General features: G+C 41.7%; 1 protein-coding gene and 1 long non-coding RNA gene across 5 annotated transcripts; one reads left to right on the forward strand and one right to left on the reverse strand.

Moving 5' to 3' along the window:
• Positions 1 to 7,947: 7,947 nt before the first annotated feature.
• Positions 7,948 to 19,841, reverse strand: vgll2a (vestigial-like family member 2a). Of its 4 annotated transcripts, none has more exons than XM_061900860.1 (4): positions 19,616 to 19,841; positions 17,636 to 17,867; positions 15,905 to 16,393; positions 7,948 to 9,451 (listed from the first exon to the last, which is right to left on the reverse strand). In XM_061900860.1, the coding sequence occupies exons 1-4, from the start codon at positions 19,691 to 19,693 to the stop codon at positions 9,390 to 9,392; spliced, it is 861 nt and encodes a 286-aa protein (XP_061756844.1). In that variant the 5' UTR covers positions 19,694 to 19,841; the 3' UTR covers positions 7,948 to 9,389. The 4 variants fall into 4 exon arrangements, with proteins under 4 accessions (XP_061756844.1, XP_061756843.1, XP_061756846.1 ...); XM_061900859.1 differs by having other exon boundaries at positions 7,964 to 9,451; positions 17,636 to 17,870; positions 19,616 to 19,840; XM_061900862.1 differs by lacking the exon at positions 7,948 to 9,451 and adding an exon at positions 13,713 to 14,501 and having other exon boundaries at positions 17,636 to 17,870; positions 19,616 to 19,840.
• Positions 19,842 to 38,429: 18,588 nt separating this feature from the next.
• On the forward strand, positions 38,430 to 52,891 carry LOC133552362 (uncharacterized). The gene is made up of 3 exons (XR_009806683.1): positions 38,430 to 38,544; positions 49,830 to 50,084; positions 50,180 to 52,891. It is a non-coding gene; the product is annotated as an uncharacterized LOC133552362 (long non-coding RNA).
• The last annotated feature ends 19,198 nt before the right edge of the window (positions 52,892 to 72,089 follow it).

The following is a 72,089-nucleotide window of genomic DNA, read 5'->3' on the forward strand; positions in this document are numbered from 1 at the left end:
TGGCCACCAGCAACGATAGTGATTCGGACCGAGAAACCGACGATTTCCCCGGTAATTTGAGCGAGGATGAAAGATTCTTGAATGAGGAAAGTGAGCGTGAAGGACTAGGAAAAAAAAAAAAAAAAAGACCATACAGTGGGAGCTATTCAGATGTTATTAGACAAATTTACTAGGATAATTCTGGAAAATCCCTTATCTGCTTATTGTGTTACTAGTGTTTTAGTGAGATTATATGGTCGTACCTGTACAACCTGAAGGTCGGCCCCGCACTTTTCTTCAGCACCAGTCGACGGGTGGTGGCGATGCCCATCTTTGCCCTTTGCAAGGAATCCTCTTTTAAACACGATCTTTCAAAATGATCGCTGCATAATACACTGTACTTTGTGTGTGTGGTCCAATCCAACCGTGTTCGCTTGACCGCTCTGTTCCATAGTAAAGCTTCACCGTCATCTTTCGGGAATGTAAACAATGAAACACCGGCTGTGTTTATGTTGCTAAAGGCGGCCGCAATACACCGCTTCCCACCTACAGCTTTCTTCTTTGACGTCTCCAATATTCATTGAACAAATTGCAAAAGATTCAGCAACACAATAGTCCAGAATACTGTGGAATTATGCGATGAAAACAGACGACTTATAGCTGGGAACGGTGCTGGAACAAAATGTCTTCTACGAGTCATCATACCGCGATGTTTCAGCAGGATACTTCGGCGCGAAATTTAAAATTGCAATTTAGTAAACCAAAAAGGCCGTATTGGCATGTGTTGCTATGTTAAGATGTCATCATTGAAATATAAACTATGAGACTGCGTGGTCGGTAGTAGTGGGTTTCAGTAGGCCTTTAATTTTGCTGTTTTTTTAATATGGTGGCGTATTTGTCTTTTACGTCAGAAATTATTAATTAAATCAACTGGGTATGTATTGAGTTACATGTAAATGATGCTACTATGTACGTTCATAATATGTTTTCTCTCATTTCAGAAAGAAACAAGCCAGCATTAGAGACTTGGTACAAAGGAAGGTGTGCACACCACAGCAAGCGGCTGCACTGACTGATGCTATCCTGAATATGTTGGTAACTGACATTAGGCGACTATCAATGGTAGAGGATGAAGGTTTTAGACAAATGATTCACATCCTCAACCCTGGTTACACTCTTACCTCGAGGAACCATTTTACCAAACTGATGGAGAGGAAGTACGAGCGGACATTCCATGCAGTGTAGACTGACATAAAAGTCACCCAGAGCAAAATTGCTCTCACTACTGATGTGTGGACAAGTGTAGCCCCGGAAGACTACCTTGGCAATACATGCCATTACATTGGAGAGGAATGGAACATGAAGTCAATCTGCCTTACGACCATGCTACTAGAGAAAAGACATTCAGCATCCAACATTGCAGAATGGTTGGAATAGGTAGTAGCCAGGTTTGACATTCCCCTAAGCAAAATTATTGCTATTGTGCTGGACAATGGTGCACTCTTGTTTTATTTGGCAAGTCGAAAGGACATGATTCCCGTATGCTGTTTTTTTTTAAATAAAGTATTGGAAAGGAAAGAAACGTAGTTCGTCTCTATTATCCGATTATCAATCGATTCATTGAAGTAATAATCGACAGATTAATCGATTATCAAATTAATCGTTAGTTGAAGCCCTAGACATATCAGCTGAGGTGTTCTTTAGGAAGCAATAAAAGAAGAACATTTTTTTTTGCCCCAAGCGGCTTCTGTTTGCATGTTATCATCATACAATCATTTATGATCTTGTTTTAGCACAATGCATCTCCATGTACGCACACACCAGTACACAGTAGTACACACCAGTACACACTAATACACAGTGTCCAGCTGTCTCCGTCTTGGTCCATTACTGTAAGAGAATACCCGGGCCGGCGCTGTGACCCCCTCCATCAATCTCGCTGGCTTTGACACAAACTATGTCCACCTGTTCTCCCACAGTCGTCACGCGGACGCTCAGAGGCTCAGTTCACGTACGACGCTCGTTGTTTGGTCTTCAAAGTTAAGTTTTTCCGGTTCTGTACGACACTGCGGCCTACAGTACTCCTCACTTGCGACGTACAATTTATCTGGGTCTTGTACGGCTTGTTTGAAGCTTCCATCAGAGTCTTTGCCGCAGCTCGGCAGTGTTTTAACACACCAGCTATCAAGTTACTTTGCATTGTCATGGCCAAGAGATGACACACAAACACGGACGTTGACGGACGCCACCTGACGAGCTGAAGGGAGACTTGGCTTGCAAAATGATTCAGTGTGTCATTCACAAATGTCGTTTATCTACTGTAACTACCAACATAATAACACGTTATCTAGTTTAATCATACGTACGATGTGACCGGGGGCACAGGTTGGAGCTTGCTGTTTAATGTACCGTTGCCCTCTAGTGGCTGGAGTGCATAAAACCACAGCAAAACAGGAAATCAGATGAAATGGGAAATGAACAATCCAACTGTGGTTGATGAAGTCATGCATCCATCTTACAACTATACTAATATTAACTGACTTACTGAGAGATGAGGGTGACTCATACAGAGGTACCTTGTTTTTTGTACGCCCCAAAAAGATTTTCGCCAAAATGTTGCCCAGTCTTGGTTAATGTATGGCCAAACATTGCACGTAACAAAATAGTCTGTTCGCCAAGCAATTATCCTAATATAATAGAGTACAGAATCAAATCATTCCATGTGTTCGTGACCCTGTTTCTGTGCTTTTTTTTTAACTGAGTACAACTGCAAAATAATCTACAATGGCGGTCAAAGAAAGTTGCGAGTGCCAGCACCTTGATATAGAAGGTGAGAATCTATTGAATTTAAGAAAAAGTAGCAAAGTACAAAGGCGCAGTCAGTGTGACTATTCATTGGCATCTTCGCCAAGAAGCATCTTTAATAAAGGTAACAGTGAAGATTAATGTTCCATTTATCCATTTCATTTAGAGATGGGTAACTTTTATATTTGTACCGGTACAGTACAAATTCTTAAGTAATCAACAGTACTCATTTTTGGTATTTTGTATGTATTCAAACGTGTTAATACATGTTAATTGTTAATTTAATAAAAAATCTCAATTTGTATGATTTAACATGCTGTCCATTTGTTACCTTTACACTTCTGTGTCTAATTTGCAAGTACTGTACTGTTTTATAAAGTAAACTTTACACACTGTTGCAATTCCAAGACATTAGATGGCAGTTGTGTATAGACCACAGTATGTTGCCTTGGCCAGCAAGTAGCCTTTGCTTTTAAGTTGATTGTGCCAGTATTTTCTTTTATTCAGCACTACAAAGTGTTTAAAGGGGAAGTGTTGTATTTATTACACACCAGCCTTTTGATTTTAACGGGCATCCTAGTTGCAGTTTTCATTACCAAATTCAGAGGTGTTGAAATCGCCATGTGAAAACGCTAATGCTAATTTGATTTAACATACTACCAATGTAAAATAGCATCGAGCTAGGGCATTTTAAAGGCCTACTGAAATGCGATTTTCTCATTCAAACGGGGATAGCAGGTCCATTCTATGTGTCATACTTGATCAATTTGTGAAATTGCCATATTTTTGCTGAAAGGATTTAGTAGAGAACATCGATGATAAAGTTCGCAACTTTTGGTGCTGATAAAAAATCCTTGCCTGTACCGGAAGTAGCAGATGATATGCGCGTGACATCACGGTTTGTGGAGCTCCTCACATCTGAACATTGTTTACACTCATGGCCACCAGCAGTGAGAGCGATTCGGGCCGAGAAGGCGACGATTTCCCCATTAATTTGAGCGAGGATGAAAGATTTTTGGATGAGGAAAGTGAGAGTGATGGACTAGAAAAAAAAGAAAAAAATAGGATAAGAGGGCAGTGGTAGCGATTCAGATAGGGAAGATGCTGTGAGAGGCACCGTGGCAGCCGTGGGGGTGGCAGGACCACTCGGCCAGGCTCAACCGCAACAAGGGAAAGGGCCATACCGTTTTGAACCCGACGCTGACGGTGATGGTCAGGAGCACGCATATAGATGCTGGAGTAGCACACAACATAGATCACCTTCAGAATACAGAAAGGTAAAATGTTTTTTATTAATACACATAATACACTGTACTTTGTGTGTGTGGTCCAATCCAACCGTGTTCGCTTGACTTCTCTGTTCCATAGTAAAGCTTGACTGTCATCTTTCAAGTGTCAAGGTTATTTGGTGACGAACCCCAAGATGCAGAGATGGAGGCAGGCATGGAATGTGAAAACATGATTTAATTAAATACTAAGACAAAAACAAACAAAGGGTACAAACAAAAAAAGCACACACGTGGGCGGATATAACAAACTAAGGGCTATGGACACACACATCGGAAGCAGGGAACAAAAAACAGTAAGCTACAAACATCTACCAAATATAGCTTACCGCTACGCTGCAATCACACGACCAGTAGGAATGACAAGTTCAAAATGACATTGACACAACAAGAGCAACATATGGCAACGACAAGTCCGAATGACAATACAATGATCCAGCAACTGACACAAGACAAAGGAGGTACAAATAGGAGCCGGCTGATTGGCAACGGGTGTGGCCAGATGCCAATCAGCCGCAGCTAAAGGGGAACGCAGCACTCAGGGAACAAGACAGGAAGCTGACAAAATAAGAGCACTAGACAGGAACTAAGGACAGGAAATACTAAACACACTGAGGAGGGACACAGCACACAGGGAACAAGACAGGAAGCTGATGAATTAAGAGCACTTGACAGGAACTAAAAGACAGGACATACTAAACACAGGAAACAGACAAATGCAGAGGAAAAAACTAAAACATAGACAAACTGTCAGGGGCGAGCCTGACATCGGGAATGTAAACAATGAAACACCGGCTGTGTTTGTGTTGCTAAAGCCGGCCGCAATACACCACATCCCACCTAAAGCTTTCTTCTTTGATGTCTCCATTGTTCATTGAACAAATTGCAAAAGATTCAGCAACACAGATTTTGCGATGAAAACAGACGACTTAATAGCTGGGAACGATGCTGGAACAAAATGTCCTCTACAATCCGTGACGTCACACACACGCGTCATCATACCGAGACGTTTCAGCAGGATATTTTGGCGCGAAATTTAAAATTGCAATTTAGTAAACTAAACTGGCCGTATTGGCATGTGTTGCAATTATAAGATTTCATCATTGATATATAAACTATCAGACTGCGTGGTCGGTAGTAGTGGGTTTCAGTAGGCCTTTAAATAGTGCAGCCTTATTGTAATTTTAAGAGCCTTCTTCTTGCCCTGTTTACATGGAAAATGTAACATTACATAGAGACAGTCCAGCTAAGGCCGCTCAAAAGGTATTGATATATGGCACCGTTTGATTTGATGTGATTTCGGCCCCCGGTTGCACCGAGAGACTTCTGTCAGCACCTATAAAGGTAATAAATTCATTACCCATTACCGATTTTATTTTGTCATTTAGATCTTTTTTTTTTTTATTGTTTTCTGCATGTAAAACTGTAGTTAGTCTCGATTCAATTTGTTTTGCCAAAGGGAATAAGCGGTTGAAAATGGATGGATGGATGGATGGATGGATAATTTGTTTTGTATTACATGTTTTGTGCATTTAACAAATAATTGGATTTACATTATTCTTTTGGGAAATATTGCTTCATTTTTTGTATTTGGTTTGCAATCCCTAACCAAAACTGAAGTACAAATGTACATCAATGTCTATACTAAAACAAACACATAAGCTTTGGTAAATAGCCAAAATGATGCACTACCATTTTCGACAAGTGCTTATTTTATTCCTAAGTATTTTTCTCTTTGTGCTCATTTCATGCAGCTTAAATGTTCCCCTTTAAAGATTTGAAGCGTTGACCCTGTAATCTCTCGCCTTCAGGCTACAGCTGCTTTGAAAAAGTCCTCAACAAAAGAGAGACCTAAATCATTATCTTTTTCTGCCTTTCTTTTCGTCTACTCTACCTGCTCGTTGATCATCTGTCCAACCAGATTTGTTCTTCTTCACACCTCACCAATCACTCCTTCTTCTCCTCCCCCACCCACTGCATTAGGAACACACACAAACAGCCCGAGGCATGGCGGAACCTGTTAACACTCGTAGGAGTCGAGCAGGAAATTGGCTGAGGGTTATGGAGGGTGGTTCAATGTGGGATTCCTCTCAGGTTACCTATCCAGGTAAGTCTGGCTTTTGTTTACTGCTGCTAGGTTAGAGGTCCACACACGTTACAGTGTTTCCCATACAATTATCTATTTTTGGCAGTGTGGACTACAGGGCCTTCAGTTCGGGACAGAGGCATACCGTACTAAAAAGTGAAAGAGAGGAAGGGTTTGTTCCGTCATCCCTTTACTCTGTAGCAAAATACAAACGGTCACGATAGGCAAAGTATTTTCAAATCTAAGCCTGCAGAGCACCTCCACAAGCATGCAGCCCAGCCTCTGACTAGCTGCAGTCTTGACGAGCAATAACGTTAAGACGTTTGGTAACCTTTTACCCTCCTGGTGAAACACGTAAAGCAAGGGTGTTTAAAGTGCAGCCTGAGGGCATTTTGCGAAACAAGGCCAAATTATTTTATGAGCCAGTGCACAATGTTCATACAATTAAAAAAAAGCAAAAATTGAGCACAAAAGCATAACATAACTATGTATGTGTGTGTATGACGCCGTAAAAATGTTACATAAATGCATGCACATGCGTCACGGCCAATTATGCTAATTAAACAATGAATAAATTGAATAAATGAATCAATTGGAGCATTTACAGTACATATTAATGGACATTTTGAAGTACAATTTAATACCAGCTGAGGGACACAGCATAATCTTATTAACCACATTCTCCTAAATCAAAGGAGGATGAACCCCTCAGCACCCCTTTTCCATTGGATAAAGGATGTGTTATTAAATCTTAAGCTAAAACAAAAAAAAAGATCAATAATATTATTGGCTACTGATACAGTGTTAATAATGTACTATCACAGTCATTGACAATTTTAATTTCAGAAAAGCATCCTTAATTGAATATGTTCTCTGGGACATGGGACTTCTGGATCTGCTTCCCGGGAGCCTTTTGGCCATGGAGACCAGCTGCTGGGTCTCTGCTACACCAGAGTCGGTTTGGAGGGACTGGAGGAGATGCAGATGAGGGGACAGGGCTGCGGAGCTAGCACTGAGCGCTGGGACTGAGAGGCTTCGCGTTGTCTTGGCTGGGTGAGCAGGTGTCGGACACCTCAGTCACCTTGGACGTATCCTCGCTCATCCATGCGGACTGGACACTGGCCAAGAGTGGAGTCGGCTGGCTTGGTTGCTTTGTTGGGTCTGCTCCTGTCTCTGGCCATGCTCCCTCCACCCCAGCGGACGATGGCGTGGAACACCGCAGAGGCCACCACAGTGGATATGTTTCTTTTACTTTTTATTCATAGCTGTTTGTAGAAGTGTCTGGTTGTATCTGCTGCTTTAATGTCTTTAATGTCCTCTGTGTTCTTTGATGTTTGATGTTTCCCTCTTTACCTGTATCTCATCTTTTTTGTAAGGGGCGATCCTGTTCTGTCTCCCTGTAATGTTTGTCTGATCTTGAATGGGATTGTGCTGAAAATTTTAATTTTCCTGACGGAATAAATAAAGTACTATCTAATCTAATCTAATCTAATCGAATGTACAGTGCATTCGGAAAGCATTCACAGCGCTTCCCTTTTTCCACATTTTTTTATGTTACAGCCTTATGCCAAAACAATCATTCATTTTTGTCCTCAAACTTTTGCATACAATACCCCATCATGACAATGTAAAATTTTGTATTTTTAGTAAATTAATTATTTTTAATTAATCGCATACACATAAGTATATACAGCATTTGGTCAATACTTTGTTGATGCACCTTTGTCAGCAATTACAGCATCAAGTCTTTTTGAATACGATGCCACAAGCTTGGCACACGTATATTTGGGCATTTTCGCCCATTCCTCTCTGCTCATTCTTCTTTGCAGCACCTCTCAAGCTCCATCAGGTTGGATGGGAATCATTGGTTTTCATTCAGCATATTGTACATTGGTGCATTCATCTTTCCCTCCATATGGACTACTCTCCCGGGTCCTGTCGCTGAAAAGCATCCCCACAGCATGATGCTGCCACCACCATGCTTCACTGTAGGGATGGTATTGGCCTGGTGATGAGCGCTGCCTGGTTTCCTTTAAACATGATGCCTGGAATTCACACCAAATAGTTTAGTCTTTGTCTCATCAGAACAGAGAATTTTGTTTCTCAAGGTCTAAGAGTCTTTCAGGTGCATTCAGGCAAACTTTTACTCAGAAATGGGTTCAGTCTGGCCACTCCACCATAGAGGCCTGAGTGGTAGATTTCTGCAGAGATGGTTGTCCCTCTGCCAGGTTCTTCTCTCTCCACAGAAGTTTGCTGTAGCCCTGACAGAGTGACCATCATGCTATTGGTCACCTCCCTGACTATACTAAGATGAATGCAGCAATATACTGAGACACCCTGGATGAAAACCAACACTTCCCATCCAACCTGATGGAGCTTCAGAGGTGCTACAACAAAGAATAGGCAAAGAGGAATGAGCGAAACTGCCCAAAGATAGGTGTGGCATGCTTTTGGCATTGTATTCAAAAAGACTTGAGGCTGTAATTGCTGCCAAAGGTGCATCAACAAAGTATTGAGCAAAGGCTGTAAATACCTATGTACATTTTTTTTCGTTTTTAACAAACTTGCAAAAATATGTTTAATAATTTTTCCTTGTCGTTATGGGGTATTGTTTTTAGAATTTTGAGGACACAAATGAATTTTTTCCATTTTGGAATAAGACTATCATAACAAAATGTGGAAAAAGTCAAGCGCTGTGAATATTTTTCAGATGCTCTGTACACCCTATATCATAATATTTGTAAATGGTGATGCATTCAAATGAGTAACGATGTGGGGAGGGCAGGGTTATTTTGGGGTGTGGATATTGTATATTTTTTAAATGAATACTAAGACTTCTGAAGGAAAAAAATGACTGCATATAGTTGTAATTCCCTACTGTCGTGTTTGTATGTGCTTTTAACTTAGATTTTGTTTTACTGAACAACTGATACAAGTTTTATCCTGCAAAGCATTGCAATCCTGAGACTTTGCCGGTTAATCTTACTTTTTACATGATAAAGATACAAGGCAATATTTTTTTAATTTAAGGCAACTGTTATTTTTTCTGAGCGTGTAAACGTACCCAGAGTCCTCTCTCTCCAAGGCCAGTAATGTGGGGAATGTGTCATTGTGGAGCAGAAAAAGGTTATTTTTCATTATTGAAGGTCTGTCACGCTCTGCCTGCCATGTAAACCTCAGAGACAAGAAACTTGAGCATGTGGATCACCGCTGATCTGCTTTCATGGTGGAGATCATAGAGGAAAGGAATGATGCCGAGAAGAAGAAGCGGTTACCTCCAAGGTGCACTTGATGGCTGAAATTTTTTGGGGGAAAAAAATCATCATTAACACATTTATAAACACAGATGAATTATCTTTGTAAAGACTGCACGCACATACGCATACACAAACAAACAATCAGATTCCGATTGCTTTCTGTCGTCTTCAATAGAGTCGTGTGGTAACTTTACACAGACACACAAGTGGACAGACACAACTTATATCAATTTATTACAGAAATGTACAATATCTGATATTGTACATTGACTGACTTTGAAGGTCAGAAGTCACAGCTGTTAATGTACAGTAGGGTAAGGTGGCTGACGGGTAAACTTCGCTGCAATGTCCAAATGCTGCACACACAAAGAAAACATTCAAGTGCTGCAATAAAAGATACCCTGGGAGATCACAAATAAATATACCAAACACACACACAACTGCACAAGAGAAATGTTGCAAGTTTACACAACAAAATGGAAGTTAGCCAAGCCACCAGGGGAGGCAGAGCCGAGACATTAGAGCAGGGGTCGGGAATCTTTTTGGCTCAATGAGCCACCCATCCATCCATTTTCTACCGCTTATTCCCTTTTTTGGGGTCACGGGGGGCGCTGGTGCCTATCTCAGCTACAATCGGGTGGAAGGCGGGGTACACCCTGGACAAGTCGCCACCTCATCGCAGGGCCAACACAGATAGACAGACAACATTCACACACACATTGACACACTAGGGCCAATTTAATGTTGCCAATCAACCTATCCCCATGTGCATGTCTTTGGAAGTGGGAGGAAGCCGGAGTACCCGGAGGGAACCCACGCATTCACGGGGAGAACATGCAAACTCCACACAGAAAGATCCCGAGCCTGGGATTGAACCCAGGACTGCAGGACCTTCGTATTGTGAGGCAGACGCACTAACCCCTTATGCCTCCGTGAAGTCGGCTGAATGAGCCATGAAAGCCAAATATTTTAAAATGTATTTCCATGAGAGCCATATTATATTTTTTTTAACACCGAATACAACTAAATGCGTGCATTTTTAAGTAAGACCAACATTTTTAGAGTACAATAAGTCTCTCATTCTTTTTAATACCATTGTTATTCTGAAGCTAACCAATAATAAATAAAATACTCCTTACCATTAATGCGACTTCTTGAACAGAGAAAACGGATGGATGGATTAAAATGCATGAGAATGTTTTTTATTTTTTATAACGTTATTTTTGACACTGTGATTACCAGCGGAATTTTTAATTACTTATTCTGTTAAGTAATGTCAGCTAAGATTTATCTGAGAGCTAGATGCAGTCATCAAAAGACCCACATCTGGCTCTAGAGCCATACTGTAGGTTCCCTACCCCTGCATTAGAGGGATGTCCTGAAGAAAGTTGGGTGTCTTTTGAACAAATACACTATTTTACAGAGACTGATTCACAAGGCTAATATTTTCATAGTGTAGTTTTGGCTCCTTTGGCAGCAGGGCAAACTTCTCCTTTGTTCAATGAACTTGCAACATTTCTCTCAATCATTTGCTTTTAGGTACGTTTTTGCATTTTGTTTCAAATCAAAGGTGTCTAAAATGGGTTTTGGGGGCCATTTGTGGCACGCAACTTACGTTTTATTGGCCCACAACATATTGTCAAAGTAAAAGCAAAACAAAAAAACAGTAAAAATTCTAAAAATTAAAAAAAAAACACAAAAAGTCAATGTAGTGAGAAAAAGTAAACATTTTGATAATTACTAATCATAATACCCTTTGTAACCTAAATCACAAACCAGACAGAGAGTTGTGTCTTTAAAATCATGTTTGTTTTTAGTACTTTTTACACAACAAATATATCAAAATGGCTCCCGCATGCTTTGGCTTTCCAATGTGTGGCCTTTGGTGGAAAATATTTGGACACCGCTTCTTTTAGATCGTGCAGCATTTATGTGATGACAGCAACAATTTGTTGTGGCCTATGTATTATGGCCACATAAACACACGCCAAGTGCATATCTATGCTGCAAGGAGCTTCAATTAATTGACTAATTCTTTAATTTCTCTTTGTTTTATTGTGTGGCAGCAAGACACACTTTGTTAAAGTATGTATATTTAAGTGTCTCAAAAATAGAACAAAAAGAATGACACTAACGAAATGTGTCTTGTTGCCAGAAAACAAAACCAATTAAGTGCAAGGTGCCTGCTTTCACATTTAGCACACGTTGGTCCAACCAGAACACTTTATCTTCATTTCTTTTAAGTGTGTTTGGTTAGGTATGTTCTCTCAATATTTCATGAATACACTATATAAAAAACGGCATTCATTTTGATAGCACGTGAACAGATGACAGCGGTGATTTACCGAATGAGTCTTCGCGTTAGCATGTACGCTGTGAGTCTTCAATCTTGCTCTTTCGCCATGTTTCTCGCCTTTGAAAGTTCGGTCGTCTGCTTGCCAGCTTACAAACAACAACTTTATTGTGTTTCCTCTTATTCGTATTTCAGTACTATGGTTTAACGCAGCATCTCGACATTCTTCCAGATTAAATACCCGCGCTCCCTGCTGACCAATTGAAATAGAGCAATGTCGTCGGATTTTCTGCGACGCATTTAGGCACACTCGGAAACAACGGTCTCCCAAAGTTGATCGACAGGTGAACTGACATTATTTCATAAACTTATGAGAATTAGTATTAAATGTTATTACAATTATGACAAAGCAACTAACAAACTATTGCATGTAGAGGAATTTTGAGTAATTTTGCAACAAAGCAAAAACAAAGTCATGCTTCTTTTGTAAATGTGAACAGATGTCATGTTGCTGGGATGTCATATCTAACTTAGTCACATTTTTATACATAATTTAAAACAGCATTTAGCTCATGAAAAGGTGTATATTTAGAGCAGGGCTCCCCAAATTTTCTGATTCGGGGGCCGCATTGGGTAAAAACAATTTGGCCGGGGGCTGGGCTGTGTATATGTATATATATATATATATATATATATATATATATATATATATATATATATATATATATATATTCATCCACCCATTTTTTACCGCTTATTCCCCTTTGGGGTCGCGGGGAGCGCTGGTGCCTATTTCGGCTACAATCGGTCGGAAGGCGGGTACACCCTGGACAAGTCGCCACCTCACCATAAGTATACATAAGTATATATATATGTATATATTCTGGGGCAGCATAAGGGACAAGCTGTAGAAAATGGACGGATGGATGGATACATATATATTCCTTGCGCATTATTTGATGTAAAGAGCGCGCACTTGCGTTATCGATGGGAAAATGCATTTTTGGACAATATGATTTGCCTGAGTAGTTAGGAGACACCAGGGAGTAACAAGCACTAGAAAATGGATTAGAAAGGACAGATTTAAAAAAATTATAATAAAAAAAAATATACCCCGAAAGGGAATAAGCGGTAGAAAATGGATGGATGGATATATATATATATATTTTTTTAACTCGGGACTTCCCGCGGGCCGTCGTTTGGAGACCTCTGATTTAGAGGACGCGCAGTTCTAATTTCGCCCATCTGCTGAACCCCTTTGGGAAATGTTGCCCTAAAACAGTCCTTCTCTAATAGTGGGGCGGCCCCCCTGGGGGCGTGATGCGATGCCAGGGGGGTGTGTGACCTCGGGGAACATGCTTTTTTTCCCCATACCAGAATATGATGAAGCGTATGTAGCACTTAGCTTCACTGTAATCACGGTGGTGGACGAGGAAAGACCGGTGTGTTGTTTCCTTTAATGTTAACAAGCTTACAATGTTATGCAAAGTTATAGTTAACTTTCATTTTGTAGACAATTTATACTATTCATAGTCACAGTCTAGAGTAGGGGGGGCGTGAAATATTTTATTTTTCCTGGGGATATTTCAGAAACACTACCCTAAAATATGACAAGGACTGATCCCAGCAAGGTCCTTTTTTCCAGCATAGACATGCACACGTGCTCACACACGGTCAGCAGCGACTATTTGACAGTTGCCTCACATAGTTGTGCTTGTGTGTCCTCTCACACAGCAGTTGTCCCAGCTTGCTCTAAATGCCCTCTTTATTGACTTCCACCAGTGTGCGTGTGTGTGCGTGTGTGTGTGTGTGTGTGTGTGTGTGTGTGTGTGTGTGTGTGTGTGTGTGTGTTCACTAAGTTAAAGAGCAGTTGTCGATGACAGCTGCATGGAAGCAGCGAGTCAAGCGGCTCCAAATAGCCGTAATAGCTCTCCTGGTCCTCCATCAGACAAACACGGAGACCCCCACTGCCCCCTTCCCCCATTAACTTCTGGCAGGCGTGGGTGTGGAGTTCACATTGCATGCAGATGCTTTTTAATCTTTACTTTTTCCACTCACTTTAAAATAACACCTCTCAAAAAGAGTCCAGGTGTGACAAAGTCTTTCTGGAACAAATTTGAGTCCAATAAGTCCATGAGAGTAAAGTCCACATTGGGACGGGGCGCTGCAGGGGGGAGCGTAGGAGGTGGGTCAACAAAATTGTGAACTTGGCTGTTGTTCGATGCTCGTTGACTGCGAGACTCTTTGTAGAAGCAGTAGCATAACTCCAATATTTCTGTTGGCAATACAGCTCTGTACTTGTGCATACAATACAACTGGAATTCTCAAACTGTGGGACGCAAAAGAATCAATTAAATAAATATTCAAACACAATGTTACTGTTCAAACTGTGTGTAATGTTACAGTGGCCAAACATATTGGTAATTAGAACCTCTGCCTTGTTTTTAATAAATATATAGGCCTTTACGTATTTCAATGTTGGTCATTTTGGTGGTACTTGGAGAGCCAAGTTTTTTCTGAGGTGGTACATGGTGAAAACCACTGTAAAACATCATATTTAAAATGTAGCATTAAGAACTTCAGGAACTAGTTTTCACAGCATTATAATAACAACAACATGATGACGTTTGGACCCTCCCACCAGCCAAAGCATGTCCAAGTTGTCCCCGGTGAAGACAGTCCTGCGACGTGACGGCACACATATGTCCCCGTCTGTCTTTCCTGCCCAAGAGTTTGTCCTGCAAGGCGTCTTCTGGTCTTTTGTCGGCGTCAGCACAGGCCGCCGTAGGACAGAGCTGCAAGTAGAGCGCCGGTCAGTTTGTCTGTGCAGTAGAAGAGGAAGACAGGACAGTAGGAGCGGTGGAAGGGGGTTTGAGGTACTAGAACCAGTACAAGTCCTTGGTCTTGTCCTGCGTCTGAAAACCTGAGAGGACAGCGGTGAAAAAGAGAAATTGAGAGAAGGAAGAGGAAACCAGTCAAGATGGAAGCAGGAAGTGAGAGAGAAGGAGGTGGACAGCTGCCGTGACTTGGCGGTAAGACGACACCAAGAAGCAAAAATCCTCCTTCAATTAATTGGGCTTTTCACCACCGTGTTGTTGCTTTGTTAGCTTGTTGTTTTCATTCCCAGCAGGCGAGCCGCCGCGGAAGTTTATTCAAACTAATCCCGCTAGCCACAGCGCCGGTCAACTTCAACGAGAGACTTCAGCAGATCTCATGAAACATTGAAACATCAGCTCAGTGAGCAGCTTCTACTTTTACTCGGGGGGGTACCATTTTTGGCAAAATAGTGAAGGAGCGATGATAACCATAAAAGAGGAAATGGTACTTACGAGTATCATAGGAAAGTAATCTAAACTATTTTATGGCAATTAAAATTAAAAATAAAAATTGCAAAAAACAAGGTATCCAACCTTATTCCACTGAGGGCAGTGTAGTGTTTGTCTTACAAATGTTATATGCTCATGCACCTTTTTTACATTTTACATTTCTAAATAGTTTCTAGAATTTAAATTACTTTATTACACTTTTGTATGTACAATATTATTATTACAGAGTGGAAAGTGAAAAAAAACAAGTACTATAATTGGTGTTTTGGACTATAAAGGGTCTTGAATACAGAAAAACTTAAATATGACACTTTTTGACACATTTTGTGCATTAATGACACTAAAACCACCAAAATATATGCTAAGCTATCTGAACAAACCATCCGCATTGTAGCTTTGTGTTACACAACAGTACCTCAGGATTTACACGCCCACTTTGACAAAAATGTTCGCACATAGTTTCCCCCGGTTATGTCTCGGTCATCAGCAAACAAATAATAAATCTGCAAATCATTTCATGGAATCCAGTGCCCAAACAAAGAATCCTATGTGTTTCTCTATGCTTTTTATTTTATTTTATTTTATTTAGGATAAAAGCAAAATAATCCGCCATGGGGGCAAAGAAAGTTGCGAGCTCCATCTTTTTGATAAAGAAGTTGAGAAACATTATTGGATTCAAGACAGAACTCAAAAAACTTGAGGGCCAATGAAAGACAAGCTGAACGTGATCCCCATTTGGTACACCCCTGACCGACAGTAAATAAGGTTTGACCCTGGAAAAGACTATTTTTACTTCAATTATTTTCCATGGGAACAACCGTTTTGACATCAGAACAAGTTTGATTAATTGCAAAGCTCACATTGTTTATTACCTGCGTCCATGTTGAGTCCAATCTCCTGTCCAGATCCTGAGAAACTTCCGCTCCATGCTGACCCCGTCCCGGGCTCCCCCTTGCAGCCCAGGTCACAGGGCGAGCTACTGGACCCGGGTACCGAGCTGCTGCTGGATATCAGGCGGTGATGAGGCCTTACCGAGGGCACCAGCAGCGAGCCGTAGCGAGGGTCAAACGTTGAGCCGTACATCTCGTGCATCGCCGGGCGCGTGTAGTGCGAGCCCTGCGTGCCTATTGCACCCCCTAACGAGTAAGGGTGGTGGTGATGGTGGGAAGCGTGCCAGGTGTCCGGGCTGGGCTGATGCAGGTGGCTGTGGAGGGGAGACGGGGAGTACGGGTCCCCGGGGAAAGCGAGCTCTGAGTGGGGCGCTGAGAGAGCGTTGGCCAGCGAGGACGAGACGGACGACTGGTAGGAACTGTGCCAGAAAGAGGGAGGGAAACTTCTTTGGCTCATTGGAAAAGATCCATCTGCAAAAAACAAAAAAGAGGCATCTTCAAATATGACTATGCTTTCAATTTTTAACCTTTACCCATATATTTTATTTTTTGCATTTTCTTTTATCGTGAGACAACCTGACATTCATGTAGGACATTTCACCAAATTGGTGCCGTTTGTGTCCCCAATTCCGTCAAATTAACTATACTATATAGGGTCCTATACTTTGATCTGATTGCATATAATACAACAAATAATGATTGACTTAAACTACCTCGACCACAACAACTTGTTGCCTTTCCCCGTTTCCTAAAATTACACTTTACCATGAAATATAATTATTTAAATCCTTCAGAAATGTATTTACATATTTGTTTTAATTCTTACACCAACTATACTTTAAATTTATTTTATTTAAAAACAAACCCCAAATAATCTTAGTTTTCACTCAGTCCTGTTCCCTTAACACATGGAACTCTGAAAAGGGGGTAATGTGACAAGTCCCCTGGTCCTCAGGAAGTTGCATGACTTTGTATAAAAGTGTATATCTTTTTATGAAGTTTGTATATAAACAAAGCTGCATGACATGGGCCAATACACATTTGAGTAGTTCAATGTGGGTATAATCAGGTTTACAGTTGAAAAAAGACAGAAATTCAAATTGATGTTTTCAAGAGTACGGCAGCAAATGGCACTGATTTAGTTGAATGTTTTTGTGTTTTTTGTTTGTTTTTTGCATAAAAAATATGTATTCCTCTAAGACCCAGGCCTTGAAGGAGGTCAGCATGAGAGCAGTGCTCTGGTTACGCTGAAAATATGACAATTGGTAACGTGATAGTGTGGCTAACTAATCCAAACTGAGATGGTAAATTGGTGGGGTTAAAAAGTCAATTCGTCAAGTGGTAAGTGAATAAAGCATGTGTGATTCATTTTAGTTGCGCGGACGCACGCACGCACACGCACGTACTCACACTTATTTGACCCTCTCATGTAGCTAAATCCTTCCTGTAGTCATAATCCCTAATGCCCTAAGGATCAATAAAGTTTGATCTCATCTAATATAAATAAGGTAACTAATTAGAAACATCTCTCAGCAGTTGTAAATTCATACCTGAATTAATAAATACATGAATAAATGAAAGAAGCATGTAAGTGTTTAATTGTAGGATTTATGCAAAGTAAAGTGTGAATGTTAAGTCTTCAAAGCTGCGGCTTGACACTTTTTAAAAGACGTTCTATTTTTTTTACACACCCACGCTCACACAGACACACACCTTTAGGGGCCTTATGTCCATTGCTATTAGGGTACGAGGAGGCGGTCTGGCTGAGGGCGCGACTGAAGTGTTCATCCACCACGGCGCTGATGTCCCCTTGGAAGTACGTGAAGATGACACAGCGTGCACTTAGGTACTCGGTCCCCGGGGGCACCTCCTTGTCTTCCTCTTTGATTGTATGGAGTCCAGGGGGACCGCCCTGCGGGTCTTGCATTTTGGAATACAAGGCCACCTTCTATGCAATAAAGACACACACACACACATGCATGCATGTACACACAGTTTTAAAGGAAGGAGGTGAACTTTGTCCACCGAAAGCCTATACTATTTAAAATACTCTTTTTGTATATAATCCTCAAGATTTTGTAAAACAGCTCTAAAAAAGTTATACCCCATATATTTAGATACAGTATTATTATCAGCTATTAGTATTAATATTTCAGCATTTTTCCCATTACATTCAACCTTTTTGCTTAATTTTTTTTTGGGTGATTGATTTTGTTCATGCTGCGGGTCACAAAAAAAGTTTGGACACCTCTGTTGAGCAAAAAACATTGTGACAGATTGGTCTTTGTCTTTTTTATGTGGAGCGACATTGACTGTTTTTGACTCTTTTTGTTATAAGCCATTCTCACAATAAAAAAGAAAAAAGAAAAGTATGTCTATTAAGGCTAAAGTGTCAGATATTTTGGTTAACTTCAGCCGTGTTGAATACTGACATGTTTAGGTTTTCTACTTTGCACTCACATTTGGCCGAAGTACAAAAAAAGAAGTTAATATGAATGCTGCTTTATTTGTCTTTATGATTCTTTGGCATGCAACTACTATTTGAATGCATTTCAACAAATAATGAAATACTTAAATTAAAGAATTGTGAGTTTTGCATGTCTTATTGTTGTTCTATTAGTGAATTATGATATGATGTTAATATCCTACAAGCGCTGATTGATATTTATTCCAACATGCTGAATATATGCACACAGTTATCTGGGTTGCACACATACTGAAAGTCCTCACACTGCAAATATTTCTAGAAACGGCCCAAATTTCAAGAGTTATTTATTTATTTTTAGTCTTTGACTTTACAGCATAATCTTGATTTTAGCAATAATAATTACAATGTCTCTATTGTCTATTTTATTTCCCAATTTGAAAAAACTATCCAAATAAGATATTTTGGTATTCCCCATGTAGAAAATCTTGTTTAAAGATTCTGCAACATCCCGAGAGTGCGGACTTCAAGAATTGAAAGTGAAATAATGCTTGTTTTCAGAATAAAATATCTTAAAAGTTTAGATAAAGAACTCTTAATTTAGGATGTCTTATCAAGTAAAAGTATAGCTACATGGACGGATAGATAAACTATTTTTTAGTATTTTTCCATTAAATCTAGTCTTTTTTTTATCTTATTGGTCAGCTCTTATTTGCAGTGCATGAGCTGGTTGTAGTTATTGAAGAAAAGGCATGAGTTCCCTTTTTAGCCCCAAAACTTCAAAACTGACAATACATAAACATAATTATCAGTAGAATCCTGAGGCAAAACCCGGGGTAGCTTGGCAATAACTTATTAAAGTAAAAAATCAACATTATATATAAAATGATATTTGTAATACAACACAGCTGGTGATGACAACATTTATTTATTAATAAATGTACCATAATGTTCTGTAATTTCTTTGATTTCTGCAATGATACTACTAAGAATAATACTAAAAACAATTGCCTTCACTTTTAAATGGGACATTTGTTTGCAGTGGTGTTGTTTTCATTTGTCAAACTAAGTGTGATTATACTATAAAAAAAACATGTTGACTTAAAAAAAACAACTGAAAATTACTAAAACAAAATGAATAATATTGACTCACTTAATTGTGTTTACATGATGTGAAGTTATTTGCCAAGAATTAAAAAAAAAAACAAGCTGTTATTTGTAATAAAGTTACATGTTGACCTGTGCTTGTAGGAATGAAGAAGTCGTACCTGGTGGTGATAGGAGCTGTAGGAGGAGAAGTAAGGCTGCGCTCCAAACACCTGGTACATAACATCCAAGCAGCTCATGGCGGAGTGGTCACGGGGATCGAACGGGCGTCATTTAGCGCGCCGTGCACCGCACTGGACCCACCGATCCTCAAAGCCCGCCTGGAGGGATCAAGTCACTGCTGCCGCGTCTTGACTCACTGGAAGGAAGACCACCACCCAGAGACCACCACACCCACCACCCAGGACCCGCCTTCCAATCACAGGCAGGAGCGCGGGCGATACTGCAAGTTTTGGTGTCGACCCGATAACAAGTACCTAGAGTACAAGGCAAGGCATTGCTAATAATACCCAGACTTTTTGCCCCTAAAAATATGTCAAGATCCACATATCCATTTTCTACCGCGTGTCCCTTTTAGGGTGGCATGAGGTGTTGGAGCATATCTCAGCTGCATTCGGGCGGAAGGCGGCGTACACCATGGACAAGTCGCCACCTCATCACAGGGCCAACACAGATAGACAGACAACATTCACACTCACATTCACACACTAGGGCCAATTTAGTGTTGCTAAACAAGCTATCCACTAGATCACTGGTTATCAACCTTTTTTCAGTGATGTACCCCCTGTGAATTTCTTTTTATACAAGTACCCCCTAATCAGAGCAAAGCATTTTTGGTTGAAAAAAAGAGAAGAAGAATTAAAATACAGCAATATGTCATCAGTTTCTGATTTATTAAATTGTATAACAGTGCAAAATATTGCTCATTTGTAGTGGTCTTTCTTGAACTATTTGGAAAAATATATATAAAAATTACTAAAACTTGTTGAAAAATAAACAAGTGATTCAATTTTAAATAAAGATTTCTACACATAGAAGTAATCATCAACTTAAAGTGCCCTCTTTGGGGATTGTAATAGAGATCCATGTGGATTCATCAACTTAATTCTAAACATTTCCTCACAAAAAAAGAAATATTTAACATGAATATTTATGGAACAGTTCCACAAAAAATCTAGCTGTCAACACTGAATATTGCATTGTTGCATTTCTTTTCACAGTTTATGAACTTACATTCATATTTTGTTGAAGTATTATTTAATATATATATATTCATAAAGTATTTTTGAATTGTTGCTATTTTTAGAATATTTAAAAAAAAAATCTCATGTACCCCTTGGCATACCTTCAAGTACCCCCAGGAGTACACGTACCCCCATTTCAGAACCACTGCACTAGATCCCAGGTTTATTTTGTGGTCTTGCCTTTAATTGTTTGACCATAACTTAAATAAAAATGTTATTGTATATGTATTTAATTTGTACTGTATAAACATTTAACAATGTATAAATATACAAATAAAAACAATTGCCAACATATACAATAATACAATTTGTAATTGAAAAACAAAACAAAATAATGCATACAATTTTTTAAACAAATAATGTCAATAATGTAAAATGTTGAATAAGGGCTGAGCGATATGGCCTTTTTTTAATATCTCGATATTTTTCGGCCATGTCCCGATACACGATATGTATCTCGATATTTTGCCTTAGCCTTGAATGAACACTTGATGCATATAATCACAGCAGTATGATGATTCTATGTGTCTACATTAAAACATTCTTGTTCATACTGCATTAATATGTGCTCATTTTAAACGTTCATGCAGAGAGAGAAATCACAACTAAGTTTATTGACCAAAACTGTATTTATTAAACTTATTAAGCAGTGGCACAAACATTCATGTCATTTCTAAACAGAGAGTGCAAGATCGTCAGAGACATTTTAAAACAAGCTATGAGTGCACTTTTGTGCATGATGTCACTAAGATGACATATCAAAACACCACTAAATTAAAGTGTACTTTTTGTACAGAACAGCACTACAATAGTTTAAAACAAATAAAGTGTACTTTTGTGCATGATGTCACACAAGATATTTCAATAACTGTCAAATAAAAATGAGCTCCATACTAGGAAATCAAATAGTGTATGTCCTTTGCTATGTGGTAGGTTCCTACGGACGTTATCTCCTTCTGTTGTTGACTATTTTTTTAAAACGGGGTTGAAGTGGAAATTGATGCCTCGGCATTTTGTTGGTGTGGCACCGAACAGAGATGTTAATATGCAGAGTATTCACTCCTCATTCTTTAGCGGGTGACTTTTGAAATGATGCTACATATTAGCAGTAATGCTACTTTTTGTAGCAACGCTTTTGCCCCACACATGACAAATTACGGTTGTCTGTTCGACATACAGTATTCCCTCTAGAAGCCAAACCACCCCCAGACGATGGACCCCTGCTGTTTTTCTTGGGAATTAATTATTCCTTCATTTGTTACCAGCATCACACCTTGTTTCTCTCATGTTACCACTCGTACCACAGCTAACGATACCCATGCCGCTAGATCTCTGCTCCGCGAGGGCGTATACATATGTGATGTATGTCAACGTATGTCAACACCGTGTATGGTGGTGATGGTGTTCTGCTGAGCTCGACTGCAGATGTTGTGGATCGGTGGAGGGAATACTTCGAAGACCTCCTGAATCCTACCAGCACGTCTTCCTATAAGGAAGCAGTGCCTGGGGAATCTGTGGTGTGCTTTTATATTTCTTGTGCTGAGGTTGCCGAGGTAGTTGAAGTGAAGTGTGAAGTGAATTATATTTATATAGCGCTTTTCTCAAATGACTCAAAGCGCTTCACATAGTGACACCCAATATCTAAGTTACATTTAAACCAGTGTGGGTGGCACTGGGAGCAGGTGGGTAAAGTGTCTTGCCCAAGGACACAACGGCAGTAACTAGGATGGCACAAGCGGGAATCGAACCTGCAACCCTCAAGTTGCTGGCACGGCCACTCTACCAACCGAGCTATGCCGAACAGCTCTTCGGTGGCAAGGACCCTGGGGTGGATGACATCCGCCCGGAGTTCCTTAGGGCTCTGGATGCTGTGGGGCTGTCTTGGTTGACAAGACTCTGCAACATCGCGTGGACATCGGGGGCGGTACCTCTGCATTGGCGGTCAGGGGTGGTAGTTCCTCTCTTTAAGCAGGGGAACCAGAGGGTGTGTTCCAACTATCGTGGGATCACACTCCTCAGCCTTCCCGGTAAGGTCTATTCAAGTGTACTGGAGAGGAAGCTACGCCGGATAGTTGAACCTCGGATTCAAGAGGAACAGTGTGGTTGTCGTCCTGGCCGTGGAACTGTGGACCAGTCTATACTCTCGGCAGGGTCCTTGTGCATGGGAGTTTGCCCAACCAGTCTACATGTGTTTTGTGGACTTGGAGAAGGCATTCGACCGTGTACCCCGGGATGTCCTGTGGGGAGTGCACAGAGAGTATGGGGTAAAGGACTGTCTGATTGCGGCGGTCCGCTCCCTGTATGATCAGTGTCAAAGCTTGGTCTGCATCGCCGGCAGTAAGTTGGGCCCGTTTCCAGTGAGAGTTGGACACCGCCATGGCTGCCCTTTGTCACCGATTCTGCTCATAACTTTTATGGACATAATTTCTAGGCGCAGTCAGGGCGTTGAGGGTATCTGGTTTGGTGGCTGCAGGATTAGGTCTCTGCTTTTTGCAGATGACGTGGTCTTGATGGCTTCATCTGGCCAAGATCTTAAACTCTCACTGGATTTATTCGCAGCCAAGTGTGAAGCGACTGGGATGAGAATCAGCTCCTCCAAGTCTGAGTCCATGGTTCTCGCCCGGGAAAGGGTGGAGCGCCATCTCCGGATTGGGGAGGAGATCTTGCCCCAAGTGGAGGAGTTCAAGTACCTTGGAGTCTTGTTCACGAGTGAGGGAAGAGTGGATCGTGAGGTTGACAGGCGGATCGGTGCGGCGTCTTCAGTAATGCGGACGCTGTACCGATCAGTTGAGGTGAAAAAGGAGCTGAACCGGAAGGCAGAGCTCTCAATTCACCGGTCAATCTACGTTCCCATCCTCACCTAAGGTCATGCGCTTTGGGACAAGATCACGGGTACAAGCGGTCAAAATTAGCTTCCTCTGCCGGGTGGCGGGGCTCTCCCTTAGAGATAGGGTGAGAAGCTCTGTCATTCGGGAGGAACTCAAAGTATTGCCGCTGCTCCTTCACATCGAGAGGAGCCGGATGAGGTGGTTCGGCATCTGGTCAGGATGCCACCCAAGGGAGGTGTTTCGGGCACGTCCGACCAGGATGAGGCCAGGGGGAAGACCCAGGACACGTTGGGAAGACTATGTCTCCCGGCTGGCCTGGGAACGCCTCGGGATCCCCAGAGAGGAGCTGGACGACGTGGCTGGGGAGAGGGAAGTCTGGGCTTCCCTGCTTAGGCTGCTGCCCCCGCGACCCAACCTCGGATAAGCGGAAGAAGATGGATGGATGGACGTATGTAAGAAGGTGTGCTTGTTTTATGTCTCTGTGAGAAGGAGAGACAGGAAAGAGTGAGAAGAACCTGCAGTGTAATGCCCGTAGCTAAAAGCAACTGCGTGTGAACGTACATTTGAATATCACTATATAGTCACAGAGACAAACCTGCGTACTATCGAAATTATTGATATATCGCCCAGCCCTATGTCGAATCAAAAAGTTAAATCTATTGGATTTTGTTTCAATATTTTTTTCTCCCAAAGACCCCTTTGCCCAAGTACTTACTCCCAGAGTTTCAAATGCAATAGTAAATATAACAATATCAACAACACAACAACAAAAAAGAAACATTTCGATCCGATACGGACACTTAATAGCAATATTTGGATGAATCCATCCTCTTTTAATTAGCTGAGCATTAATGGACTAACTGGACACTACTTACCAAACAATTTTGTACATACATAAAATGATAGATGAATACCTGTAAGTTGCACATGAACGCAAAATATTGAGTTTTAGCTCAAACTGCCATGACATAACCAGATCCTAACCAACCAGGAACGAGCTGACTGAAGAAGCCGGGATTTTGACAAACAGATAGGAACGCGCGAACAGCGCCAAGCTGAAAATGAGTTGTACGTTAGATAAGAAAGTATGGTCTGCAAGTTTTACCTCAATATAGACTGAAGCTTTGTCAAAAAGTTATCCCCTTTATGGAAGGTAAGCTCGCAACTGGCGTAGCTTGTCTTCTCTTTACTTTTTGGTGGGCTGGGTGTACCTTTGTGGTACAGTGCTGCCACTCACAGGCTGGTGCAGGTACTAAGTCAGTTTGTTAACATTAATGATCGTTGAACATATTGGGTGTGTCACTGTGGTAGAGTAGGTTACTCTGGATGTGGAATGCTGGTCTGATATCTTCTTAGGACAAGGACTCCGGTCAGAGAGTAGGCCACAGAGAGGCTTTCAGGCACTCTTTAATGGTGAAGTTGAACAATTGTGATTTTTGTGTGTGTAGGTATCTGCGTGTGTGTGTGTGTCGCCATCTAGTGGTAGGATAGGGTAACTACTGTGTAACAAGAAGTATTAACAGGGCGAAAGTTGAGCTGGCGAATTATATCGTCAAACAGAAACATTGTTGCAAAAAAACACTCGGTTAAGGCTACATCTAACACATTATAGGCATTTTAGCATTAATAACCGTGCTATATTCGACGTATACTTACATTTTAGTCAGGAACGCACACAATGCTGTTTACACAAGAACTCAAAAGCCCCTACTACGCAGAAACGCTACAAACAGGAAATGACATCTCAGACTAGATCACCAAATCAAGAGCACAGGAAATTTATCACTTTAAAACTGCGTCAGAATAAGATAAGATTAAAACACTTTCTGACATAGCCACCCCCAAATTTAGCCATAAATTTGAACTTCGAAGGAAAGTGTTATGTTAGTCAGTGTCATTCTCATCTTCCCAAGCCGGCAACCGCACCAGGCATACAACGGGCCGCAGGTAAGTCTGTCCATTGATCTTCACTTGGGCTGCTCGGACTCGGCCATCTGTACCAGGGCAGGTCTTGACTACTCTCCGATTGACCACTGGGACCTAGGTAGTTGTGGGTCAACCACCATCACGATTTGTCCAGTGGTTAGATTGTCCGTGTCCTTATGCCACTTGGACGGCTTCTGCAGGTCAGGAAGATGGTATCGAATTAAGTTGAACCAAAAGTGGTCCGCTAGTACCTGGCTGTGTCGTCACCGCCGTCTGCTCAGTAGATCACTGGATGAATATACGGCCTGTGGAAGCGATGCATCTCGTCGTCCCATAAGCAGTAGATTTGGAGTGACTGGTCAGCAGCCTCTGAGGAAATGTACCCAAGCGGCTTAGCGTTGAGTATCTCTTCCACTTCAACCAGTACAGTTTGCAGTACAGGTTTTGACACAGTCTGCTCCCGCAGTATCACTTGGAGAGCTGCCTTTATTGACTTGATTTCTCTTTCCCAAGTTCCTCCAAGATGTGTGGAGCTTGGAGGGTTGAAGCGGAACTCGATCTTTTGTCCTGCCAGTTATTCTTGAAGAGGCGCTCCCAAGGTCTGAAAGGTTGCCTTCAGCTCAGCAGCGCCTCCTCGGAAATGAGTTCCTCTGTTGGCCAGGATTTCAAATGGCTTTCCACGGCGAGCAATAAAGCGGCGTAATGCCATTAGAAAAGCGTCAGTGTCGATGCTTTCAAGTAAGTCGAGATGCACACAGCTTGTCATCATACACTTGAATATAATTCCCCATTGCTTCTCTGTTCGCCGACCCACCTTGATATTGTAGGGACCAAACCAGTCCACTCATGTTGACCAGAATGTTGGCCTATATAGGCGGAGTCGTGCAAGGGGCAAATCAGCCATCTGAGGAGCTACAGGGCTTGCGCGTCACTTTTGACATTCCACACAGCTGGGCTGGTGCCGTTTAATGGATTCTCTTCCACTCAGAATCCAGAACCTCCTTCTCATTTCTGCGAACACTTGCTCAGGACCTGCATGAAGAAGTTGGTTGTCATACCTTTTGATGAGGAGTTTGGTGACATGGTGTTTGGGTTTAAGGATGATAGGCTGCATAACATCAGGATCTAATTCCTCTGCTATACGGAGCCGGCCTCCCACTCTCATCAGGCCGATCGCTTTATCATACTTAGGGGCGAGCATGACGAGGCGACTTTGCTTGGAGATAGGTTTGCCAGCAGAAAAAAATTCCACTTCTTCAGGGAAGGCCTCACTCTGTGATTGTCTTAGCAAATGAACTTTGGCCTCCTGTGCTTCTGCAGCTGTCATGGCAGAAGTTTCCTGGTTGCTGGCCGCCCCGTGAAGGCTCTCGTGAGTGGCTTTGATAAGATCGTCCTAGTTATTTATGTTGGAGATAGCCATTGTGGGTGTAGTAGAGGTTGTGACCCCACAAAACACTGTCTTTCGGAGTTCCTCTTCATCTTGTTCTAGGGCCGGTCGATCTTCTTTGGAGCGAGTAACAGTTTTAAGGTTCACATAAGGGGATATGTCAACTTCCCACAGACGCTCTATATGGCGCTGGAGCTCAGAGTTGGGAGACATAGTGCAGTAGCAGGGGGAATATTCACCAGGAAGTTGGTTTAAGTTGGCGGGACTTTGTAATGACCATCCAAGAGGAGTACACACTGCTACAGGGGTTACAGGTGGACCAGCTCTTACTGGATGCTCGGGGATGAGTAGATGTAGGAAATCCGACCCAATGAGAAGTAATGGTTGGATTCTGTCTACCAGTGGAAGTCCTTGCAGATGGGAATATTTGCGCATGAGTGATTTGACAGGATAGCTGTGCTCGGAAAGACTTAACTCGTCAGCTGTGAATGCATGGTGGATTTTGTATCTTTCTTTGGGCACATGAGCTGGGGATATTTCGAATGAGACAGCAGCTCCTTGTAGGTAGATCACCTCATGTCGAACAGTACGCAACGGAGGGTTCTCTGGCTCTTTAGTCAGATGGAGTTGTTGTACAGCGGATGGAAGTATGAGTGTCCTCACTGATCCGTCATCAAGGATAGCAAAGCCTTCTAAGGACTGTTCAGCATTGTACAGAAACACACAAACTAACTTTAGCATGACCTTTTTTGGGTGGTTTGGATAGTTAACATAGACAGTGTCTGGAGTGATGCTGACCATCAGCACCTTTTTGGCCTCTTGATGGCACACATAGTGAAGCACAGTTAGATGTTGCTTCTTACAAACTTTACAGGGCTTCTTAAGAGTGCATGCCTCAGGTGCGTGGTTCCTGCCGCATCTCCAACAGTTTCTGTCTTTGATCCTTGTGGGAATTTCTGATGCAGAAAGGGTTTTGAATTTGGGGCACAGGCTCAAATGATGTTCATCGGTGTCCCAGTATGGACAATATGGCTTAGGGCTGGATTTAAGCTTGGCTGAATTGGCACTGTGAGCTAAAACAGGCGTTGTACCTTGAACTTGGCTCTCTGTGTTGTAATACACATTAGATGGATGCCCTTGTGCTCTGTTGTAGTTCTTAGCTGACTTTGGCTGGTCTTGGAACATGTAGGCTGCTCTCGATGAGATTCGCTTTGCTTGAGACTTTAGCTGAAGCCAGGTGGAGAAGTCTGACAGTGTGTATGTTCTGTCTGTTCCAGTTCTCAGAATACCGTTGCTCAAGCTATACTCAACAAAGCTGTCTCTATAGTTGGCGGGCAATTTTCTGAGTTGTCTAACGACGTGAGAGCCACATCTAAGTTCATAGCCATTTTCACCCTCTAGGGAACAAAGCATGCCCACTAGCGCTTGGACTGACAGGGCAAAATTGCCCAATGCGTCCGGATCTCCATATCTAATTGGAGGGGAGTTCAACATGGCTCCTAACTCACTCTGCACCAGCTGTCAAGGTTATCCATATTTATCTTGAAGTGCTTGCAAAGCGGATGAATATGGCTTGGGATCATACATACATATAAGCTTGTGCTAACTTATAGGCACTTGGCAGCTTTAAGTGGTCCAACAGCACTTGATACGTAAACTGCTCTGTGAGGTGAGCATGTGAATTTAGCAGGTTATCCAATGCCATTTTTAGGAGTGCAAAGTCTGACTCTTTTCCAGATGTGAATTGGGGCAAGGTAGGCCTTGGAAGTCCATATGAAGTAGGTATTAAGAGTTCCATTAGGTCGGTACCAGGTGCTGTCCCGGAGCCTAGTGGTGGTGCTTTCAACAGCTGCAGTAATGGTGGCACTGGAGGATAAGGGTGAGGCTGCAAGGCTGCATTCTGCTTAATTGGCTGTTGCAGTGGGTAAATTGTGGCAGGGAGATATGGTGGCAAAAGTAGGCTGTGGCTGATACCTCAGAGTTGCGGTAGTAGAAGGCTGATTATCTGGAGGAACAAGTTGGACTTGGGGTAAAGGCGGACTGGTTGCGACGGCGGTATCAACTGCAGTGGCTGGAAGGGCTGGCGGTGGAGCATTTGCTGCTGGACTAGTGTGTCGAGATCCAAGCTCACCTTGTGAGTATGGTGGTGCTCCGCTTTGATCAGCTGGGAACCGAAGGTTGAACTCAGAGTTGTTAAGTGGCCTGGAAACGACAGAACTATGTGTATCCTCCTTTGAGAAGGATGTTATTAGTGCAGCTTTCTCCAATTCCATTTCTTTTTCTACCAGTTTCAATGCAGCATAAGACGTCTCGTAATTGCCTCTTTCGTCTTTAAGGCCAACTCCGCCTCCTCATCCAGTTTACGTCGTTGCCTTTCTTGTTCTCTCAGAAGTTTGTCCTTTTGACGGAGAGCTTCTCGGGAATGTTTGTCCAGAAGCCGGTACTGCTCATCAGCTAGGTTTTCCTCTCTTATTCGTCTGTTCACTTCCGCCAGTTCCATTTGTTTTACTCTGTCCTCCAACATTGCAGTCTGTAGGTCCGATAATCCCTCAATGATGGACCTCCTGGCTGACGAGCAGGAACTACACTGAGTCTTGGCTCTACTGCATTGAGAGGCGGGTGATGGGCTTCGTGGAAAAGATGCTCTCCTCCCAGGGGTCGGGGCTCCAGTATCAACAGCTATGGTTGATATATGTTGAGATTAGTATCCAACTTCATAGTCATCAAGATGTGCTGGCAGTTGTCTCTCTCGTTGGGGTCGAGAACGTGCTCCTGGATCTGCATAGGCTTGTTCTGACTCCATGTTGTCTTCAGATGATTATCAATCCGGCTCGAAGGACCAAGAGATAGAGTAGATTACTCTGGATGTGGAATGCTGGTGTGATATCTTCTTAGGACAAGGACTCCGGTCAGAGAGTAGGCTACAGAGAGGCTTTAAGTCACTCTTTAATGGTGAAGTTGAACAATTGTGATTTTTGTGTGTGTAGGTATCTGCGTGTGTTTGTGTGTCGCCATCTAGTGGTAGGATAGGGTAACTACTGTGTAACAAGAAGTATTAACAGGGCGAAAGTTGAGTTGGCGAATTATATCGTCAAACAGAAACATTGTTGCAGACAAACACTCGGTTAAGGCTACATGTAACACATTATAGGCATTTTAGCATTAATAATCGTGCTATATTCGATGTATACTTACATTTTAGTCAGGAACGCACACAATGCTGTTTACACAAGCACCCAAGAGCCTATACTACGCAGAAACACTACAAACAGGAAATGAGGTCTCAGACTGGATCGCCAAATTAAGAGCACAGGAAATCTAACATCTCTAAACTGCGTCAGAATGAGATAACACTAAAACACTTTCTGACAGTCACGTTTAGTACATATTTATTAATATTTAAATTAATGTTTAATTATAGCCCTTTCTGCCCTCTACTGATATCCCCAGGAGTGTTTTAGGACATGCACAGTGATCATTTTATTCTCCTTGATTCCACACATGCAATATATTGAGTAAATTTGTGTTACCGGTATATGTCTTCATATTTTAAACAAACCAAATATGTCGATTATGGATTCACACCTTCCTTTTCATCTCCTTCAACCCTCCTCCTTCTCCTCCTCCTCCATCCTTCCTACATCATTAGTGGCAACCGCGTCCATTGTGTGTCGTGGTGGTGGAGAAAGGGCCAGAGCAGGTGTGTGCGATTGTTACTCCTCATTCAGTTTATTTTGAAAGATGCGACCGTGACCCTCCATTTACCACTGGCCCAAACAGCACTCCCACCAAAGACTACCCAATAACGTGCATGTGCTTTAAGGCCTTAAATATTATCAGTTCAAACAGGATTTTTACCATTAAAACATAGACAAAACTGTAGGGGGCGGCGTGGCTCCAGAAACTTAAAGGGGATGTAGACTTTTTTTTGGAATCCTGAGATGACAATGACCTGGATGATTGATAGACACTTTTTTTTTTCCCCCTATCATTCACAATCCTTAGGAGAGACAAGAGGACAATTTTATTTTGAATTTTTCTTGCAATCTAACATTTAAAAATTGGCTTGTTCTTGGCGGCCGGCAATGCAACTAATGGGAGCAATCCATTCTATATCTACAGTAAATCACTTTAAAAAGGCATTCAAAAACCGTCAACAATACTTTGTTTACATTCCGTAACCTGTATAATAACCATATTATTGTAAGAGCGAACACTGAGGAACTTTTCTTCTAGTGTAATAACACATAGCCATGCTACGGTATTATACGTAAAAGCTAGCTACAGCAAGAGATAAGCTAGCTCCTACATCAACAAGAAATGATGTTGTATCAGTGGCCTTGTGGTTAGTGTGTCCACCCTGAGATCGGTAGGTCGTGAGTTCAAACCCCGACCGAGTCATACCAAAGACCAGTGACGTGCGGTCAGGGGAGGCAGGGGAGGCAGTGCCTCACCTGTGATCATGAAAAGAAATAAAATATATAATGATAAAGTAATTTTTAGATTTTAATTTTCATTTAGCTTTACTAATTTGGATTATGTTTTCTCCAAAATCGCTGAATTTTCTCAATCCCTGGTAAACTTCTCTGTCTGCCGTGCGGCCAGAGCGCGTTCTTGTCTGGTGTGTTGCTGAGCATTCAAAACGGCAGAGAAAAAAGTCTGAGGTGAGGCAAACAGTTCTTGTGTTTCACGATAGGGGCGCTCATGATCAGAGACATACGGTGGCGTAAGCGAGTCAAGTGCCGCAGCGAGTAACATGTTTTTTGTCTTGGTGAGCCATCAAAACGGCAAAGAAAACAGTCTGAGGTGAGGCAAACAGTTCTCGTGCCTCACGATAGGGGCGGGGCGCTCATGATCCCAGACATACGGTGGCCTCAGCGGGTAAGTGCCGCACCGACTTATTTTTTCTGTCTCGTGCACCCCGACTTTCAACATGGATGACTACATTTCCGCACTTAAACAGTTTTCTAAAGTGGACTTTGAAGCAAACCAGGAGATAATTACTAAAGGAAGACCAACGCCGGAGCTGAATGGTTTGTTTCAATCAGCAGGACGGAAAGTTACTCACTCTTTCCAGACGGAGTGGTATACATGAAAAGACTGGCTTTGTGGATGCTCTGCAAGGAACCGCCTTTTCTGCTTTCATTGCCTTTTTTTTTTCAACCTGTGGAACTGTGTGGATTCAAATGGGATTTTGTGACCTAAAGAATTTGCAAAGAAGCCTGACCAAACATGAGCAGTCGGCCGCTCATATTCAAAGCTAGATTGCGCTAAAACGTTTGGGATGACGAGGATAGACTTGGCTTTGGATGAACAGCATCAGTGTTCACAATGCTAAGGTAAAAGAGAAACAAGAGTTTTTAAAATATGTCATCAATGTGACCTGCTTCCTTGCCAAACAGCAGCTAGCATTTCGTGGAAATGATGAGAGTAGGAGCTCAGCTATCGCTATCGCAGGGTTAACGCGGCAACTATCTTGAACTCTTACAAGAATTTTAAAACTGAAGGAAGTGAAGGAGGACTTTTACCAGAAAGTGACGGATATTTTTATTCAGAAGGACAGGCGCATGGACTTCATTTATAAGTAAAGGTAAGATGACGATAAAATTATTTGTGTTTCGTTTTTAATGAAATGCACATTTTTTTGGGCAACAGTTTGTATGTGTAAAGAATGCAGAAATGAAACATAACCCGTAAACTGCTGCCAATCAAATGGCAAATAATATGCGCAGCACGCATACTGTATACCGTATTTCCTTGAATTGCCGCCGGGGCACTAATTAATTTAAAACCTCTATTCACTCCTGCGCTTACTTAAGGCATGGGGTAAAAGTAAGCATGCACTAATTATTTTAAAACCTCTTCTCACTCCGGCACTTAACAAAGCCATGCAGTAAAAATTTGAGTGTGATGTAAGGATACCATCATGAAAAGCACATTTAATAAAAAAAACTTTATTATGGTCCTACTTTTACTTATAAATATATTCCATGCTAGCGCCTTCTGATCAAAAGCATCGATAACTTGTTTATAGAAGTCTTCCTTATCTTTCTTCAGTTTTAAAAGTCTTTCTGTATCCATGGTCGATCTTCCTTAATTACCTCCTCCAGCACATATCACGTCACTCATTTCACTTCTTCTGCAGCCGAGTAGTCACAAGAAGGATCACTAGCGCCCTCTACCACCGGGAGGCGGGAGTCATTTAATGACTCATATTTGACACACGCAGCTACGGTATTGTGACGGTCTCAAGCCGTCATCTTGCGGGTTCCCAGGACCACCAAGGGAGGACATGGCTTGAGCAGTTTGAATTTGTTTATTTTTCAATAAAACCTCGTTCCGGGTCTCTCTTCCACTCCTCCTCTCCGCCATCTTGGGCCGGGCTCCAGCATGCCCTGCCTGTCTGTCGGACCTTCTGCTCCACAGGTATATTAATAAAACATAGCTGCTTACTGTACTTTTTAGCATACCGGTATTCAAAAGCTTGAACCTTAAATCCTACTGAATAGCTCTTAATCTTCTTCCCTTTATGCGATTTCAAATTACTGGTATTGAAATCAGCCTCCTCCATTTTGAAAATGATGACAGGGGAAGTGTAACTTGTGACGTCACGAGTTTGACCAAGCGGTAATACTAAGCATGCGCTAAATATTTTGGGAAGCGAGTTCGACCCGGCAGTAATTCAAGGCAGGCGCATACTATATGCCCGGCGGCAATTCAAGGAAATACGGTATTTGTAAATCTGAGTCTGATTACATCAGTGCCTCACCAGCTATATACCTCACCGCACAACACTGCCAAAGACTATAAAAATGGGACTCAGTACCTCTCTGCAAGGGTTGGAATTAAGGGTTAAATCCCCCAAATTATTCCTGAGCGCGCACAACGCTGCAGTTCACTGCTCCCCTCACCTCCCATGGGGTGAAAAAGGGGATGGGTCAAATGCAGAGGTTAGTTTCACCACACTTAGAGTGTGACAATCATTGGTACTTTAACTTTTTAAAAACATGAACAATGATATTATAGTATCTGAAAATTATCAGCTCAAATTTCATGTTTTGTTTGTACACAGCTGAGCTAGCCAGACAGTATATGTACTGTAGTTGAAACAACACGCATGGCGGGGTGCGTGTATCATGATCGATATTAAAGTGACTCACTCGATGGAAAGTTGTTTGTCTGGTCTGGCTGGGGACTTTAATGTCGTGCTTACCTAGAATCAACAATTACCTGTTTTTAACGTCAAAATACATAAATAAATGATAAATGGGTTGTATTTGTATGGCGCTTTTCTACCTTCAAGGTACTCAAAGCACTTTGACACTACTTCCACATTTACCCATTCACACACACATTCACACACTGATGGAGGGAGCTGCCATGCAAGGTGCTAACCAGCACCCATCAGGAGCAAGGGTGAAGTGTCTTGCTCAGGACACAACGTACGTGACGAGGTTGGTACTAGGTGGGGATTGAACTAGGGACCCTCGGGTTGCGCATGGCCACTCTTCCACTGCGCCACGCCGTCCAAAAAAAAAGAGCCATTTAAGACCCGTGTCACAAAGCGAAGAAGACAATAGGAGACGTTAATATTATCTTGAATGACTGCCGGCAGTCACCCAGATAATAAGTATTAGGGCGTGCTATGAAGTCATTGACTTTGTCGCCTTCTACAGCATGTACGATCTGCTTTTCAGTCCAGCATCATGTTGTGTAATCGCTTTCACAACACTCTCCCGGCTTCCAATGTGCTGGCTTCTAAAAGCAGCATGTGACGAACTTCCTGCCGTCCTGGTGTGGGTTGTGGTGCCATCCAACACATGACGCATCATAACAGGTTTGACTCTGATTTATTGTTTCTAACATCATGTCATTCTCTTGCCTTTTTGTCGCGGCACTTTGCAGTGCGCAGGCGTTTCCGGCTTCTGTCCTCGGTGCACCTTGCGGTGTCCGGGGTTTGCGTCTGTGGCGGGGGCGCATCGTCTCTCAGGTCTGATCGTTGTTCGTTGCTCGTGGTCAGTCTTCTCCAGTGGGTTCCTTCTACTACTTTCCCCTGAATGTTCCTCCTTCCCCCTTTTTATGCTGCAGGAGTAGATGATGTGATTGAGCGCAGCTGTGTGGTGAACGCACCTTGCGCTAATTGCTGCTCCCGTGCGGCTCCGAGTGCGTCACGCCTCCTCTGTCCGCCGCATGCCCCGCTTCCTGGCCCTCATCTCGGCCAGGATCGCTGCTCTTCTCAGCCCGCTGTCGGCCCGTCGGCTGCGTCTCTCCACACAGCAGGTATATTCATATTCTTAAATATAAGGTTGTGAAACTTCATTTGTCCAAAAAAAGTCATCTTTGTTGTCTGTTACCAAGTTTGCCATGATTAGAAAACACACTTGTGTTTGAATCCGGATTGTAGGAACACACATTCTTGCTAGAAGTCAGACCTGCGCTGTTATGGAAACAGAAATTAATGCACAGAAGAAATCAGTCCCAGAAATTATTAAAATAAATATCAAAATAAATATTTAACATATTAAACATTCTTGTGAACGTGTCTGTAACTACATTATATATATACTTGCAGTGTGTATACAAAATATTGATGGAGGGTTTTGAAGTTGTTTTAAAGGGCTTTGAAGGCTATAACGGTGACTTCCATTAGCTGCATCTTTCATGTGTTTTTTTTATCATCTTCAAAATTGAAAAAAAAAAAAATAATACATGTGTTCTTGTCTGGGCTTCACGGTGGGAGAGGGGTTAGTGCGTCTGCCTCACAATACGAAGTTCCTGCAGTCCTGGGTTCAAATCCAGGCTCGGGATCTTTCTGTGTGGAGTTTGCATGTTCTCCCCGTGAATGCGTGGGTTCCCTCCGGGTACTCCGGCTTCCTCCCACTTCCAAAGACATGCACCTGGGGATAGGTTGATTGGCAACACTAAATTGGCCCTAGTGTGTGAATGTGAGTGTGAATGTTGTCTGTCTATCTGTGTTGGCTCTGCGATGAGGTGGCGACTTGTCCAGGGTGTACCCTGCCTTCCGCCCGATTGTAGCTGAGATAGGCGCCAGCGCCCCCCGCGACCCCGAAAGGGAATAAGCGGTAGAAAATGGATGGATGGATGGATGGATGGATGGGTGTTCTTGTCTCTCATAATGATTGTGAACAATAGGCAAAATTCCCAAAAAGTGCAGTTCCTTTTTAAAGGGTTGCTGGTACGAATAAAGCTCTTGCCATCAAATGCAAATAAAATGCAACTATGCTATATTCTGGCTAATTTGCAATCCGTACAGCAGATTGTTCATTATTGAATAAACATATTCCAAAAAAATCTTCATTCTGCACAGGCAGGAAACTTTGGAGTAGACAATGTAACTCATTTCAACTGTAACTGTTTAAATATTGTTTAAAAGGTTGTAACAATGTGACCACATGATACCAAAAATGTACATAAAACATGTACTGTATGTCATATCTTAGTTCAGCGAGTGTCAAAGAATTACAGCTAAAATTAAATTATGGGTTGTACTTGTATGGCGATTTTCGACCTTCAAGGTACTTAAAGCGCTTTGACACTATTTCAACATTCATTCATTTACACACTGATGGCAAGAGGTGCCATGCAAGGCCCTAACCACGACCCATCAGGAGCAAGAGTGAAGTGTCTTGGTCAAGGACACAACGGACATGACGAGTTGGTAGAAGGTGGGGTGGGGATTGAACCAGGAGCCCTCAGGTTGCTGGCACGGCCACTCTCCCAACTGTGCCATGCCGACCTTTATAATAACACTGTTTAACTTCTTTAAAAACTTGTATGTTTTTAAAGAAGTTAAACAGTGTTATTATAAAGGTCGGCATGGCACAAAACTTGTATGACGGGCTTCACGGTGGCAGAGGGGTTAGTGCGTCTGCCTCACAATACGAAGTTCCTGCAGTCCTGGGTTCAGATCCAGGCTCGGGATCTTCCTGTGTGGAGTTTGCATGTTCTCCCCGTGGATGCGTGGGTTCCCTCCGGGTACCCCGGCTTCCTCCCACTTCCAAAGACATGCACCTGGGGATAGGTTGATTGGCAACACTAAATTGGCCCTAGTGTGTGAATGTGAGTGTGAATGTTGTCTGTCTATCTGTGTCGGCCCTGCGATGAGGTGGCGACTTGTCCAGGGTGTACCCCGCCTTCCGCCCGATTGTAGCTGAGATAGGCGCCAGCGCCCCCCGCGACCCCAAAAGGGAATAAGCGGTAGAAAATGGATGGATGGATGAAAAACTTGTATGACAAATAATAGTGCTAAAATGACCCCGGAACTGATTATTAATATTTACATTATTATGATGACCACACTTTTACCCTGGAAAAGATTATTTCTGTTTACATGATTTCCTGTTTGAAATGGGGAATTGCTTTGGAATGTAGAGAACAGAAAACACTGTCCTTACCCTCATCAAAATAGATGAAAGAGGTCCATAGTAGTTAGGGTAAAGAAGAAAAGAGCTCAAACAAGAACAAAAAAATTCAACTGGTCTCTTTTTGCTGCGCTGATTAAAAGATGGTTTCAACCACCTCTGCTGCCATTCATGTTATAATGAAAACAGGCCATTCAGAGAGGCAATACAAACGCCGGCAGCGCTCACAAAGAGTCAACTTTTCACTTGGTAAGTTGGTGGTGTCAGAAAAGGCAAAGTCAATTGCCAACTTTGATAAGCACTTAGTTCTGCCTGGACTCAAAGGCATTATTATGACAGGCAGCTTTAGCAAGGACAGTTTTTCAAAGGCAGTCTGAATATCCACTTATTTTCCTTTTTCACATGTGAAAGACCATGGCCTTCCAGTAGAAAGGTTCAGGGTCTGCATGTTGGTGGGAATCGCGCTTTAGTCCGTCACAGGAAATAAACCCGCTGCCAGAATGCAGGGTTAACGTGCAAAAAAGTAACGCTCTGCGAAGGCCTGCAACACTAAAATTCAGCCATTAAACTCATTTAACTGACTAAATATTATTGACAGTGTAAACATTACACCTACATTTGCACATTTTCATCACGATCCATGCATTACACTCCAATAAAAAATGTTGTCTTAATTTTTCATAGAAAATAATTTAAATAAGGCTTCAACTACCAAATTTGTGGAAATCTTTTAAATTGGTCTGGTTTGATCTTTTTTTTTTTTTTTAGCCTAAAAAAACGACGTAAAAAATGCATTCTTTAAATGTTGTTAAAAAAATTATATAAGCAACAGTATCATTAATATTAAAAATAATATAAATAATGTTTTCTATTTCTAATACTGACTCTTAAAAATGTGTATATATATATATATATATTAAAAAAATTAAATATAGAAAAAGATACATTAATTTAGAAACTAAGTAAATAAAAATCGGGATTTATTTATTTTAAATTGTATTTCCGAAAACCTTTTATTCTTATTTTCTTTTCTTTTATTGCTTACAAGCTATACTGTATTAGTTTTTCTTATACCTTTTATTATATTGTATTCTTTCAATCATTTTTCATAACTGTGTTTGCTTCTTCAGACTTGAATTTTGTTCATGTAAAGTTCATTAATGTAACTCAGGCATGTCTATGACGAACAAAGATAGCTTGTTCACCTCCAGCAGAGTTTCTGTCTTTTAGGCCCCCTTTATATCCATTAAGTCTTCCTTTGGGTGCTGCTGACAGCTCCAGCTGTCTTCTCACCTTTACAGGCTGACTCTACTTAAAGAAGAGGTAAACACACACACACACACACACACACACACACACACATACACACTAGTACACACCGAGTACACTACTATATAAATGTTAATTGTGTCAAATACAGTATCTTTTACAGGCCCCTAAATTACATTAATATACTGTATATTTGATCACTTATCCATTTTGTCACTGCTGTGACATAGTTGAGGCTTAGCCAGGACAGGCGGTAATTAAATGCTCTCTCGACACTGAAATGAGTAATTAGCTCCGTTAATGAATATTTTCTCAACGCGCCCACCTCGTGGGCTGCAGAATGCAAACAAACATGGCAAGAGGCACGTCAGGCATCCTCAATTAGCAAGCTGGACAAACACAGACGCTATGCAGCGAAGCATCTGCAATCCTGAGAGTGCAAGATCACTGAAATGTCACGTGTTTAACTTATTTTCTATTTATATGTCTAAATGAACTTCCTGTTACGTTGCATGGTCTTAATTAATAGGACACATCAAGGGAGTGAAATGAAATACATTTTCGACAAGATGTTTGTCATTTTGAAAAAAATGAAATCTAATCCGTTGGTCAAGTTTAAATGCAGCCCAATGTTTCCTTTAAGGGAAAAGAAAGGGTCTGCCTAAAGTGTTTCCTTAAGTTGGAAGCATGATGCAAATGTCTTGCAAAGATAAGGAATTAAGACTCAGGGACAAATAAGGACTCTTGTCAAACGGTAAGGCAGTTTTAGCCAATTAAACATCTAGGAAAACAGTTGTGATAAAATTTCAAGCAAATTAGCCCCCTGTCAATCTTTAATTGACATTTTACATCTTCGCGCCAAACGGTGCTGCCCACCCCCCCACGATTTACAAGGCCCTATGCACAGGGTGTGATCCGTGTATAGGGAGGGGTAACCGTCAGTATATCCATCCATCCATTTTCTGCCGCTTATTCCCTTTCGGGGTTGGTGGAGCCTATCCCAGGACCTTCAACCGTGCTGCCCTGAATTTCATTTTAAAATACAAAAAAGAAAATTGGTGTTGAGGAGCATACATCTAAAATGGTTTGATTTTCATTTTATGTTTCATATAACACTGCGATGAGGTGGCGGCTTGTCCAGGGTGTACCCCGCCTTCCGCCCGATTGTAGCTGAGATAGGCGCCAGCGCCCCCCGCGACCCCAAAAGGGAATAAGCGGTAGAAAATGGATGGATGGATGTTTCATAAAACACACATTTGTATCCCCATTAGATTAGATTAGATTAGATTAGATAGTACTTTATTTATTCCTTCAGGAGAGTTCCTTTAGGAAAATTTAAATTTTCAGCACAATCCCATTTAAGATCAGACAAACATTACAGGGAGACAGAACAGGATTGCTGACGGGTCTGCCGGCTTACAGCGGCCCTTACAAAAAAGGTGAGATACAGGTAAACAAGTGGGGGGGTATGGGAGAAAAAAATAGAAGATTAAACAGGAATAGAGCAACAAACCAAAACAGATATGTTATCATTTGCAGACACAGAAATATTTTATTTCCAACGTAAAAGCAAGGATAATTACTACAGTACGTGTTTGCCTGTCATGCTAAAATGTCTTTGGAGCCCAAATAAATTATTTTGGAAATGACACAACGAGGACAAACATCCACAGAAATTTGTACACACATGAAAAAATATAGAAAAACAGACCGAAATTGAGTTTTTTTTATATTTTGACACCGAAACCGAAAGTAGTGAGTTAAAAACAGGGCCCCAAACTGGTCTGTAAGAAAAAATATTGTACTATACAGTGGCGGGCCGTGCATTTCCCACCAATGCCTTCAGTGATGTCCGACTTCAAAAATTACCTCTCAAAATACCATCGTTGATGTCACCACATGACCATTGCTGGAGAAATACTATACAGCAGGGGTAGGGAACCTATGGCTCTTGAACCAGACGTGGCTCTTTTGATGACTGCATCTGGCTCTCAGATAAATCTTAGCTGACATTGCTTAATATAAGTAATGAATAATTCCTCTGGTAATCACAGTGTTAAAAATAACGTTGAAAATATAAAACATTCTCATGCATTTAATCCATTCATCCGTTTTCTACCCCACCTGTTCAAGAAGTCGGATTAATGGTTAGAAGCATTTTATTTATTATTGAATAGCTTCAGTACAACAATGTTATAAAACAGAATAAGAGACTTCCATCCATCCATCCATTTTCTACCGCTTATTCCCTTTCGGGGTCGCGGGGGGCGCTGGCGCCTATCTCAGCTACAATCGGGCGGAAGGCAGGGTACACCCTGGACAAGTCGCCACCTCATCGCAGGGCCAACACAGATAGACAGACAACATTCATACTCACATTCACACACTAGGGCCAATTTAGTGTTGCCAATCAACCTATCCCCAGGTGCATGTCTTTGGAGGTGGGAGGAAGCCGGAGTACCCGGAGGGAACCCACGCATTCACGGGGAGAACATGCAAACTCCACACAGAAAGCTCCCGAGCCTGGATTTGAACCCAGGACTACAGGAACTTCGTATTGTGAGGCAGATGCACGCATTTAGTTATATTCAGTGTTAAAAATATTTTCTGGCACTCATGGAAATACATATTAAAATATTTGGCTTTCATGGTTCTCTCAGCCAAAAAGGTTCCCAACCCCTGCTATACAGCAACACATTTACGCCCTACGGGTTATTTTCTGGCGCCTTTAAAAAACAATTAAAATGCATCAACAATTAAAACATATTACAATCATAATTAAAACTGCAAAAAACATATTAAAAGTAAAAAAAGAAAATAATTGAACTCACTAGCTGTATAAGCCAGTGATACTCCTCGTTGTTGGCGAGCATTTCCATGTTTCATCGCCATAACAGCTGAGCTAGCTTTCAGGGTTGGCCTACATCGTCTCACACGATGTAGTTTCTGTTTAAAGGGCCTTGCAAATATATATCTGCCACCTGATCAACGTTTTGTTCTCCCTCTCTGCTATCCCAGTATGGCTATGACGCAACACTTCCCGCTTCCTGCTAAATGGAAATTTGTGAATGGATACTGTTGCGTTTGGACCAGATTTTCTGCTGGTCACTCCCCATGTTCTTTTGATGACACATAAGCTGGTTTTGAATTAATCCCAGACAGAGTATCTTATTTTGACCTTTTATTCCAAAACTTTGGGAGACCAAATCTATGCACAACACATTCAAATTGCATTGCCCTAGTTGATCTGCTAATCCTACGGAAGTCTCGCCTTTTACACTACCCCACTCGCCCTCCCCTCCCCCTACAGAGCGAATACCCTTATCTATTGTCTTGCTCAGCTGAAGCCATCCTGCATTCCGAGCACAAGATCGTCTACAGTGTACCAGCAGTCAGGAGATAGGGAAAAGATAAACAGAGTACCAGATAGAACACTGGCTATTTCAAATATCACTCCGGAACAAAATAAATAACTTTAAAATTACGATTTATGTAGATATCTATCTCCGTTTAGCCCCCTTCAGATCTTCTACAAAAGATCTCTAACACAATTACAAAACTTCTAAAGCACCTGCCCCATATTAAAGTTTTAGCAAGCTCGCACTAAAATAAAAGCATAGTTACATGGGAGATGGATGGAGGGAGTCCACGTCAAAGTCGTCATGGTCAGCGAGGGAAACTAGCTATTCTCGAAAGTCATCACTTTGCTTGACCCCCTTCAGAGACATAGCAAACCCAGAAACAGGGTGGGGTTGACCTTCTACGGCTCTAACAATGATGCGGGTGCATAGAGACCTAGCACGAGGTGTGATAAAGCAACCTCATGAGGCTATGGTGGCCAAGAAAACTGCAAAGGAGACCAGGACAGACTTATTTAGGTCAGTCCACCTGCCAAAGGTGCCTTGAAGCCAATCTTTGAAGGGATCAGAGACACCGGAAACTTCAGTAAGTTCCTTAAACAGGGCTTGGAGGCCCTCTAAGGCCCTCTGGACCGAGCCATCGGGGGCGGTGTTGTTAGGAATGAAGGTACAGCATTGGTCACCAAACATTGCACAAACACCTTCTTCCTTGGCTAGGATGCGGTCAAGGGCTAAGCGGTTCTGGAGGGCCATGAGGGAGGTCGGGGCGAGTTGTTCAGCAGGTCCCTCAACAGCGTCACAGGTCAGGTTGGTCAGTCTCAACAGATTATCAAAAACATAGTTAATGCGTTCTAAATTTTTAGTAGCAGACTCAGGGAAAATAGCACCAACGATAGTAAGGTTCTCGAAACCTGCACAGGATTCACACCACAATTTATGTTGTCCGGGTACCCCCCTTGGTTGCCCTATTGCATCAAGGTAAATATCATCAGGGTTTTTCATCAAATCAAAGGAGCCCCTTGCACTCCTCCTAGATAGAACATGACGGCGTTGGCGGGAAGTTAAAGAGGCCGCTGAAACAGGAGTTCCAAGGGGTGTTAATTTGGTACCCAATAGGGTGAGTAGGGTCACCAGTCTAACCATAGCATAAAGCCCAACGGCTGACATCGGTATTCTAATGTACAATCTGTGCTCCCCACAATACCAGAATAAGACAGCCCGTGCCCAAGGGCCTATTTTTGAGCCCTCTATCAGTGTGGTGCACCAGGAAGGGTCAATGTCACCCAATTTGTTGGGGGACAAAGAGGGTCCTGTGAATTGAAAACACGTGTAATTCATCTTTTGGGCCACAAAAGGAAGAAGTCGGGTGGAATTGTCAACAGGAGGGTACACACTAGCCAGCAAATCGCAACCTGGCGGCGTGGGTTCAGAAAACAAGGAGATAAGGCACTTTGAGCCATTTGTGTCAGTTAACTTAAAAGGGGCGGGGTAAGTGTGGGGAAAGGGACATCCAACGAAAAAAGCAACACAATCACCCATGTTTTGGCTCTTGGCCATGCTTGTCATCCACCTGAGCCACAGGTTGCCGGCGCCCGCTCCTAGGGTCAAAGCTACCAGGTTTTCAGTGGTGATGACATTAGTATGTACAGATGTGAGAGCCTTTGAAACGTCACCGAGGTGGAGTGGCACTTTAGGTGCTACAGAGGGGGCAGAGGTAGATAACGCCCTCTCAAGGACATTAATTTTAATAATCCATTTAGAGTCTGTACCAGTCGGGTCAACCCCCAAAATAACATAGAAGGGACTGGGCCAATAGGGCATGACAGCCACGATGGCAATTGTAAGGGCAATGGGGTTTTGGGAACGATCAAAATTCCTCCTGAAGGTCATCTCTTCCCGAATAGTTTTGATGTAATAATAGGGGCTAGTGGGATTCCAATGCCCTGTGTAGTAGGTTATTTGCTTCCACGAGGGGCACCACCCCCAAGAGTATGTATTCTGCTTCCGACACCAATAGCTCAGGGTTGCGTCGTAACAAAGATAGAGGTTACTACCGGGGTAATAGCTATTATGTCCCTCACAATCAATCTTACTGCACAGGTCAAAAAAGTAAGTCTTGCTGTCCCCCTTGATCCAGTCTATTTCAAGTCCGCCGTATGTTCTAAGACAGTGGTCCCCAACCACCGGGCCGCAGAAGAATTTTGTATTAATTTCTATTTAAAAAATTAAAAAAATTAAAAAAAATTAAAATAAAAAAATCAAATTTTTTTATTTTTATTAAATCAACATAAAAAATCAATCAATCAATCAATGTTTACTTATATAGCCCTAAATCACTAGTGTCTCAAAGGGCTGCAACAGATTATCAAAAACATAGTTAAATTGTGGTGTGAATCCTGTGCAGGTTTCGAGAACCTTCCTATCGTTAGTTAAAAAACACAATATACACTTACAATTAGTGCACCAACCACAAAAACCTCCCTTTTTCATGACAAAAACGTCACTTTTTCATGACAAAGAAAAAAACAAACAAACAAAAAAAAAGGATTATCTCCCCCCAGGCCGCGGGACAAATTGTTAAGCGTTGACCGGTCCGCGGATACAAAAAGGTTGGGGACCACTGTTCTAAGACACTTGTCAGTCACTGTCGTCGGGAAGGAAGGACTGAGGCACAAGCACTTTAGAACAAGCCTAAGTACCAGTCTGTCAGGGAATACTGCTGGGTGTAATATCCTGCCTTCCGTCTTCCAAAATCAGAGTAAATTAGGTAACGAAACGGGGATCAACATCAAACTTTTCACTTATTGTAGCGACACCAATAGTTATGCTGAAAACAAGTAAGAGAAGTTGTATAACATCGAGTACAAAGGTTGGTGTCTGAATCCGCCTCCCGGATCATTTTTGTTCTTGGGTCCTTCTTGTGTGTTTTCTGATTATTTTTGGACTCTTCCGATCCCTAGTTTTTGCATTTCCTTGTTTGTTCGGTTACCATGGTTTCTTATTTGTTCCACCTGCTCTGCTTTTGTCACGCCTCTGTGTTTTGATTGTTACTTTAGTATTTAAGCCTGCCTTCGACCTCAGTTTGTTCTTGGTTCGTTGTTTGCTTCATGCAACTCTCACGTTGGCTTCTCCGCTTTATATTTACTTGTGCTAAGTTACGCCTTAGTTTCTCGTGCATTTGGCACGTCACTTTTGGACTTTAGGACTTCCTTGCTACGTTTAGCATTAGCTTACCGTGCGTAGGCATGCACTTTATTTTGCCTTCTGTACCAGTGTTCTTTTACTTTTTGTATATTAAAGGCCTACTGAAATGAGATTTTCTTATTTAAACGGGAATAGCAGGTCCATTCTATGTGTCATACTTGATAATTTCGCGATATTGCCATATTTTTGCAGAAAGGATTTATTAGAGAACATTGACAATAAAGTGCGCAACTTTTGGTCGCTAATAAAAAAGCCCTGCCTTTACCAGAAGAATGTGCGCGTTACGTCACAAATTGCAGTGCTCCAAACATATTCACATTGTTTATAATGGGAGCCACCAGCAGTAAGAGCAATTCGGACCCATTAATTCGTGAATTAGATTCGTGAATTAGGATATTGAAAGTGAAGGACCACAAAGAAAATAAAAAAATGAAATAATAAAGCGATGGCTCTGGGCGGCTGCAGTGTAAGCGTTTCAGATGTAATTAGGCACAATATCCAGGATAATTCTGGAAGATCCCTTATCTGCTTATTGTTTTAATAGTGTTTTAGTGAGATTTTAAAGCTTGTAAAGACATACCTCGAGGTCGGATGACCAAATCTATGCACAACACATTCAAATCGCATCGCCCTAGTTGATCTGCTAATTCTACGGAAGTGTCGCCTTTTACACTACCCCACTCGCCCTCCCCTCCCCCTACAGAGCGAATACCCTTATCTGTTGTCTTGCTCAGCTGGAGCCATCCTCCATTCCGAGCACAAAGTCGTCTACAGTGTACCAGCGGTCAGGAGATAGGGAAAAGATAAACAGAGTACCTGATAGAACACTAGATATTTCAAATACCAATCCGGAACAAAATAAATAACTTTAAAATATGGACTTATATAGATATCTATCTCCGTCAATACTCACTTCGGAATGACAAATGAGTATTCAATCACGGTCTCGTTAACATCAGGCAACTTAGATAGGCTACTGTCAACAACTTGTGATCTGATTGGCTATCACAACTGTTTCGCAACTCTATGTGTCTTCAAATTACTCCACTAACGGTCCCGATGACTATCCAGTCACATGACGCGTAAACGTCACGTTCAACTTTAGGCCAGCCAGAAGGCCTTACTGACAACAACTTGTAATTGATTGGCTATCGGAACTGTCTATCACTTGTATGTCCCCGATCACTTACAATGCACGGACGCCCGCATTGTTGATTCTGAAGGCCTCTGGCAGATTTGGTACAGCATGGCAACATAAGCTAGCTGAATTCTGATTGGATACAAACTAAAACTAAAAACAACAGCACTGGAAGGAGCATAATATGACATGAAGATAATATGAATAATTTTACATATTTAGGGAAAGTAAATGAAAAAATAATTGTATCTTTAAATATGATCATGATTTCTGGTTATGTTAGGACAGCAGAGAAATCCTTGCTGGACCTGACGGCACACCACTTATACTAAAGTATAGAGTGATTCGGATTTTCCTGGAAGTGCATGCCGTAATCCAGTTTAAAGGGAAAGCGTCATTGTTCACGATAGCGCTTCATGTAATTGTGGATGGGTGTGTGGCCTGCATGGCTGCAGCAGAACAGGGTAGGCCACTACCGGCCTTGAAGTCAGCAACAGGTGCGTCGATGGCCCAGGTGGGCCTTATTATCCAATCCCCTGTCGCTCTGTATAAGCTGCAGCCGGGAAGAGAGGTGGTGGGAGCTGGAAGCGAGCTGACGTGAGGGCGAGAGCGAGTCTGCCAGAGAGACACAAGAGAATTGCTGAAAAGCAACCTGCAACCATGGGCACAATAAAACTGTATTATAACCCTGAACCGGGCTCTCATGTCGGTGATTGGTGGTCCAATGAACCCCCTGGGGGGCAACCTCCACAATTTTGTTCGTCCTCGTGTGTAACCTTACGGATCATGGTTTTCAGCGTCTTATTCAGCCGCTCCACAAGCCCGCCGGTTTGCGGGTGGTATACACTGGTTCAGATCGCCTTAAATCCCAATAATCCGTATAGTTCCTTTATCATGCGTGATATAAAGGACGTGCCCTGGTCAGTCAGAATCTTTCGGGATTCCGACTCGGGAGATGACCTGAAACAGCGCTTGCGCTACACTCTTTGCAGAGATGGAGCGTAGCGGCACTGCTTCGGGATAACGAGTTGCGTAATCCACTAAGACTAGCGCAAAACTATTTTCCCGTGTGCTCAGGTGGAATGGTCCGATGAGGTCCATACCAATCCTTTCGAATGGGACCTCCATATGTGATAATGGGCGCAAGGGGTCCTTGGGGGTTGCCGCCGAATTGACCAGCTGGCAGTCCGGGCAGGCAGCACACCAGCGTTGCACGTCTCAGCAATAGAATCGGACCATTACCCGATTGAGTGTCTTATCAATCCCCATGTGGCCAACCATGGGGTTGACATGTGCCGCCTGGAAAATAATTTCCCGACGGCGTTTCGGCACCAACAACTGGGTGATTTTTTTCTCCTGTCTGAGTGTCACGGCTCACTTGGTATAATCTATCCCAAATGATTGCAAAATAAGGGCATACTCGCGCTGGTCCCGGGCGCACCAGCTGACCATCCGCGAAAACCACCTGGTCCCAGGCCACTTGCAGAGTGTCATCTCGGGACTGCTCGAGGGGTAAATCCACCGTAGATTGCCAGTGGGAGGCCAGGGGGCTTCCTGCAACCCCCCCGCCGGTTCCCCCTAGGCAGTGTAAGATGAACCCGCGTCGCCGCTGAGAACCAGGTGGATATTCCCCTTTCCTATGGGCCGTGAACGCGCCCGCACATATTGTGTCACTAAATGGATAAACCCCGGCCAATTCCTACCCCAAATTATGGGGTGCGTAAGGTGTGCACTTACAGCAACCTTGACCCTATGCTTTTGCTCGCCGTATTGAATTTCCACCGGTACCACAGGGTATTTGTGCACATCCCCATGAACACATCTAATTCTCACCCGTGCTGCCTGCCTCAAAGCCCTGGATCGAACCAGGTTTTGGTGGATCATGGACTGCTCTCAGCCAGAATCCACCATCGCCGGGTATGTACCCCCTTGTACAGTACGTCTCACACGGGCCGAGGGAGGGCACAGGAAGGCTGGCCACCTAGATCACCTGCCTCACTTTCACCCGCGGAGGTCCCTGACGCACGTGACCGGGCCGCCGACGCCTCTAGCACGCCTGCCCAGGCGTTTGAGGGACCGTATGCGCAGGAAGTACTGTATGTGCAGCAGCCGGGACCTGCGAGTGAGCACCCATACACAAGTTCTCCTCCTCCCTCTGCTCTCTCACTCTGCGCGGTGCCCGTGCTGGGTGCAGGTTTTGTGGACGCAGAACGCAGGGAGAGTCAAGAGCACAGCGCCATAGGACCGGCGATACCTCCTCCTTCCACTGCGCACTCGGTCCGCGTGGTGTTGGTGCAGGTCGCGTCTCACGGTGCACCGCCAGGTGGTCCTCGGCCAGGGTCACCGCTGCTGTTAGGTCTCAGGGCCGGTGATACCAGACACAGGTCGCTGTCCTCGCAGGGATGGCCTCCAAGAACTGCTCCAAGACCATCAGTTCCTTCACTTGGTCATCTCCCTCCTTCGGCTGCAGCCAGCGCGTCGCCGCCTCTCGGAGCCGTTGACCCAGCACGAACAGGCTTCCGTCCCCAGGGCGCATCGTCCGGAACCGGCCTCGATGGTCCTTGGCGGTGCACCCAATCCAATCCAGCACCGCCTTCCTCAGGTCCGTAAAGTGTACTTGGGAGGCCGCAGGTAGGCTGAGCGCTGCTCTGTGCGCCTTCCCTGCTAGCAGCGGCCGGAGACGCACTCCCCATTCCTCTTTCGGCCATGCGCAAGCCTCCACCGTGGCCATAAAAATGTCCAAAAATGCATGGGGGTCCTCCTCCTCCCCCATGCGCTGTAAGGCGACGGCCGCTGCTGTTGACCATGCCGCCTCCACCCGGTCCGCCAGTGCTTGCAGGATTTGGCCCTGCTGTGCCACTTGCTGGCGGACCGCCTCCATCTGCTGTTGGCTGGCTGCTGTCACCGCCGCGAGCACTTTCACAAGAGCCATCAGTGGGTCGGTCTCTTCCGGCCATGTTGGGTGCCTAATTGTGGCGGTTTCCCCCCAGGGGGTTCTTTGGACCACCAATCACCAACATGAGAGCCCGTTTCATGGTTACAATACAGTTTTATTGTGCCAATGTTCACAGGTTGCTTTTCAGCAATTCTCTTGTGTCTCTCTGGCAGACTCGCTCTCGCCCTCACTTCAGCTCCCCTCCAGCTCCCACAACCTCTCCTCCCGGCTGCTGCTTATACAGAGTGACAAGTGATTAGATAATAAGGCCCACCTGGGCCATCTACGCACCTGTCGCTGACTTCGAGGCCTGTCCTGGCACACCCCGTTCCGCTGCAGGCCCGCAGGCCATGCCCCCGCTATAGTAATATTTCAGAACTATTTAGTTTAAAATAACATTGCACCAGCTGTGATACAATGGAGTAATACTGTGAGTCATTATATGACAAGTCCCTTCATTGTTATAAGGAGCAAACAGCCATAATTGGATGCAAGGATCCGTACAAGACGAACAAGTCTGAGTCGAGCAGTGACCACGAAATCTTCCCTGATGTCTCATATCCGGACTTTGTGAACTACTTAATTGTTTAACCCAGCCCATTTTACACTTTGAAATACTAATAAAATTATAACAATCTAAAAAGCTATTACGGCTTGTTTGTGGATGGGTTCATGCCATTGATGTTTATCTGTGTGAACACAGTGGACATCGTGTCATCAATGTTATGGCACACATGCAGTCTGTTTCTCCCTCTTCTGCGGGAGCACTCAGCTGCTCTACTGTTAGCGCATCCAGACACGCCCCCACACGCGCTGTTACCAGATTCGCACCTTTCGCGCCCACACGCCTCCGCAGCCGGAGGCAATCTTCAATCAACACACCTGGGAGTGATTACAGACGACAGGATAAAGAGCCTCGCCGCTGACTACTCCTCGTCGGAATGTAGATCTGTTCACAGTAAGCTTCACGTCTCTGACTTCCCACCTGCGCTCTCTTGTTTGCTTGTCTTCCTCGTGTCTCGTCCTGATCCACTTCGTCTCATTTTTCCACAGTCCCGTGTTTCAACTTCTGCTGTCATTTCCCTGGACCCAGATTGCCTTCTTTTGATCCACCGACATTCTGCCTTGACTTTTGGACGCCTCTCTCTTGCCCCACGACCCCGCTTGGACCTTGGACTTCCTTGCCTCTTCCCTCTTGTTTTTGGACACCACCATTCAACATGCACTACAACACTCTTTACGGTATTTACATATATTAATTCCTGCACATAGTTTTACATGCAAACACATAGTAGCATACACACTCCACGTATTCATTAAATACTCAATAGATCATAACAATCAAGCTAAGATCATCTCAGCACACGTGACTGTAAGGCAAGATTATGAGAATGATGCTCTCATGTCGCTTCACTTTTGTTTTATGTGGAGGCTAAAGTTTGGATAGGAGAAGGGAGCACTATTTTCATCAATACAACTAACCTCAAAGCACATCAAGTTGAATGTTATGCCTAAGCATTCGCACATGCAACATTCTACACAAAAAAATCATCTATTTATTATTATTATACCGCTGCAAAAATTTGCCACGCTCCAAAGCCCAGAGTTGTCATACGTTCGGAACTGTTCGAGTATCAAAATGTTCCACTTGACTGGGAATCTCGAACTCTCACCAAAAATAAAAATAAAAATTCCCCGATAACCCAAAATTTCCGGACATTTTGACCATTGAAAATTAATGGGCCAATTTTCACCTTGGACAATCAAACTGCCATTTTCCAAGATCCAAAAATTCCAGGAATTTCCAGAATTCCCAGTTTTTCAAAACTCTATTTTTACCTCTTCCTGGAACTGTTTATTGTAGTCCACATTTTTTAAACATTTTTGACCATTACACCAATTCAACAATCCTCTTAGTTGGGACAACAAGTGCTCCTATTTTTTTTTCATACATATTCCAGGTTTTCCCGAAATTCCAGGAATTCCGAAATAGCCATTCTCAATTGAAACTGTTACTACGTAAACTTTCTTTTAAGCGTTTTCAAAAATTCCAACACCAATCCATTGATATCATCTAAGACAGTTGTCCCCAACCACCGGTCCGTGACGCATTTGCTGCCGGGCCGCACAGAGACAATAGATCATTTACGTTTGTAATTGGCCCGCATTTTCTCCTACTTAACTTTTGCCAGTCCCACCAGACACACTAATAAGCTTGTTCATATATGCATTGTTAAACTCCTGATAGAAAGTCGCCATTTGCTATATTTGTTAAATCTTTGTTACATGGAACAATGCACATTAATAAACAAACAATGTAAAGGTGCCAAAAGGTAGCCAAAAGTTAGGTTCAATCTACAGTCCGCGGCAGGTTGATGACCCAAAATCAGGGTCATCAAAGTGATCATAGAAGTTAAAGTGCTGGAGAAATGGTAAGTTGGAGTATATAATAATTGTGGTAAAACAAAGAAAATACTTGTATCATTTGGCTTCGTAAGTTAAAGTGTTGGTATGATTACACATAGTCCTATTACACAAGTAGTAACCAATAACATATGTACTGTATTTATTTGGACCAAAAAAAGCTAGCATTAGTGTATATATGTATGAAATATTGCACAAATTATGAAATTATAACTTTTAGAATGGAAATAAAAATCCACAGAAATCTATTGGAACTATCCCATCCATTTTCTACCGCTTATTCCCTTCCGGGGTCGCGGGGGGCGCTGGCGCCTATCTCAGCTACAATCGGGCGGAAGGCGGGGTACACCCTGGACAAGGCGCCACCTCATCGCAGGGCAAACACAGATAGACAGACAACATTCACACTCACATTCACACACTAGGGCCAATTTAGTGTTGCCAATCAACCTATCCCCAGGTGCATGTCTTTGGAAGTGGGAGGAAGCCGGAGTACCCGGAGGGAACCCACGCATTCACGGGGAGAACATGCAAACTCCCCACAGAAAGATCCCGAGCCTGGATTTGAACCCAGGACTGCAGGAACTTCGTATTGTGAGGCAGACGCACTATCCCCTCTGCCAACGTGAAGCCCCTATTGGAACTAATGGAAAGTATTTCTAGCTTTATTATACATCCATGCTGTTGTCCGTGAATGTGATGTATCACCTATAACTCATCAGATACTAAAGCCCCCCAAAAAAACTACAACTCCAAAAAATTTGTAAAAAGCAAAACTCTATGGAGAGCTTTTTTGCAAAGGGAAAATGCCAGGGGCTCCCACTAATTCAATGTTATGGTGAGTTATTTCATGTATTAATTTTTCATTCACTTATTTGCTATCCGCCACACGTGGAAGGTCATCCGCGAAAGTAATGCCAACATTAAACCAGTCCCTGGTGTTGTAGGTATTGCCTTTGATTTGAATTAAATTCAAATAGACAACCAATTCTTTGTTTTTCCATTTTTATTAATGAAATTAAAATGAAATGACCAAACATACACTGACCGGCAACCTTGAACAGTTGAACCGCTTCACGCCTGCCCTCTCTTAAAGTATCAGAATGTCCATCCAACCATTTTTCTACCACATGTCCCTTTTGGAGTCGCTGGGGGACACTGGAGCCTATCTCAGCTGCGTTTCGGGCAGAAGACAGTGTACACCCTGGACAAGTCGCCACCTCATCGCAGGGCCAACACAGATAGACAGACAATATTCACACTGACATTCACACACTAGGGCAGATTTAGTGTTGGCAATCAACCTATCCCCAGGTGCATGTCTTCGGAGGTGGGAGGAAGCCGGAGTACCCGGAGGGAACCCACGCAGTCACGGGGAGAACATGCAAACTCCACACAGAAAGATCCCGAGCCTGGGATTGAACTCAGGACCTTCGCAGTGTGAGGCAGAGGCACTAAGCCCTGTTCGTCCGTGATGTCCATCAGAATGTATTTTTTTCAAAATATACATTGTTAAATGTGACAGTTATCTTCTTTTTCTGTGGTGCTTCAAACCAAGCAGAAATGTCACTAGGGCGCAGTCTTTTCCTGTCGGAGTTTGGCAGCTAATCCATTTGATTAGTCTAGGTCCATCTTGCCAAAACAGTTCCTTGTAAAATGTTGTGGAAAAATAAACACGGCAGTATTTATTTAATAGATATCAGAGCAGGCGGGAGGGTATGACAATGACACCGGAGGCAGCAGCAATAACAATGTCTGGCCGACAGAAAATACTAAAAATTTCCAGATAAGAACGTTCATCACACTGTGATGTTACACTGTAGCCACTATTAAAAAACAGAACCAGAATCAGAATCAGTAATGCGGCGTGGCGCAGTGGAAGAGTGGCCGTGCGCAACCCGAGGGTCCCTGGTTCAATCCCCACCTAGTACCAACCTCGTCACGTCCATTGTGTCCTGAGCAAGACACTTCACCCTTGCTCCTGATGGGTGCTGGTTGGCGCCTTGCATGGCAGCTCCCTCCATCAGTGTGTGAATGGGTAAATGTGGAAGTAGTGTCAAAGCGCTTTGAGTACCTTGAAGGTAGAAAAGCGCTATACAAGTACAACCCATTTACCATTTATTGTATTTACTTTCTTAAAAAAATTATTAAAAAGACTGCAAAACGCAGCGTTCAAAGGCTTTCAAAACTGTGTGCATGCTGACGGCCAAATGCATGAACACTATGATTTTTAACCTGCGTATCCAACATTGTAACAACATTTGTCAGTCAGCAATTTGGTAAATCACGGGAGGAAAATACCTGGAAAAACGAGCATTGTTTGTGTATATCGTGTATTTTATACATCAAATTGTGGAGCTCTTGTTGTTAATAAGCAAGAATGTCTTTGTGTCACTTTGAATCAGCCAAAAGCGCTAATTAGTATGCTCTTTTGTGTGTCTGCCTGATGACTGAATTTTCATGAATCACCGTCATGTTGAACATCGGCGAATGGATGAAAGCGGACGAAGCGGCGGTCGCATTTTTGTTCCCAGGCGCTCGCCTTGGACGTGACTGGACACTTGCCGCTTAATGACGGCGAGCTAAAGCAAAGTGTTTGATGAACATTTCTCCCGTGTCGGCGTCGTTCCTAAATGCATTTTGCTTTGAGAGCTAGGGAGTAGCCCCTTAATTAGCGGCCGGTCTTTAGCTGTATGTGTGCACTCCTTAATTAGCCAAAATCATCTTTAGCCTCTTTCTTCGTCGGCAAGGATGCCTCGTCTTCGCCTGTAAGCTGTTCTTTGACTTCATAGAGACGGCGAGGAAGGCGGTGGCGCTCTGAAAGGACTCGCCAAGGCCCCTCGGCGCCACCTGATAAATTGGCTCCTCGTTAAGAGGATCAGCACGTGGCAGGCAGTGACACAGGTGCAGAAGCAGAATTCGCCGGGTCACGTCCAATCGCAGCGGCGTGATGCGTCGCTACTTAACACACTGGACTTGATCGATACTACATTTTATTGTTAATGAACAAAAACACATGCGTACGCAGAGACTAATCAATAGAAACAAACGCGTCGGCGACCACAATGCTGCAAGATGTATCCATCCCAAGGCCAAAGACGTGTATGAATGGAGAAGTGGGGACAATGAAACGCTGTGAATAAAGGTGTGTGTGTGTGTGTGTGTGTGTGTGTGTGTGTGCACCCTGTTACCCAGACATCACCAACATTGTACTGCAGGATGAATACTGGGTGCGTGTTTGATATGTGAGGGAAATAAAGGCAGGCTTGACGTGAAGGGGTAAGGCATACAGGGGTGCCTGCTTGGGGGTGCAGCGTGTGTGTGTGTGTGTGTGTGTGTGTGTGTGTGTGTGTGTGTGTGTTGTATGGCCGGGGAGTGGGGTGGACCGTCGTGAGGGAGACGTTTAAAGAGTTGGACGGCCGGTCTCCAAGCAACTCACAATAGAAGGTCAGAGGATGGAGAAAGGAGGGAGACGACAACGCCAAACTACAGAATACACCTTTATTCAACTATGTGTGATGTATTTTCCACATAATATACAAATATATACTGTGCAGGGGGCAATGCTCTGTATCCGTGCAATTTGAGACCCCAGCCAATAAAATGTCTACATGCACAACAAATCTGTAAAATAAAATTATTTTAAATAGGAACCAGACTTTTTTCAGAATTTTGCCTGTCTTACACAAGACAAGAACACATATTTTTTTTCTTTCTTGATCTATTCTAAGTCCTAAATAAGTGTTAGCAAAAGTCCCCTTACAATGGAGCTGATGGGAGTTGCTCTATTCCACCTACAAAGCCCTTGAAAAACATCATAGCACCTTTTATCATGCTTAAAGTATATATGTAATGTAGTAACAAGCACTTTCATAATAACATTTAATATTTCCTCATCCTTCTTCTGTGAAGGTGAGAGGCCTGATTTATGATCTAGAACAGTGGTTCTCAAATGGGGGTACACGTACCCCTGGGGGTACCTGAAGGTATGCTAAGATGTACGTGAGATTTTTTTTTAAATATTTTAAAAATAGCAGCAAATCAAAAATCCTTTATAAATACATTTATTGAATAATACTTCAACAAATTACAATTGTAAGTTCATAAACTGTGAAAAAAATACAACAAAATGTTCAGTGTTGGCAGCTAATTTTTTTGTGGACATGTTCCATAAATATTGATGTTAAAGATTTATTTTTTTGTGAAGAGAAGTTTAGAATTAAGTTGATGAATCCAGATGGATCTCTATTACAATCCCCAAAGAGGGCTCTTTAAGTTGATGATTACTTTTATGTGTAGAAATCTTTTTTTTAAATTGAATCACTTGTTTATTTTCCAACAAGTTTTTAGTTATTTTTACTTTTTTTTTTTCCAAATAGTTCAAGAAAGACCACTACAAATTAGCAATATTTTGCACTGTTATACAATTTAATAAATCAGAAACTGAAGACATAGTGCTGTATTTTACTTCTTTATCTCTTTTTTTCAACCAAAAATGCTTTGCTCTGATTAGGGGGTACTTGAATTAAAAAAATGTTCACAGGGGGTATATCACTGAAAAAAGGTTGAGAACCACTGATCTAGAATAAACTTCCACAAGCTTCGAGGCGAGGAAGCAGCTCACCTGCCGATGATGTCCACGTAGCCACATAATTTTGTTAGGTCTTCAGGATCAAGGCGCCACTATATACAGTTTGTCTGCGTTAGCGCTTATGAAAACAATATCATTAAATTAATACTCAATACTTTAATTTATTTTACATAATTGTGTTACTCCTTGTCGCAAATATACTTTAACAAAAAAAAGTTGACAGAAATAAACAGTTAAAATTTCCACTTTAGTCGTGTCCCTGGGTTTTGACTGAGTACTTTTACCTTCACACATTACCGCCTCTGAAAAATGTGAACTAAAAGTAAGTTTGCTCACTTGCTTTCCACAGTTCTGTTACCTTAACTTTTTTGTTGAATCACTGTAATGTTCTTCGTGTCAACATGCTATCAGCTTTAATGCTATTATTCATTTATTTGCTAATTCTATGATAACAACTCCATCTTGTTACGTTCGGTCCTGTTACACAAATAATCAATCTTTGGCTTAGGGACCGTGTACAAAAATGAAATAAAGTTGCATAAGATGGGCCAATAAACGATATCAGTAGTTTAATAAGGGTTTTTATCAGATTTGGAAAGAACACAGAACTATACAGTGCATCTTAAAAGTATTTACAGCGGTTCACTCTTTCTGCATTTTGATAAGTTACAGCCTTATTCCAAAATGAATAAGTATGTTTTTGTCCTCAAAACACTGTCCGTGTACCTTCCGTTAATTATATTTACAATTCTGAAAAAAATAAAATAAAATAAAATTAGAGTCCGTTTTTTGATTTTTATTATAGATGGCAGATTTTAAAACAAACAAAAAAGGGTTTATTTTCATTCAAATATTGCCATAAAATTGGATTTTGTGCTGTTGCTAAACACAAAAATAGAAAAAAATGTTCATCCAAAATGCAAAAATGTGTGATTATCTGTGTGATGACAAATTTAACCTGAAGCCGTAATTTAGGTTTTTTTTTTTTGCGTTTAGCATGTTTTTAGCATAACAGTAACATCTTTGTTCAGCAGGCGTCTTATTGTCATTTAAAAAAAAGTGTCATTAAATAGTCCAACTTTTGTTATAGAAATGAAAATAGAAAAAATGGTCCAAAATGTGTTTTTTGATTTGCATTTAAGAATTAAAAATAGAATGAACGGAAGGTACATGGACCAAACACAATACCAGTAATGATATTGCAAAAAGTATTTTTTTATTTTTAAATTTGCCTTTACTCAATACTTTGTTGATGCACCTTTGGCAGCAATTACAGCCTCAAGGCTTTTTGAATATGATGCCACAAGCTTGGCACACCTATCTTTGGGCAGTTTTGCCCATTCCTCTTTGTAGCGCCGCTAAAATGTTTATTCGATGGGAAGTGTTGGTTTTCATCCAGGATGTCTCTGTACATTGGTGCAATCATCTTAGTCTAGTCAGGGAGGTGACCAAGAACCAATTGGCCACTCTGTCAGAGCTACAGCGTTCCTCTGTGGAGAGAGAAGAACCTTCCAGAAGGACAACTGTCTCTGCAGCAATCAACCAATCAGGCCTGTATTGTATAGTGATCAGAAAAAAAGCCATCCCAGTTAAAAATAAGTTTGCCAAAATCCACCCGAAAGACTGTCAGACCATGAGAAACAAAATTCTCTAGTCTGATGAGACAAAGATTAAACTCTTTGGCGTGAACGCCGGGCAGCGCTCATCACAAGGCCAATACCACCATTCTTCACATGGCAGCATCATGCTGTGGGGATGCTTTTCAGTGGTATGAACTAGGAGAGCATTCAGGATAGAGTGAAAAATTAATGCAGCAATGTACAGAGACATCCTGGATGAAGGCCTGCTCCAGAGTGCTCTTGAACTTAGACAGGGGCGATGGATCATTTATCAGCAGGACAACAACCCTAAACACACAGTCAAGATATCAAAGGAATGTCTTCAGGACAACCTTGAGTGGCCCAACCAGAGCCCAGACCTCAATCCAATTGAACATCTCAGGAGAAATCTGAAAATAGCTAAGTATTGACGCTTCCCATCCAACCGGATGGAGGTTAAAGGCCTACTGAAACCCACTACTACTGACCACGCAGTCTGATAGTTTATATATCAATGATGAAATCTTAAAATTGCAACACATGCCAATACGGCCGGATGAGTTTACTAAATTGCAATTTTAAATTTCGCGCCGAAGTATCGCAGTATGATGACGCGTGCGCGTGACGTCATGCATTGTAAAGGACATTTTGTTCCAGCACCGTTCCCAGCTATAAGTCGTCTGTTTTCATCGCATAATTACACAGTATTCTGGACATCTGTGTTGCTGAATCTTTTGCAATTTGTTCAATGAATAATGGAGACGTCGTCAAAGAAGAATGCTGTAGGTTGGAAGCGGTGTATCGCGGCCGCCTTTAGCAACACAAAATCAGCCAGTGTTTCATTGTTTACATTCCCAAAAGATAACGGTGAAGCTTTACTATGGAACAGAGCGGTCAAGCGAACATGGTTGGATTGGACCAAACGCACAAAATACAGTGTATTATGCAGCGATCATTTCGAAAGATTGTGTTTCGAAGAGGGTCCCTTGCGAAGGGCAGAGATGGGCATCACCACCACCACGTCGACTGGTGCTGAAGAAAAGTGCGGGGCTGAACTTCAGGTTGTACAGGTACAATCATATAATCTCACTGAAAAACTAGTAACACAATAAGCAGATAAGGGATTTTCCAGAATTATCCTAGTAAATTTTTATAATAACATCTGAATTGCTCCCACTGTATAGGCTTTTTTTTTTCTCTAGTCCTTCACTCTCACTTTCCTCATCCACAAATCTTTCATCCTCACTCAAATTAATAGGGAAATCGTCGCTTTCTCGGTCTGAATCGCTCTCGCTGCTGGTGGCCATGATTGTTAACAATGTTCAGAAGTGAGGAGCTCCACAACCCGTGACGTCACGCGCATATCGTCTGCTACTTCCGTTACAGGCAAGGCTTTTTTATCAGCACCGAAAGTTGCAAACTTTATCGTCGATTTTCTCTACTAAATCCTTTCAGCAAAAATATGGCAATATTGCAAAATTATCAACTATGACACATAGAATGGACCTACTATCCCCGTTTAAATAAGAAAATCTCATTTCAGTAGGCCTTTAATGGGTGCTGCAAAAAGGAATGGGCCAAACTGCCCAAGTTTGTCATCATATACCGTATTTTCCGGCGCACTGCCGATGAATGGTCTATTTTTGATCTTTTTTCATATATTATTGCGCATCAGATTATAGGGCGCTTTAAAGGAGTCATATTATATTTTTCTCCGTCTTCTCCCCCATCATCTTTGTTGTAGCGGTGTAGCGTGCGAGGATGGGAGTAAAAGAAGTATCAGAATTTTCAGGACAAAAATGTATTTATTCCAATTTGGAATAAAGCTTTAACACAACCAAATGTAGAAAAAGTGAAGCGCTGTGAATACTTTTCTGATGCGCTTTAACATTGAAGTGAACTGTAAATAATTCAGCCAAAAGATGAAATGGTTGCTGCAAGCGTTGAGGGAACAGAAGTGGTTTTGATGACGATATTGAACATGTGCGCATTCAAAAGGGAAGAAAGAAGGAGTTTATTCAAAAGAAAAAGTGAAGGAGCGAACTTGAGACTTCATGTTCCGGGTTGTGGTGTGTGACAGTTGCGTCAAATTCAGTTTTTGATGCGGAGCGGGCGCAAACAGCAACAAGGACAAGCAACAATGTGGTGCTGAAGGAGCAAGATGAGGAAATGTGACGGCAAAGCAAACAGTTTAGAAATACATTCCTTATCATCTTTTTATTCCACACACGACTACTTGTGCGCCAAAGAAAACACGTGTTATTCAAAAATCAGCAGCGCCATTTTAGCTGCTTTGTGACGCCGTGGAAAAGAATTTGTGTAAACTCACACTTGAAAGGCTCGTTCATAAATGAATTACAAGGCCGACGAGGAGGAATTAAATTTAACTTTGACGCAGCGAGGACGCCGTTGAGGCTCGGCCAACATTAGACGTGCGCTGGTCTTGCCAAGGTGAGCCGAGTCAGTCGAGACTCTCACAAGAGCGCCCGTCAGCCGGCGCTTTTATGCGAGCTGGCGGCGGTTTCAATGGAGTCCTACTTCCATGGTTTAAGTATGTTTTTATACTAAAGACACGTGTCAGAACTCAGAGTTGGACTGGAGAGTACTTTCTGTCACGTGGTTTCTTTGTGTAAAACAATTAGAAACTTTGTGACATTTTCATCCAAACTTCTACCAGCTTCTCTTACAAGATACAATCTACTTTAAGAAATATTTAGTAAATGGTCCTGCTTGTGTCGCACTGCCATATGATTTAACCCAGGCCTGGGCAATTATTTTGACTCAGGGGCCACATTTAGAGAAAAAAATGTGTCTGGGGGCCGGTATATCTCTTTTTAGGAACACTAATACAAAACCTCACAATAATGTCTGATTGAATGCTAAAAATGTTATGACAGACCGCCTTAAAAAACGTAATGGAAATTTACATTTTTCTATGAAGGATAAAACACTGAATATTGACAAAATATGAACGTCACACCTACTTTCGATCAACATAATTTACAATCAAGTGAAACGCAACAAACAGTGAAATATAAACGCAAAGGGTACAAAATAAACACACTTAAAATCTGATATATCACTAAGCTTTAGAACTTTGTTGTGAAAATCTCCTCCCGCGTCTGTGGAAGCGCTTCCCGCCCACACTGCTTGGTGCCCCGTCTGAGCTGCTGTGACGTAGATTACCATAGTAACTAATTAGATGACCATAGTAACTAATTACATGACTATAGTAACTGGTAAATCATCCCAAAGCGCAGATTCCGACCATAGATATACTTTGTATAGTTCAAGATTTACGGTCATTAGAAAACATGACTGCACATCATAATGGCAGCTACACGTTCCATCTTACACATCTCAAAAAATTATTTGGGAATGTCCGGAGGGCCAGATTGAAAAGCTCAACAGGCCTCATGTGGCCCCCTTCCTTAATTTGAACCAGGCCTGATTTAACCAATGGAGGATTTCTAAATAAACGAGAACAAAATACCGGTGTGAGCATCACTGTAAAGAAGTCACATGACTTGTTCGACTCTGAATATCTGCACTTCGACCACTCCACTATACCAGGGATGCCCCAAATGGGGCTCGGGGTTCAAATTTGGCCCATTGTGTCATTTCGTTTGGCCCGCCAAAGGATGGCTACCGAATTTAAAACAGATTAATTTTGACCTCTTTCAAGCTGCACAATCACTGATGGCACGTCGACATGGCAACGCTGTAAACACGTCAGTAGATTGTTCGGGAACAACCTGGCAGCTGAGTTGCCGAAATTTAACATAAAATCATCACTTGCCCCATTGTAAAAACAAAAGGAGCAGCTCAGTCACCAGAATTGATTTCGCTAAAAAGCTAATACATCGACCATGAATCTCTTCATTGAGCATTTAAAAAGAGAATATATTTCTAGTTTAAAAAGTACCAGATTTAAATATATTTAATACATGTTTTTAGTTAAGGCTAATACAATGTAAATACTGATAGTTTATATGTATATATGGGGACGGCGTGGCGAAGTTGGGAGAGTGGCCGTGCCAGCAATCCGAGGGTTACTGGTTCAAACCCCACCTTCTACCATCCTAGTCACGTCCGTTGTGTCCTTGAGCAAGACACTTCGCCCTTGTCCCTTATGGGCCCTGGTTAGCGCCTTTCATGGCAGCTCCCGCCATCAGTGTGTGAATGTGTGTGTGAATGGGTGAATGTGGAAATACTGTCAAAGCGCTTTGGGCGCCTTAAAAAGGGGTAGAAAAGCAATATACAAGTACAACCATTTACCATATATGTTATAATATAAATAGATGTATATTTTAATATATATAAATGTTTATTTTTGATTTATATAGACATATACAAACAGGATACATACACACACAAATATGTAAATACTGAACATATATATATATATAGTGTGTATGTATACTGTATATGCATATATATACAGTGAATATATATATACACACTATATACACACAAATATATATATATATACATATGCACGTGTATATATATATAAATATACTGTATACACGTGTGTATATATATATACATACACGTGTGTGTATAGTGTATGTATATATATTCACTGTATATATATGCATATATATATGTATGTATATATATATACATTATATATATACTGTATATATATATATATATATATATATATATGTATATATATATATATATATATATATATATATATAAAGACAACATATTTGATGTTCAAACTTATAAACTTTTTTTTTTTTGCAAATAATAATTAACTTAGAATTTCATGGCTGCAACACGCGCAAAAGTAGTTGGGAAAGGGCATGTTCACCACTGTGTTCCATCACCTTTTCTTTTAACAACACTCAATAAACGTTTGGATCTGATGATAGTAATTGTTGAAGCTATGAAAGTGTAATTATTTCCCATTATTGTTTTATGTAGAGCTTCAGTCGGTCAACAGTCCAGGGTCTCCGCTGTTGTATTTTATGCTTCATAATGCGCCACAAATTTTCATGGGAGACAGGTCTGGACTGCAGGCGGACCAGGAAAGTACCCGCACTATTTTTTATGAAGCCACGCTGTTGTAAAACATGCTGAATGTGGCTTGGCATTGTCTTGGTGAAATAAGTAGGGGTGTCCATGAAAAAGACGGCGCTTAGATGGCAGCATGTGTTGTTCCAAAACTTGTATGTACCTTTCAGCATTAATGGTGCCTTCACAGATGTGTAAGTTTCTGGATGTTGTTGATAAATGGCTTTCGCTTTGCATAGTAGAGCTTTAACTTGAATTTACAGATGTAGCGACTAATTGTATTTAGTGACAGTGGTTTCCTGAAGTGTTCCTAAGCCCATGTGGTGATATCCTTTAGAGATTGATGTCGGTTTTTGATACAGTGCCGTCTGAGAGATCTATGGTCACGGTCATTCAATGTTTGTTTCCGGCCATGCCGCTTATGTGGAGTGATTTCTCCAGATTCTCTGAACCTTTTGATGATAATATGGACCGTAGATGTTGAAGTCCCTAAATTTCTTGCAGTTGCACGTTCAGAAACGTTGTTCTTAAACTGTTTGACTATTTGCTCACGCAGGACAAAGGGGTGTACTTCGCCCCATCCTTTCTTGTGAAAGACTGTTCCCAATTAGCCTGCACACCTGTGGGATGTTCCATATAAGTGTTTGATGAGCATTCCTCATTTTTTTCAGTATTTATTGCCACCTTTCCCAAATTCTTTGTCACGTGTTGCTGGCATCAAAGTCTAAAGTTGATGTGTATTTGCAAAAAAAAAATGTTTATCAGTTTGAACATCAAATATGTTGTCTTTGTTGCATATTCAATTGAATACGGGTTGAAAAGGATTTGCAAATCATCGTATTCCGTTTATATTGACATCTAACACAATTTCCCAACTCATATGGAAACGGGGTTTGTACTATCCATCCATCCATCCATCCATTTAGTACCGCTTATTCCCTTTGGGGTCGCGGGGAGCGCTGGTGCCTATCTTAGCTAAAATCGGGCAGAAGGCGGGGTACACCCCGGACAAGTCGCCACCTCATCGCAGGGCCAACACAGATAGACAGACAACATTCACACTCACATTCACACACTAGGGCCAATTTAGTGTTGCCAATCAACCTATCCCCAGGTGCATGTCTTTGGAAGTGGGAGAAAGCCGGAGTACCCGGAGGGAACTCAAACAGTAACAGGGAGGACATGCAAACTCCACACAGAAAGATCCCGAACCCGGGATTGAACCCAGGACTACTCAGGACCAGGACCTTCGTATTGTGAGGCAAACGCACTAACCCCTCTGTCACCGTGCTGACCGGTATACTACATATATATATATATATATATATATATATGTATATATATATATATATATATATATATATATATATATATATATATATATATATATATATATATATATATATATATATCAGAGGTGGGACCAAGTCATTGTTTTGCAAGTCACAAGTAAGTCTCAAGTCTTTGCCCTCGAGTCTCGAGTCAAATCCCAAGTCAAGACAGGCAAGTCCCGAGTCAAGTCCCAAGTCAAGACAGGCAAGTCTCAAGTCAAGTCCCAAGTCCTGCATTTTGAGTTCCTTTTAACCACAGACTAATACATTTACACAGATTGTGTATGCTTTTAAAACGCTGTATGTATTTACAGTATAATAAAAAAATTGTGCTGACATTGCACTTCATAATAGTACTATTAACCAGTTATTTTAAACATTTAACTCATTCCTTTACAAAATGAACACATTTGAAAAAACAAAAGCAACTGTACTTATTTGCACAAAGGTGTTAACATTGTATTTCCACGGCATATAGCATTGGAAGTAGTTCCACAGCAGTTTCTATCTCGTTCTTACCTTATCTCATTGATCTCATCTCGTACTGTATGTGTGTTTATGTGTGCGTACACATGAAAAACATAACAAATACATGAAAATAACAAGGAACAGAGTTGTACTTTTTAGAATTCACGGCCCCATGGAAAATTAACCAGCCGCCACTGATTATGATGCATTCTCATTTTAGGCAAAGTATAAGACAATACTTTCTTAACAGTATAACTGTAATCAGGAATAAGTCTTCTAGTAACAATATTCAAATACTAACTTTGTTGGGTAAGACAGAATTTGCTATTATTCTGAATCCAGTGAAACAGATTGGTGGTTTTAGCTGATATAAAGACTTTCAGGCAGAGGTGTGGACTCGAGTCACATGACTTGGACTCGAGTCAGACTCGAGTCATGAATTTGATGACTTTAGACTTGACTTGACAAAATGTAAAGAGATTTGCAACTCGACTTAGACTTTAACATCAATGACTTGTGACTTGACTTGGACTTCAGCCTTTTGACTTGACATGACTTGCTACTTTCCCCGAAACCCAAAGATTAAAAAGTTATTCAGGAGCGCTCCGTATCTTTCATTTTGTACTTGTGTCTGTCTGCGTGTTGTTCCTGACAGCTTGTATGCTCTCAGTACAACAGCCAATCAAATTAGTACTGTTGTTTTGGTCCCACAGCACTCATCCAATCAAATTGTAGGAAAACCAAGGAAGAATAATTCTCAAACAGCGCGCCATTGAGATAAAAATATGCCAAATTTGGTTTCGTTCGGGTTTAAAAACTACGACTTGGTCAACAAAAAACGAATTGCCTTATGCAAAATATGCAGTTCGAATATGTGGACGCAACAACTTCCAATTTCGTTTGACATTTGAAGTTGCACAAAGAAGGGTAAGTTTTGATTTAAGCTAAAGTTTATTGGCTGAGTAATGTTACTTTTATTGGCTGTGTAGTTAAATGAGTGAGGCTGTAAACTCATTGCTAACGTTATAACCATAAACATCTTATAAGTAGACGCAGGATAGAGCGCTTCTCCTACTGGCGCTGAGGAGACGAGACGTGCGGCCGCCATCTTGGAGTGGTGATCCGCTCCACTCAGTGCAATTAACAGTCGGCGCATTTCATTCATTTTACCTCACTAAAAACCACTGATTTTCACTCGGTTTTTTTTTTGTCATACGTGTAACTATGATAAAAGGACACATGTTTTGGTGTGTTTTATTATTCATAGTTTGCTTAACAGTAATAGAATATTCTATATGCTATAAGTGACCAGACGTCCCAGATCAATACTGGGAATACAATCCCAGAAAAGGGGAAAAAATGGTCAGCTATTTTTTAATTCAATAAACAATATGATTATGTTATATATACATGCATATATTCTACATAAACAATGTATGAATACATTAGATATCTATATATCTTAGGGACCTATACACTATCTCTGTTGCTGCAGCAGCAGGGAGTTTATTCTGTCTTGACACTTTGTATTGATATTTTGTATTACATTCTTCCCTTAAATTATCATGTTTTCAGTGATTGTTTTATATGTATTTTTTATGTATGTCACTTTGGATAAATGCGTCTGCCAAATACTTAAACATAAACATATATTAACACGCCGAGTCATACCAAAGACTAAAAAAATGGGACCCATTACCTCCCTGCTTGGCACTCAGCATCAAAGGGTTCGAATTGGGGGTTAAATCACCAAAAATGATTCCCGGGCGCCCACTGCTACCCTCACCTCCCAGGGGGTGAACAAGGGGATGGGTCAAATGCAGAAGACAGATTTTACCATACCTAGTGTGTGTGTGACAATCATTGGTACTTTAACTTTAACCTGTAAGTTTTTATATCAGCTAAAACCACCAATCTGTTTGACTGGATTCAGAATAAAACTAAATTCTGTTTTACCCAACAATGTTAGTATTTGAATATTGTTACTTGAAGACTTATTCCTGGTTACATACATACTGTTAAGAAAGTATTGTCTTATATTTAGCCTAAAATGAGAATGCATCATAATCAGTGGCGACTGGTGAATTTTGTTTTAGGTGGGGCTGAAAGTTTGTAAACCAAATACCTGTAGGTGCGTCATCCTCCCCAAGAAGATTTATTTGTGATTTTCACATACAAATATTGAAGATCTGTGCTCCTTCACAACTCTGTGGTAATATTCTTTTCACAAAATACAACCATCCACCCATCCATTTTCTACCGTTTATTCCCTTTGGGGTCGCGGGGGGCACTGGTGCCTATCTCAGCTACAATCAGTCGGAAGGCAATAGTATGTTAATGTTAAATCTTACTTGTGAAAAGTAATCCCCCAATTCCTATTTTCAACAGTCCGCTCATTTTAACAGGAAAACGCTGAACACCGCCCGGCATCTTTGTTTTCTACCTGTCAACTGTCAGTTTAGGCTGCTCGCCGGCTGCTCATCACTACTTCAAGATGGCGGGAAAATTGCTCGCGTCACAGCAGCCAATGCGGCGTCTACTTATAAGATGTCTATGGTTATAACGTCATTGCAAACACGGAAATCTGTTGCCTCCACTGCAGTTTGCTACCTTATTCATATTTTTTGTCAAGTGATTTTTTTTTAAGCAGGGTTGCATGAGGTACCGACACATAACGTTACGTTAGTGAATGTATCACACAGTAATATAACGTTAGACGGCGGTCAGCAGCACCGCGTATTTTAGCCACCTACAAAAAGACAAACATAGTCAAATAAATGTCAGTTAAAATGTACACTATATTAAGAATATGTGTACATATTGCATAGGACCCTGACATCTAAAAAGTATGACTCTGTTCATTGTTATTTTCATGTATTTGTTATGTTATTCATGTGTACGCGTATGAAATGAGATCAATGAGATAAGGTAAGAACAGGATAGAAACTGCTGTGGAACTAGCTACAATGCAATATGACATGGAAATACAATGTTAACACTTTTGTGCAAATAAGTACAGTTGAACTTGTTTTTCAAATGTGTTTATTCTGTAAAGCAATGAGTTAAATGTTTAAAATGACTGGTTGATAATGCTATTATGAATTGCAATGTCAGCACTATTTTTTTTCCTGCAATTTCAAATGCACTTGGTTTTAATAAATAAATACAGCATTTTAAAAACATACACAATCCGTGTACATTTATTATTCTGTGATTAAAATGACTTGAAAGGACTCGAAACTCAAAATGCAGGACTTGGGACTTGACTTGAGACTTTCTAGTCTTGACTTTGGACTTGACTCGGGACTGGCCTGTTTTGACTCGGGACTTGACTCGAGACTTGAGGGCAAAGCCTTGAGACTTACTTGTGACTTGCAAAACAATGACTTGGTCCCACCTCTGCTTTCAGGTGTTTATATACGTTTATGTTTAAGTTGGCAGACACTTTTATCCAAAGCAACATACATGAAAAATACATTTAAAACAATCACTGTAAACATGATCATTTATGTAATAGAATGTAATAGAAAATATTAATACAAAGTGTCAAGACAGAATAAACTCTCTGCTGTTGCAGCAACAGAAATACAGTCTATAAGCTATATAGATAGCTAATGTATTCATACATTGTTTATGTAGGATATATGCATGTACATATAACCTAATCATATTGTTTCTTCAACTTAGAAATAGCTGACCGTTTTCCCCCTTCTCTGGGATTATTATTCCCAGTTTTGATCTTGGACGTCTGGTTATTTATAGCATATAAGAATATTCTATTATTTTTAAGCAAACTATGAACCCGCCAAAAAAATTGTCCTTTATCATAGTTACACGTATGACAAAAAAGCACGTGATTATCAGTGCTATTCAGTGAGGTAATATGAATTAAATGTGCTGACAGTTCACTGCTCCTGCCAAATGAATTGCCCTGAGTGGAGCGGATCACCACTCCATGATGGCGGCCCCGCGTCACGTCTGCGGCAGTAGGCAGTAGCGCTCGATGCTGCGTCTACTTATAAGATGTATATTGTCATAACGTTAGCAGTGAGTTTACAGCCTCACTGATTTAACTACACAGCAAATAAAAGTTACGTTACTCGGCCAATAAACGTTAGCTTACATTCAAAACTTACTCTTCTTTGTGCAACTTCAAATGTCGAACGAAGTTGGAAGTTGTTGCGTCTCTGTCTGTAATCTTCGAACGAACCGCAGGCTTTGCATACGGCAAATCGTTTTTTGTTGACCAAGTCATAGTTTTTATACCCGAACAAAACAATTTTTGGCATAACTTTTCCTCAATGGCGTGTTGTTTGAGAGCTCTTTTTTGTTGGTTTTCCTGCAATTTGATTGGCTGAATGCTGTGTGACGAAAATAACATGAATGTAATTTGATTGGCTTTTTTTCTGACAGGTAGCGCACACAGTCATCGCACACACGCTGACAGACATGGACAGATACGGAGCGCTCCTGAATAACTTTTTAATCGTTGGGTTTTGGGGAAAGTAGCAAGTCATGTCAAGTCAAAAGGCTCAAGTCCAAGTCAAGTCACAAGTCATTGATGTTGAAGTCTAAGTCGAGTCGCAAGTCTTTTTACATTTTGTCAAGTCGACTCTAAAGTCATCAAATTCATGACTCGAGTCTGACTCGAGTCCAAGTCATGTGACTCGAGTCCAAGTCATGTGACTCGAGTCCACACCTCTGCTATATATATATATATATATGTATATATATATATATATACACATACACATATATACATACACACACATATTGTCGAGTTTTCTGTTTATATATATATATATATATATATATATATATATATATATATACACATACACACACATATGGTCAAGTTTTCTGTGGTTTATCTATATATATATATGTGTGTGTGTGTTTATATATATATATATATATATATATATATATACAGTACATATACACACATATATATATATATGTATATATGTATATATATACATATATATACTATATATATATACATATATACATACACACACAGTCAAGTTTTCTGTTTATATATATATATATATATATATATATATATATATATATATATATATATAATGGCTCCAATGACGTTAGGATGAGACAATCAGAGATTACAAAGAGAAACATAGCCAGGGCTTGTAATCTCGCCAGAAAGATGTCCAGGCATCGAGTAATCGTCTCTGGTCCCCTGCCTGGGAGAGGCAATGATGAGAGATATAGCAGATTAGTCTCTCTTAACAAGTGGCTGGATAGCTTCTGCAGACAACAGGGATTTACGTTTATTGATAATTGCCACTCTTTCTGGGGCAAACCTGGCTTGCTGAGGAGAGACGGCCTTCACCCTAACCAGGAAGGCGCTATCCTCTTGTCTCGGAACATAGACTTCGCATTGAGCCACATTTGACTAACTGCACTAGAGCAAGCCCAGTCACAGGCAATTACAGAGCCTGCTAGCCTGGGTATGGAGTCAGTTAAGCTAGAACTAGCCAGCGCCAGGCTGGATGATCCCTGTACACATAGCAATTTTCGTAGAATAATACACAACTCACAAAATGTTTTTTCTACTGTGTCTATGACTACGTCAGAGTTAGACATGCGTTCTACTGAGGTGGCAAATTATGATGCGTTCAGTTTATCGCAGCGCCAAGTAGACAATCTGAAAATTCCCGTCATATCAATTCCTAGATATGGTCGGAATTATTTTAAGTACACTGCGCATAATAAACGCAACATTATTAATATTGCTACTACGGATAATTTTATCAACAACTCCTTAAAACAGCCCACTACCTATAATATGGGCTTTCTAAACATCAGATCTTTGTCTCCCAAAACGTTATTAGTCAATGAGGTGATTAGAGACAACAACCTTAACGTCATCGGTCTTAGCGAAACCTGGCTTAAACCAGACGACTTTTTTGCGATAAATGAGGCATCCCCTCCTAACCATACGAATGCGCATATTGCCCGTCACCTCAAAAGGGGAGGGGGTGTCGCACTAATATACAACAAAAACTTTAACTTTAGTCCTAACTTAAATAATACATATAAATCGTTTGAGGTGCTTTCTATGAAGTCTGCCACACCTCTGCCTCTGTGCCTGGCCGTTATCTACCGCCCCCCAGGGCCCTATTCGGACTTTATTAGTGAATTCTCAGAGTTTGTTGCTGATCTAGTGACGCACGCCGATAATATAATTATAATGGGGGACTTTAATATCCATATGAATACCCCATTGGACCCACAGTGCGTGGCGCTCCAGACTATAATTGATAGCTGTGGTCTTACATAAATAATAAATGAACCGACGCATCGCAGCGGTAATACGATAGACCTAGTGCTTGTCAGAGGTATCACCGTTTCCAAAGTTATGATACTCCCGTATACTAAAGTAATGTCCGATCATTACCTTATAAAATTTGAAGTTCAGACTTATGTTCGGCAAGCTAATAATAATAATAACTGCTATAGCAGCCGCAACATTAATGCTGCCACAACGACGACTGTTGCGGACCTACTGCCCTCGGTAATGGCACCGTTCCCAAAGTATGTGGGCTCTATTGATAACCTCACTAACAACTTTAACAACGCCCTGCGCGAAACCATTGATAGTATAGCACCGCTGAAGTTAAAAAAGGCTCCAAATAGGCGTACGCCATGGTTTACTGAAGAAACTAGAGCTCAGAAATTATTATGTAGAAAGCTGGAACGCAAATGGCGCACGACTAAACTTGAGGTGCACCATCAAGCATGGAGTGATAGTTTAATAACTTATAAACGCTATAAACGCATGCTTACCTTAGCTAAAACTAATTATTACTCAAATCTCATCCGCATTAATAAAAACGATCCAAAATTTTTGTTTAGTACAGTAGCATCGCTAACCCAACAAGGGACTCCTTCCAGTAGCTCCACCCATTCGGCAGATGACTATATGAAGTTCTTTAATAAGAAAATTGAACTTATTAGAAAGGAGATTAAAGACAATGCGTCCCAGCTACAACGGGGTTCTAGTAACACAGATACGACTGTATATACGGCGGATACTGCAAATATCCAAAATAGTTTCTCTCGTTTTGATGAAATAACATTAGAAGGATTGTTACAACGTGTAAATGGAATAAAACAAACAACATGTTTACTTGACCCACTTCCTGGGAAACTTATCAAGGAGCTTTTTGTATTATTAGGTCCATCAGTGCTAAATATTATAAACTTATCACTTTCCTCGGGCACTGTTCCCGTTGCATTCAAAAAAAGCGGTTATTCATCCTCTCCTTAAAAGACCTAACCTCGATCCTGACCTCATGGTAAACTACCGACCGGTGTCTCACCTTCCCTTTATTTCGAAAATCCTCGAAAAAATTGTTGCAGAGCAGCTAAATGAACACTTAGCGTTTAACAATCTATGTGAAACCTTTCAATCCGGTTTCAGGGCAAATCACTCGACTGAGACAGCCCTCGCAAAATTGACTAATGATCTATTGCTAACGATGGACTCTGATGCGTCATCT

This window comes from Nerophis ophidion, linkage group LG05, assembly GCF_033978795.1.
Source record: "Nerophis ophidion isolate RoL-2023_Sa linkage group LG05, RoL_Noph_v1.0, whole genome shotgun sequence".
NCBI lineage: Eukaryota > Metazoa > Chordata > Actinopteri > Syngnathiformes > Syngnathidae > Nerophis > Nerophis ophidion.

Bases quoted from the DNA above. Each gene is read 5' to 3' on its own strand.
- vgll2a (XM_061900859.1), bottom strand. From the start codon at position 19,693: ATGAGCTGCTTGGATGTTATGTACCAGGTGTTTGGAGCGCAGCCTTAC. The intron at 17,871-19,615 runs GTACGACTTCTT...TTTATTGCATAG, and splicing joins ACAGCTCCTATCACCACCAG to AAGGTGGCCTTGTATTCCAA. The intron at 9,452-15,904 runs GTAATAAACAAT...AAAAAATTTCAG, and splicing joins TGGACTCAACATGGACGCAG to CCATCAAGTGCACCTTGGAG.